The 72,089-nt window shown below is 38.8% G+C and overlaps 1 protein-coding gene and 1 long non-coding RNA gene across 8 annotated transcripts; one reads left to right on the top strand and one right to left on the bottom strand.

Annotated features, from left to right (window-relative positions):
- Nucleotides 1-41,091: 41,091 nt before the first annotated feature.
- SLITRK6 (SLIT and NTRK like family member 6) lies at nucleotides 41,092-57,179 on the bottom strand. 6 transcript variants are annotated; one of them, XM_087937999.1, is made up of 3 exons: nucleotides 57,049-57,179; nucleotides 52,313-52,438; nucleotides 41,092-45,387 (listed from the first exon to the last, which is right to left on the bottom strand). In XM_087937999.1, the coding sequence occupies exon 3, from the start codon at nucleotides 45,369-45,371 to the stop codon at nucleotides 42,846-42,848; it is 2,526 nt and encodes an 841-aa protein (XP_087794125.1). In that variant the 5' UTR covers nucleotides 45,372-45,387; nucleotides 52,313-52,438; nucleotides 57,049-57,179; the 3' UTR covers nucleotides 41,092-42,845. The 6 variants fall into 6 exon arrangements, with proteins under 6 accessions (XP_087794125.1, XP_087794126.1, XP_087794123.1 ...); XM_087938000.1 differs by lacking the exon at nucleotides 57,049-57,179 and adding an exon at nucleotides 56,944-57,038; XM_087937997.1 differs by lacking the exon at nucleotides 57,049-57,179 and adding an exon at nucleotides 56,534-56,838.
- Nucleotides 57,180-57,280: 101 nt separating this feature from the next.
- On the top strand, nucleotides 57,281-67,851 carry LOC113441347 (uncharacterized). 2 transcript variants are annotated; one of them, XR_015744454.1, is made up of 4 exons: nucleotides 57,281-57,419; nucleotides 59,235-59,333; nucleotides 66,367-66,461; nucleotides 67,223-67,797. It is a non-coding gene; the product is annotated as an uncharacterized LOC113441347 (long non-coding RNA). The 2 variants fall into 2 exon arrangements; XR_015744455.1 differs by lacking the exon at nucleotides 59,235-59,333 and having other exon boundaries at nucleotides 57,345-57,419; nucleotides 67,223-67,851.
- The last annotated feature ends 4,238 nt before the right edge of the window (nucleotides 67,852-72,089 follow it).

Here is a 72,089-nt window from a genome sequence, read left to right as displayed (position 1 = left end):
TTGGATTTCATTCAGTCTATATTTTATCTACAATGTATATGTCAGCTGCAAAGTTCTGCTGCTTGAGCATCTCTCCTTTCAATTATTATAGTTTCTGCTTATTTTGGTCCTTGGCCATTCAATAGATAAAGAGAGAAACAAATAGGGAAATCAGGAAAGCACTCTACAATGCATCAAGCATCTTCGATCAGGGTGACAGAAACCAAAACAAACAGATGAAGTGTAAATACACAGGATGCTTCATCATGAACTGTGATGTCAACTTAAAAAGACTGGCAATACTCCGCTTCTTAATCCCCATCTTTTTGAGGTAATTATTAAGGAACAGGCAGGCTATCTTGTGGGGAAGTCACACAGCTGACAACTGCATCAAATGCAGAAACTTTTGTGTGAGGTTTACTGTTGGCTGTATTTTTTTTTTTTTAGAGATATGGGATTGCTAAGACCCATTTAAAAGCACAGCTAGTAACAAGCCTTAATAACAAAAACCAGTTTATGAATTCTAAGCCTAAAAATCCAAGTCAATTCCATGCCAATAAAGGAATTATGATCTTACCAACATTAAAACCCACCTGGGGCTGCAGTAATACAAATATAACATGCTCTATTTCCTGTGACCCCACATCATATTTGTATTAATTTATGCTTTACTTGCAAGATTTGAAAGCAGATGTTAACTAAAGTGAGGCAACTTTGAAGTGTTTACCTAGATGAGGCTACTTGAATACTTCACTCGGCTTCCACATAAGCCTTGATGATTTTTCCTTGGGTTATTATCTAAGCATGGTTGCTACTAGACTTTGTGATTAAGCCATTGTGCTCTGTTCTTCTACCATTCTTAGGAAGGTTCCATGAAAACCATCCAAGCAGGTGTTTTACAATATGAATAAGCTTTTGTGTGTGTGAAATATACTGTCTGTGGTGCTTTTAAATCATCATATGGATTCTTCCCCATGACTGCCATTCTTCATTGAACTTTATGACTTAATGGGGATTCAGATCTATGCCCAAATGCCTCTACTTCTAGTCCAACATTTTAGTATTAAAGTGATTATATTAGATCATAAACTGAACAATGTGAAATCATAATTTCTAGCAAGGTATTTCACAGTTTTCATTATATTTTCCTGTAAATCACTGCAACAGTGAGTAACACATGTTTTGGCAATGCTAATGTTCCATATGCAGGATTTTTTTTTAAAAAAAAAAACATTTCTCTGAAACTGAATGAAATATAAATTAATTATTTTTCTAGAAAAATTTGAAAAAAGGGGGAATGAAAATTCTGTGGATGAGATGCTGAGGTGTATATGAAAACTTTCGTTAGATCCTTTTTATTTAAAATGAAGAGGTTGGAGAAAGCATGGAGTCCACATAATAATGGAGAGTTCTAAATAACAGAATTTATTCTGTCATTTGCAATAATAGAATATAGTCACCACAAAAATACATTCTGAACAAAAAAAAATTAAAGATTTCCAAGAATATGGTAGAAAAAAAATAAAATCCCTTATTCAGAATAAAAATGTGTTAAAGGTGATTTTGTCACAGAGCTAATGTATAATTAACTGAATTAGAAGATAATATATAAATTTAGTATAAATGCAAGGAAACCAGATGACAGCATCCAAGGCTCAAAGCATTGAAAATATAAAGCTGAATGTAAATGTAACAGACATTTGAACTGATTTTAAAGAGAGATAGTAATTTTCAAGTGAGGTACTAATACCACTCTATAAAGCTTTAGTAAGACCACAAACTGCATCCAATTTTGGTCACCACATTATAAAAAAAGATGTTGAAACTAGAAAAAATACAGTGAACAGCAACCAGGATGATTAGGAGACAGGAGACTAAGGCATATGGAGAACAGTTACAGGAACTGGGCTTGGCTAGTCTAGTGAAGAGAAGGACCAGGGCAGACATGATAGCAGTCTTCCAATATTTGAGGGGCTGCCACAGAGAGGAGGAGGGGGTCAAGCTATTTTCCAAAGCACCTGCAGGCCAAACAAGGAATAAAGAATGGAAACTGAACAAGGAGATATTCAACCTGGAAATAAGGAGAAACTTTCTGACAGTGAGAACAATCAACCAATGGAACAGCTTGCCCTCAGAAATTGTGGGAGAGCCATCACTTGAAACCTTCAAGAAGAGACTGGACTGCCATTTGTCAGAAATGGTGTATGGTCAGCTACTTGGGTGGGGGGATGGACTAGATGACCTACAAGGTCCCTTCCAACTGTGATTATCTGTTATCTTAGAGATGGGCTCCTTGAAAAATTCAGCTCTTGGATCTAGAAAAGGAACAATATAAGTAATATAAGAAAATGGAAAGAAGATATTCTGGTTGATGCACCTGGAAAAACAAGAGAAATTATATATTTTCAAAGTAGGCCTTTATTTTGGATAATTCTGGCCTGATGAATCAACCTTTATAAAGTAGGGGTTGAAGTGTTTTATTAGGAAACTGTATAGATTGTTGTGCTTTCTGGCCCAAAGGCTGTAATAATGGATTGCTTGATATTGATTGACTGATACAGGAGGTAAAGATGAACATCTATCCTCTGTCATAGAGGTTTTTAGAGCTCTTTGTGGCAGCCAACTATTTCTCAGTGCAACTTACCTAAGGTTGTTTTGATAGAAGTAGGAAAGGGTACACACACTAATCTGAGCTCCTGAGATATAAATCTAGCAGGTAAATAACATATTACAGGCTTTTTATTTTTCTAAATTTAAAATGAGGTTTTCTGGTTGTTTTACATCTCCTGTATACGTAGGAAGGAGTAGAATTCAAAACTAATAATAAATTTAAATTGTAGGTGCATGCTTATTTTATAACACCAGTGTAAGAGAATATTTTGGAGAACAACATATGTTTTTAATGGGGCAGCAGCAATGGATCAGCTGACAGTGATATGAGGTAAACTGGACCATATTACAAATTTGGGTAAGACAATAATTAAAGTTTAAAGGTCTATTTTAAGGCTTATGCTACTGTTTTCATTGAAATTTGGTGATACTATTGGAGGGGGAAGGAAGGAAGGAAGGAAGGAAAGGAAGGAAGGAAGGAAGGAAGGAAGGAAGGAAGGAAGGAAGGAGAATAATTATAATTCTAGATTGCCCATTACTTTAAAATGAAGAGAACCTATTTTTCTTCCTTTAACATAACATCTAGCTTGATCTTTACATACTGTATATATTGAAATATAACTTTGACAGTGGAGTGGACATTGGCTTCCCACTGTGGTTTATTGACAAGTTCAGCAGAGTCATTTTTCCCACCTGCCTAATTTTATCTGCATTTAGATTTGCTTGGCATGCAGCACACAAAATGATTAGCATCACTAAATTAGCCTTTGCTTCTCAAACTGTGAAGCAAACAACCTCCCAAAAGATAATGCAACCTTAACTCCTGGGATTGTCACAACTTTGTCACTTGGTGCTAATCAACAGCCTTAACATATTGGCCCTTCCCATGACATGCTGGAAGATAAGCTCTGTTTCAGAAGCCAATTTGTTTCTCAGATGAGATTTATAGCCTCATTTATTTATTTATTGGAATTCAACCCATCAGATTCTGATTCCACTTCTTATAGGATGCAATTATGTTATACTCTTAACACTTTTTTTATAATCTCAGTAGGGGTGCTTCAGGAAATCTGGCTTTTAAGACTGCAAGACATTCATCTGTTGTTTTTCTATCAGATTTTTGCTTCTTGTCTGGTGATGAAATGCTTCTGACATGGCAATTGCATGACATGGTGTATTATCAAGATAAAGACAAGTTTTGTTCTGCTTTTCTCCCTCAAGCGAACATATTCAACATTCTGGTTCATAGAATTATCAGAGTTTATAATAAACAACATTGAGGAGGGATAGTTTTTGGAAACAACTGAAGGGTGTGGATTCTGACAGAAAACAGGAATATGGATGTGATCCCAAGAAGAAAAATCACAACATCAGTATGTACCTATGCTGCACATTCCAGATGTTTGGCTGATGGCTTACAATACCATTACTTCCTATGATCATACAAATCTAAAAAGCACAGAAACCATTTTACCAATTGATATTTGGTTCTTTTTAGAGGGAAAACTTATCTGAGCTGCACCAAAAAAAAATGCAACCTTCTCATGAGTAGAACCTTGTAAAAAAGCAGAAAAAGATACATCATATATTACAGTATATTATATACTAGCTATTATCTAAAAGTAATATATATGTGTGTGCATACACACACAAACATACACTACTAATAATCTGTCATTCAAAACCACAAAAGTTTCCTTCTTTTAATTCACTTTGTACTTTTTTTTAATCTCAGTCTCAAATTCCTTTAGATTTTTATTCTGATTTATTCTTAAGTTTTTCAAGGATTTCAAGGATTCCACATAAGCTTAGTTTTAAAACTGAAGGAAAACAACAACAACAACAACAACAACAACCATACATATCATCTGCAAGATCTGGTAGTTACAATCAAGGAGCACAAGTGAATTTCAAAAATCATTCATTAAAATAATTTTATAGTCAAGGCTTTCACTCATATCTTTATAAGACTTCTTGATAATTAGATAAAATGTTCTGGAATTGGACAGAGGGGATTTGGTTCCTATATAGGTAATTATGAACACTAAATTATATTATAAACAGTTTCTAAAATATATATCAACCATGTATACTTTACTACCAAAATTTATAGCAATCATATTGCACTGAAAACCTTCCATATGCTGTGTGATATATGTTTTCCAGTGAACATTTCTATTAACAAAGGACATGTAAACAAGGGCATTTTTAGAAGACTGGGAAACTCTGTTAAAATAAAACAATCTGATGCCTTTTAACAAATCAAGCAGTAGGATCTCATATTTGACATTTTAATGTGCCATTCAGCCTGCCATCTGCTATTTATTAGGGCTATAGTCCTATGTGCACGTACTTGGATTTCAGTTCCATTGGCTGTCATTCCATGTCAGAAATTTAGAATTAGTTCAAAGCCTCAAAATAGAAATATTTCAACTTAAATAAACAAATAAGCTTATACACTCAGTTTATACAGAATAAAGATATTGGAGAATTATTCAGTGGTAACTAGCTGCACTGAGAGATCCTATGGCTATAAATCAGAGGTGGTATTCAGCAGGTTCTGACCAGTTCTGGAGAACCGGTAGCAGAAATTTTGAGTAGTTCAGAGAACCCGCAAATATCACCTCTGACTGGAGATTTTACAGTATCCTTCCCCTGCCATGCCCACCAAGCCACACTCACAGAACCGGTAGTAAAAAAATTCAAAGTTTGTAGAAATAAAGGATTGTCTTAATTAAAGAGACTTAGGGCACTTCCACTCTGCCCAAATTTACCACTTAGGGCAGAAATGACTGGAAATACATAGTATAGATATCCAGACCCTATGTTATGGGAGCTTTATAGGTAAAAAACAGTACCTTGAATTGCATCTGAAAGCAAGTTGGTAGACAATGCATGTTGGAAAGAAGCAATGATACATTGGCATAATAGGAAATGTTCTCTACTGCTTATACATCTGTGGTGGTGCATTGGTTAGAACACAGTATTGCAGGCTAATTCTGCTGACTACTGATTGCCAGCAGTTTGGCAGTTTGAGTCTCACTAGCTGAAAGTTAACTCAGCCTTCCATCTTTCCGAGATCTGTAAGATGAGGAGCCAGATTGTTGGGGGAAATATGATGACTCTGTAAACCTCTTAGAGAGGACTGTAAAGCACTGTGAAGTGGTACATAAGGTCTAAGTGCTATTGCTATTGTTATACTGCTTCATTTTGAACTCACTGTAGCTTCCAGGTGGTCTTCAAGGACAGCCCCAGGTAGACCAAATTGCAATAATCCAGTTGATTATTTGGTTTAGAGTGACCAACTAAAGGAACTTCTAGTTAAGGAAAAGATGCAACTGGCACACAAGATGAACCTATGCAAATGCTCTTCTGGCCAGAGTTGTCACCTGCTTATCAAGCAATAATTGCAAGTCTAGGAAACTCCTCAAGTTCTGCATTAGTTTTGAATGGAGATGTCCTACCTCATGCAAGACCAACAATGAAAATGTCCCTGATTCTGGGAGGCCCAAGCACTCAGATTTGTCAAGATTGAGATACTCTGTTCTTTCTGCACAGCCTCCAGGCTGGCATAGTATATTGGCAACTCCATCTGCGCATTCTGGGGTTGAGATGTAGAGTTGATTGTCATCAGCTTACTGATGTTACTGAATCCTGAACCAATGGATAACTTCACCCGATGGTTTCATGCAGTGGTGGGATTCAAAAACTTTTACTACCAGTTCTGTGGGTGTGGCTTGGTGGGCATGGGCATGTGACTGTGTGGGCATGGCTTTTTTGTAGCCCACCCATTTTGGGGAGCTTCTTAGCCACAGAGGAGCCTCTGGGGGGGGGGGGTTGTTTTTGCTTCCCTGAGGCTCCTCTGGGGCTCAGGAACAAAAGGAACAGAGCATGGGAGGGACACGCAGCACCCCTCCAAGCTCTGTTTTGGGAGCTTCCTAGCCTCAGAGAAGCCTCTGTGGGGAATTTTTGCTCCCCTAAGTCTCCTCTGGAGCTCTGGAAGGCAAAAAATGGAGGGGGGGGGTTGAGCTCCTCCCTCCAGTTTTTGCCTTCCTGGGCCTCAGCAAGGGGAATCCCAGCACAGCTGATCTTATCTACAGCTGATTGTCAGGAGGGGGGAAAAAAGAAAGAAATACCTTAGGCCAATGTCAGGCAGGCAGGTGGGGTGAGTGAGCATTGGGCGGGAGGGCGACTGGGTGGGGGGCATGGCCAGCCAGAACTTACTACCAGTTTGGCGACCTATGCCAAATTCTTGCTACCGGTTCACCCGATCCGGTGCGAACCAGCTGAATACCACCACTGGTTTCATGTAAATGTTAAAGAGGAAGGGAGAGAGTGCTGAGTCTTGAAGCACCTCACAAATGAGAGACTTCAGGTACAATCTCTCTCCTATTCCCTCCCACCCATCAACATGGACGAAACTGATCAGTAAAGAAGGAGGTGAACCACTATTACATAATGCCTTCTGCTCAGGAAGTCCCACAGCCAGTCCAGAAGGATACCTTCATAAATGGCATCAGAAGCTGCTGAGAAATCAGGGAGCACAAGGATGGATGCCCCACCCCAATCCCAGTTCTGCCAAATCATTATTGACAAGCATCATGACTAAGGCTGTCTCTATACCAAACCCTAGTCTGAAACCCAGATGAAACCAATTCACATGACCTGTGTTGTCCAGTTCTTCTGTAACTGCAGTCTAAAAAAAACTTTCTAGGGAAAGTCACCTGGAATCGACACATTTTTCTTTTATTTTGTTTTTACTGTTATCAAGGTAAGATTTTTCTCTTCACCTGATTCTTAAAATCTTATTTCACATATTTTAACTTTTTTAAGTGGATCAATTAATCTAATTAACCTTAGATATTTTACAATTTCCTCTTTTTATTTAACCAGGTTGGCTTGGTGATTATGTGACATTCTGTTTTTCCTCTACATTTTTAAGGCTTTGTTGTAGGTTTTTTTTAATATGGTATGTTCTGTTGTAACTGTAGAGTTAGACAAAAAGTAGCAGTTTTTAAAGTGGCATATACATACAAATAATAAATAAGAGTATTTGTCCTAAAGCAATTGTTCTGCACCCTTCCTCCTTTTTCACTGTAATCCTAGGAAAGGCTATCTAAAAATCCTGCTCTTAGAACCTAGGTATGACAACTGAGGAAGCATATGATAGAAATTTAACTAGTTCAAGGAATTAGAAATAATCTTCTTCTCCAGAAGCCAGAATGCATAAATTGAATAAATGTTAAGTTTTTTTCTTTTGGTTGTGTTATGTAATTATGGATTCCAACTGAATATTAAGAAATATTAAGCTGAATATTAAGGAATATTTAAAACTCTGTAATGGTAAGAGTGGTACCAGTATTGGAATCAGTTATTCACCGAGTTAACAGGCTCTCTGTTATTAACCATGAAGAGATAGTCAACTCTTTCTACTGAAAAATGAGAATATTTGTAGATCAGGATTGAAATGAGGATTTGTTGGTGCTTTCTGAACTTGGTTGTTTTCTTGCACTGAGCACTAATAATGTTATCTAGTTTGGGAAATGAAACTTCTGCAAGAAAACAACCAAGGTCAGAGAGCACCAAGGACCCCTCAACTCTTTCTAGTAATTTCTTAAATTGGATTCCTGAACAGAGAAGAGGTAAAGCCTAAATACCCCCTTTCATACATGATGATTGTCTGAATTGAGGAATGGAAGAACAATCCTGGAATAATGGTCCATGAGGAAACATATGAATCCTTATGGTTTGTAACTTATAAATGTGCATTATATGAATCCAGTCTTTGGGTTGAGATGAATCAATTTATACATACTAATTCTTTCCTCTCTTTGGCGGAACTTAATCTCTAATAAAGCAGTTTCAAATAATTTTTATTCTAAATATTCATGATGAAAACTTGTTTTTTGTTTGTTTTTAATATATGCCAAATGGAAAATAGTTAGGCAAACAAGTCTATTTGGCTGTGGTTAAATTGCTAACAATGTTGCTTCTGCTCCATACTGTTTGCATCAACATTTACACAAATGAATCCGGCAGTGATCAGAAGTCTCTTTGCTGTAGGGTAAGTGCAATCTCGTTTTATGCCAAACTGGAAGCAAGGCAACTTCCAGAGGAGAAAAGACCCTGGAGCAACAGAAAATTTATAGGTGAGTTGAACATCTCTTGATTATCCTCAAAACAATTTACTTTGGAACTTTCAACATTCTTACTTCTTTCTATAATCCATCAATCCCCAAAGAGTTGTTCCTTTGTACTAATTATATTTTCCCCTGATTTATGGAAGGAGGAAATTGGAAAGGATCCTTTTTCTATCCTTTCTTCTTATTATCGTGGTTGGAATAGTGCCCAATCCACATATCTTCACATTTCTATACATATATCCTCACTTTTCTACATACCTGTATGTGGAACAAACAAACAAGCAATCATGTAGTAGGCTAATGAGGTGGAGGGAACACATTTGTCATACCTTGTACCTCCTACAGAAGCTTGCTTTAGGAGAATTGCCAGAGGTTATTTTGTCCTATTGAACAAATTATCCTGGGACAGTAGGTATTTCATTCCACTATTTTGTTTTGTGTTATTTTCTGGATGCCTAATTTTATCAAACAAAGTTATGGAGAAAGAAAGGTTTATTTTTTCCCTCAGAGCACAAATCAATTATTACATTTCTTTACTTTTACCAATTTTATTTTGGATTCGTGTTCATTGATCTTTGGGTCTAAGCCAGAGGTGGGATTCAGCAGGTTCTGACCAGTTCTGGAGAACTGGTAGTGGGAATTTTGAGTAGTTCGGAGAACTGGAAAATACCACCTCTGATTGGAGATTTTACAGTATCCTTCCCCTGCCACACCCATCAAGCCATGCCCACAGAACCGGTAGTAAAAAAATTTGAATCCCACCACTGGTCTAAGCACATTTTGAAAGATGATATGAAGTAGTGCTTCAGACTTCACATAAACACAGCACCTCTCTACTATTAATAGTAGCAATGGAAAAATGTACCTGTTTTAATAAATTGCCATATTAATATGACTCTTTCAGCAGATGCTTTAATGAATGGAGAATTACTCTGGTTGTGATCACGCATGGCCTGAAACATTTCATTTTCACAGCATGTACAGCCTTCATTTGTCCCCCACCCCCCTCCAGTTCATATCTGTTTATACTTCATTGTTAGTTTAATTAATGTATACTACTTAGGAAAGCTATTTCCAGCTACAGCCACAGGAGTTTGAGGTTGCATGGATTTTCTCCACTACATAGAAATGGAAAATATGTTTTGTTTGGGATCCAAATCAAACACATTCTGTCCCAGTTCTGTGTTGAACCGCTAGTATGGTTGGGAAGAAAAAAACCAGAAGACTTCTGAGGGTTATTATGAATTAGTAAAGAAAGTTCTCTTCCCAGTTGCTTCCTCTCTGTACTTCCCTTTAGCCACCATTGCTCTCCTAAGCTTCTTATGTAGCATATCTAATCAGACCACCTGCCCCACTGCTTTCTCTCCTTGAAGATGAAGACCTCAAAGGCAACTAAGAAGAACTAGAGAAACAAGTAGCTTGACTTATGGGGTTAGGCAGATGGTTTTCACTGATGTGCTTGGCTTTCGCCCACTCCGTTAAAACAACTCTGATCCAGAAGTGTGTTTGAATCCCATGTCTAGACTGAACATTCATGTTTCGGTCCTGTCTCCAGACCAAACATACGTATTTTAGTATTGATGTAGACCACCCACCAGCTGTTCTATCCCTTCGAGTCAGTTCCTGGAGTGTTTAACATATCCCTAATATGCAGCACGTAAACTCTTGCCTGCTTTTTGATGAAAGACAGTTTGCTAACAGGGGGAATTAGAGCCATGCATGGTCACAGGATTCCAGAAACCATTTATGTTTTTATATCTGAAGCTTCAACTATCATCTTAAGAGGTAGTAGCAAAACCATAAGTTGCATAACTAACAGGGAGGACTTTGATAATCTAAGGAATGCTGAACTGCAATCCAGCATCAAACACAGAATATAGAATAATAGAGTTGGAAGGGACAATGGAAATGAAACGGCCTGTTTGAGCAGGAGATCTTATACCATTCTGGACAAATGATTGCCCAATCTCTTCTTTAAAAACCTCCAGTGTTAGAGAATTCACAGCTTCTGGAGGCAAGCCTTTCCACTGATTAATTGCTCTCACCATCAGGAAATTTCTCCTTGATGTTAACATTTTCCCATTGGTTATATGGTTGCTGGGATTTTTCATTTTAGCTGAATTTAGAAGGGCACCATTTCTCATCTTTGCTTCATTTTTTCTTAAAGTACAGTTTTTGAGATGAAACAAGAGGAAAAAAAGAAAGAAAGAAAGAAAGAAAGAAGAAAGAAAGAAAGAAAGAAAGAAAGAAAGAAAGAAAGAAAGAAAGAAAGAAAGAAAGAAAGAAAGAAAGAAACCCTCAAACAACTGTAACTTTTATAGTGAAGTTCCCTCAAGTACATTATTTCCTTTCTTTCTTTCTTTCTATCTATCTATCTATCTATCTATCTATCTATCTATCTATCTATCTATCTATCTATCTATCTATCTATCTATCTATCTATCTATCTAACTAACCTTGGAAGAAAACCTTCATTCAGGAACTCACAAAGCTTATGATTATCTTTTTCAAGATATTCAACAATGTGTAGAAAAATACAAATAGGCTGTTTTTATTTCCACTACCTTTTATTATTACTGTGTAATGATGTCACAAGATCATCTATGTCATGTGTTATCCACTCTGTCTACAAAATATTTTTTTCCTTTTTTTTTTAAATTGCACTTTAACAACATTCTGAGTTTTGTTCTGCGTGTAGAGATATTGTTTCTAGTTCAAACCAAGATGAACACAGATATGCTTTTTCCTTGATATCGGTCAAATAAATATTAATGCAATGTATTCTTCTTGTTCATGTCATTATCCGGTGCTCTTTAGCTTTCACTGTGGATGTACTCTACAACTGCTTCCCTGTATCTGTTGAGATTTGTAACCGAAAGCAACTGAATGTTATGAATTGCTGATATTGTTTCAAAAGTGTGAAGTTTTTCTCCTGCCCGGGCCTTCATGCTCCAAAACAAGCTATGCATTTTTGATATCTACTCAAAGCTTTCTCAGCAGGCCTGGAAGACTCAACTATGACCAGATGCATTTTTGGAGGGAAGGAGAAAGAAAGAACATTGCAGAACATTCTTAACATCACTGAAACTTGTCTTTCTATGCCCATGACTTCCATAGTAACCAACATGAAAGATTGCTTCTTTTTTCCCCAGTTTCACATATATAGTAGGTAAAATTTCCAGTCAAACTTTGTGTAGTCTACCTGGATATTCCTGAGGAAAAATTGAAATAATTATTTCTTCATACTCTTGACAGAAATTCCAACTACACAGCAATTGAAATACGTTTTTTTTTTAAAAAGCAAAACAAAGTGTTGTTACCTGTTATTTTTCAAAGGCCATGATTTTGAGAGCATAAGGGGGTTTCCATTTTAGTCCTTAGATCAAATTTTCAACCTTCTTTTGCACCATCATCTTCATTTAAAAAACTAACCTTCTAATCAAGGATAAGCAGAACAGGTACAAAGGAACAGTCCTAGATTATTATTTAATCTTCAATTCGATTCACAGTCTGGGACTGGTAAAAACTTAACAGTTCAGGTCCTAACCAAGGACATAAGAGCTAACATCTGAGTATATAGGCAGTTCCGAGTAAGGTGGATTTTTGCAAAGTCGGAATATTCAGGTCTGATAAATTCAAGATTTCCATGTATCTAGGCCATGGGTGTCAAACACGCCACATCACGTTGCCATCACAAATAAAGTATTGTAATGGCTTTTCCCTTTGTACAGCTGGGGTGGGTGTGGCCTGTGCATGATGCATCTGGCCCGCAGGCCACCAGTTTGACAGTCCTGATATAGGCAGTCCTTTGGGAATTGCTCCAAGGGTTCCTATTACTATTGGTACAACTACTGATTTCTTCCTCCACAATCACTCAACTTCAATTTGTAAATCATGATATTTCATTATTTTTCTACTTATTGTTGTTGTTAGTATTGTGTGCATGTAGGAGGGAGGGGAGAGTTCCATAGGTGAGAATTCCTACACTATTCAGATTTGAATATATTTTAATTCATACCCACACACATACACACACAAGCTGGTTAATTAATAAAAGCATTTGTTGCCATTCATCTCTACAGCAAGTGATTTTGGGGGGGCGGGACGGAGGAGAAAAACTAAGCATGGAGTAAGATTGGTAAATAATCAATGGATTCTTTTCCCCTGTAAAATGAAGAAATTTGGGGAGTACAGTATGGTTATTCTAGTTTCTACTTTTTTTAAAAAAAAATTACCTTTGATTTTCTTACCTCCATTGTAACCAACATGTTGAGGGGACTTCATAAAGAGTCAATAATTATTCTTTCTTCTACCTCAATAAAATTTACAATGTTTAGTATTATTCCAACCATTCAGAGTTTATAGTCATGTATACTTTATGCTTCTGACAGAAAGAAAATATGTGGTCTGAAACATAAAGTAGTTGAATGAATACACCTTCAGACCTTCTTGCCATTTCAAATGTTAACCATTAAGGAAAGGGTTGTCAGTCCCAGTTAAAATTTCTGAGGATGAGAAATAACATTAGTTATACCGAGTTTACTCAGAGTCCATTTTTTGGCTTACTTTTAATCAAATAGTTTAAAATGTTCCTTATGAAAAAAAAAAAAAGAGGAAGAAAATTTAGTATAGAAGACAGTTATAAAGTCTGCTGCTTTCAATCAAAATGTTATTCCATACACAGTTTTTTTAAAGGCTGCTTTATTATTACCTAAGGGAAAAAAGGAAATTGATCTTATGCAAATGCTGCCTTTGTAGTAAGTATGCCATTTTATTTTCTTCCAGATTTTTCAATCCACAACTTTTTTATACCTCTGCCTACCAGCAAACATAAAAGCTAAAATGTTCATGGAACCCCTTTCCCTCAATGTTCATAGTCTTGTGTCTACTCCCAGTTTCCCACTTTTAATGGGGATTAATTAAAATGTGGATGAATAGAAATTGGCTGTTTTTAAAAAAGGCTCGAATTTTTCACCATGAAACTCGCATATACATCCAAAAAACTCACAGACCCTGACAGAAGGTGGGCTATATGGGAAAAAGAAGCTTATACACTTCATTGGGCTTTACAAACTTGGAGACAATTTTTAGAGGGCAGTGACATTCCATTCGAAGTGTGGACAGACCATAAAAACTTAGAAGCTCTAAAAATACCCAGGAAACTGTCTCCTAAACAAATTAGAGGGGTTCAATACTTCAGAAGTTCAATTTCCAATTGAAATACCTCCTGGGGGGGGAAATCTACTAGCAGACGCGCTGTCTAGGAAACCCCAATTTGTCAGCAAGCAAGAAGAAGTATTTCACCCAATCATTCCACCAACCTCTCAGGAAACAGTTCAAGTAATCACACGGGCACGAGCCCAAACAGAAAACATCAAAGACAAATCAGAAATGACCAAAAAGTTGCAAAATGAATTAACAACAGATATCTGGCATCAAGAAAATAAAGATTCATTAACTATGCGGGAAGGTGTAGCATGGAAGGGCTCCAAACGATATGTCCCAAAAACTTAACGTCTTCTTGCACTTCAAAAAAGTCATGATGTTAAACAAGCAGGACATTTTGGATATTTAAAAACTCTACACATGGTCAAATGCCAGTTTTGGTGGCCAAGAATGAAGCAAGACATTGAGGATTATGTAAAGAGTTGTGCCTAGGGATGGGATTCTACCAGTTCTCACCTATTTGCTAGAACCAGTTGTTAACATTCTAAGCAGTTCGGAGAACCGGTTGTTAGGAGAAATTACTGGCCTAATTCTGTAAGGAAGGCAGGAAGGAAACATTCTGGTGTTGCTTACAGAAACTGCCTCACCATTAACCCTTATTACATTCTTGGCAGGACTAGACTTCCTGTCTCAGGAACATCTCTGGAGTTATTTTCCCCTCCTTTGCTGGTACATTGCTTGTGTGGAATGACCATTCAAAGTTACAATGGCACTGAAAAAAGTGACCATTTTTCACACTTACGACTGTTGCATCATCCCCACAGTCATGAGAGGCCAGGTGAGGAGAGTAATATTGAGGACTCAATGTGAGTAATATTGAGTTGACTGCACCCAGCCACTCACATGACCACCAAGCCATGCCCACCCAGTCACATGACCACCAAGCCATGCCCACCACCTAAGTCACGCCCACAGAACCGGTTGTTAAAACTTTGAATCCCACTCCTGGTTGTGCCACTTGTGCCACAAGGAAAACCAGACCAGAAAAACCTCCAGGATTATTACAATCTGTCACTGAGCCATCCCCTGGGAGGTGATAGGGATGGGTTTTATAGTAGATTTACCTGACAGTGAGAGGCACACAGAAATTTGGACTGTAGTGGATTTATTTTCCAAACGAGCTCATTTTATTCCATGTAAAGGTCTACCATCAGCCAGAAAATTATCCAGAATATTCGTGAATCATATATATAAACTATGTGGAGTGCTTCGCAGAATCATTTCAGATAGAGGGGCTCAATTCACTGCAAAATTCTGGAGAGAATTCATACAAACAATTGGATCGTCTCAAGGTCTGAATTCGGCTTTCCACACCCAGACCAATGGATTGATTGAGAAGACCAACCAAATTATTGGACAATATTTGAGATGTTATATAAATTATCAATAAACCAACTGGGCTGATTTGCTGCCATTTGCGGAAGTTGCTTATAATAATGCTGTACTGGGTTAACACCTTTCCAAATCAATAATGGGATGGAGTTTGTTCCCATGCCTGAATTGCCGAAGGACCTTCCCACCATCCATGTCAGTAACTGAATGGATGGATGCAATTAAAGACTCTTGGGAAAAGACAAAAAAAGGCTTTGAATAAGGCAGCTCAGATCCAAAAAATACAAGCTGACAAACACCATTCCCAGCAGCCACAATTTAAAGTGGGGGATAAAGTTTATTTGTCAACTAAATATTTAAAGTTACATTTACCTTCTAGAAAATTAACTCCAAAATTTATAGGGCCTTTTCAGGTAATTAAAGTAATAAACCCAGTAACTGTGAAACTTAATCTCCCCAGGTTGTTGGGGAAGGTACATCCGGTGTTTCACAGTAGTTTATTAAAGCCAGTTGTTCGTTCTTCCTTGAGGCCAGAAGGACAAGCACCCCTGAAGCCTTCGTTCATTGCAGGCCATGAACATTATGAAGTTAAGAAAATTCTGGATTCTAGGATTTTCAGAGGGAAATTACAATATTTAATTTATTGGAAAGGCTATCCAATTTCACAAGCAACTTGAGTTAATAGCTGGAAAGTAAATGCTGATAGATTGGTGGGGAGATTCCATGAAAAATATCCACACAAACCAAAACCGAATTCTGTGGGTGGCAGAGTAGGTTAAAAATGTGCATTGTATGATTGTGTTTAACCTAATTTCAATCTTTGTGTATTTTATGTTATTGCAGGGGTTTCTTTTCCAGTGAGGGAGGGCAGCCTGTCAAGCCCCAAATTTATATAAGTGTAGCCTTTTTAGTTTGTCTTAGTATATATTCTTTTTTTCTTATTTTCTCTGTGGCAGTAATGGGGGGAAGGGTTACAGGCTTGACATATTCCTAAGGGGGGAAAAGTGAAGATAAAGAGAGTGTTATGACTAGGTGATCTTCTTTCCCATGGGAAATGAGCTGTCTGGGCTTGGGCCTTTGGAGGTGGAGATTTATGACATCAAGCAATGTTGAATTACTTCTATTGGAGAATGTGACTTTTGTGGGTTGTTTCTAATTTCTAATATTGTGGGGTAATTCTGGGTTGGATCAGATCCAGAATTACCATAGACTTTGCCAATTTGATGCTTTCCTAAAAAAAGAATTTTTCTGAAGATGGACTTTGTTATTTTTCTTTTAACATGGAAACCTGACAGTTCTCTTATTTTGTGTTAGTGTCTGGGAAAGTAGGTCTGTTTGCCTTTTTAACATGAACAATTCTGCATGTGCTCCCTAACATCACTGGAATTATTTCCTTCTTGTGATGACTAATGGCACAGTGTTAATTATGTCAACATGTAATATCACTCAACTAGTCATTAAGTATTTTGTAATAGCAATAGCGCTTAGACTTATATACCACTTTACAGTGCTTTCCAGCCCTCTCTAAGCAGTTTATAGAGTCAGCATATTGCCCCCAGCAATCTGGGTCCGCATTTTACCCACCTCAGAAGGATGGAAGGCTAAGTCAACCTTGAGCCTGGTGAGATTCGGACTGCCAAATTGCAGGCAGCCAGCAGTCAGCAAAAGTAGCCGGCAGTACTGCATTCGAACCACTATGCTTCAATAATAATAATAATACCTGATCATCACCTGATCAGAAAGAAAGGTGTCTTCTTGAAATGAGCAGGTAACTGCATGGTGCTGATTACATTACACTGTGCTGATTACATATAACACTGATATTGGTCAGCCAATCCTACAATATTGTCTTCCCCCCATGCAATGATTATTCTTACAAGAAAGCTGTAATAAATAAGGCTATTGCTTGGATCCTATAAGATTAAGGTTTCCCCTATCCAGTGTTGTCTAACACTAGGGGGCAGCGTTCATCTCTGTTTCTTAGCCGAGGGAGCCAGCCCCAGAGGCTCCTCTGAGGCCCAGAAGGCCCCCAAAATGGGTGGGGGCTGCAAAAAAGCACAAAAAGCCACGCCCACCCAGTCACATAGCCACGCCCACCAAGCCATGCCCACAGAACCGGTAGTAAAAAAAATTTGAATCCTACCACTGAGGAGACCCTATAGATAGTTGGTCATCCAGTTTTTTTTCTTAAAAACCTCCAGTAATGAAGCCCCTACAACTTCTGAAGGGAAGCTATTCCAATGGTTAATTATTCTCACTGTTCGGAGTTATTTTACTTGCTATGAAAGAAACAGCCAGGAATGTTATTTTCCCAAGGAATAAAGAATGTTCTGACTAAACTTAAGTGAGCAAACCACAAGGCATCTGCTAATTGCTTCAGATCAATACATGAAAAGCAAAACTTTCCCCACAAAGCTATTCCATACAGTTGCTCCAGGAGAGCAAAGTGAGGTCAACAAATCTGATGAGGGAAGCAAGCATTTTGTTATACATTAAATACTTGTAAAGCTAAACTAATTAACTTTTTATCACATTGTTATTAGTGAAACTAGGATCTATGGGCTGGCATCATATTACCCAGCCGAGTAGGGCTAGGATAATTTGTGGCTCAACAAGCTATGGAAACTTGACCACTGGTTTAGCATGTGTAAAACAGCCCCCTAAGTTAAGCTATAAGCTTTTTTATTAGTTTGAGTTTAATACGAACATTTTTTTTAAAAAAAGATATGTGCTTTGTTAGCTCAGGTTTAGACTTTCACACATTATAGAAAAAAACACAGGACACATACATCACAACCATGTTGTGATAACAGGGACATCTGTCTACAATTGCCTTTAATCCGGAGGCAAGTATTTGCATTCAAAAGCTCATATTTATCTTTAGAATCACCAAGCCTAAATCCTGCCAGGAACACCATGTTGTGATAAACTTGCTCCTGGAATATTAACTATGTAATGAAAAACAAAATCACCTAACCTACTTTGCCTGCACGGAGTTTCCATATGAACCACTTCAAATTTACTGGATTACACTGTTTTTATTTGCCTTTGTGCTGAGTCCCAAGTCTTTCCTGTTCCATGATTATCTGATACCAGGGACGGCTTCAAAAATTTTAGCAAAGGGTTCTCTGCCGGGTTGCTGGGTGGGTGTGGCCATGGTGGACATGGCCTAATTGGCCTCCTGCACCATGATTGGGGGCATTTTTGCCCTCCCTGGGCTCCGGAGGCTTTCCTCAAGCCTCCAGGAGGGCGAAAATGTCCTCTCCGGGCTCCGGAGGCTCTCTGGAAGCTGAAAACAGGCCCATTTACAGACTTCCCAAACTTCTGGGAGGCCTGTTTTTTGCGAGCCTCCGTGGGTGCCCTGCACTTACCTGCCTCCAAAACTGGCCATGTGGGGTCTCCTGGAAAGGGAGGAGTGGGGTGGGCGGGGCCAGCCAGGAGTGGGATTTGAGGTTCTCCAAACTGCACAGAATTTTATCTAGGGGCTCCCCCAAATCCCTGCAATTCGCCAGCAGCCCAGCCCTGCCTGATATCATACATGAGGTTTTGTCTCAGTCCAGTGTTTTCCTCCTTGGCAACTTTTCTCTGTCCACATAGATGAAGCATGAATTGTTAGAGGCAGAATAAAGTAACTTCTTCTGGCAGCAGAGGTTAAAAAGTGAGAGGATCAGTCATTTCCTTCAATCATTCATCTTGAACTCTTCAGCAATTTCATCTCTTGTCTTTCCCATCACCCTGGGAGAATTTCTGAACCTCACATGCCACAGTATAACCCCAGTCAATCAGTGTCAGGGGCTTCATTGCAATATGCAATACCACAGACTTTATAAACAGCAAATGTTTAAGGAAGGATTTAAACATTTGGGCAGATGTTGTAGAATAGATGATGAGCATTATTATTATTTTTATTACACTCATAGATCCTGTGTAATTTTATTCTCAAAAATGGCCCAATGCATCCTCAGTTTTAAGCTCTATTTTTTCACTCTCTCTTCCCATTCTAAGATTTCCTTAGAAGGTGGTTTGTAAAATGAAAGAAAGAGACAGCAATAAAATGGGAGCAAAAAAGAGGACACGACCCCTCTGGAAATGATTTTATCCAGACATTTGCAGTTAAGTATTAGATTTTTTTTCCCTGTCTCTCTATTTATCCATGGATAACTCATGCTTCCCTCTGGCTATCCAGAAAAATGATGAAGAATGGTTCTTAAAACAACAATGGAACATTCAGTAAACCATTAGCCTTCCATGATGTATTTTTCTCAGAACGGTGCCCCCATAATGTTCCTGACTCCCTACTCTTAACAGATTCTTGCACTGATCATAGGCTGCCATTGGAATGGTTCTTTGATTAAAACAACAATAGTTGATACACAACAATAATTGATATTATATATAATTTTATAATTGGGATGTGTGTGGATACACAAAATTAGTTGCACTTGATCTTAACCAAAGAATGTTTGAGAGATCAATCCAGGGTAACCAAATCAAAAGTTGTGGATTTCTGCATTTCTTTCATCACAATTAGAAGACAAATTTGGCATGATGGCAACCTGACCTAGCCATATCTATCCATCCATCCATCTATATTTCCATCTGACTATCTATTTATCATGCATCTTGCACACACATACATAAATGGCAAGAAAAATGTGAAACAAACAAACAAACAAACTAACTAACTAACTAACTAACTAACTATATATATATAGTTATAGTATATATATATATAGCATTCAGCTTTGTTCGGGTATTTTCCCACGTCATTATAGTTGTGCTTTTAAAGTTGTAGCAACATTTCAGCAGAATCTCATCTGCCATCATTAGGCTTCTGTATAGTTCTATAGAGAAAACAAATATATGTATACACACACACACACACACACACACACATACACACACACACACAGAGAGAGTTACAGATTAGAATGTGTGTGTGTCTGTGTCTATCTCTCTCTCTCTCTCTGTATGTGTATAAACACACACACATACACAAAGCATTTATTAACTGGTGTACAGCAGTCATTATTCATCTATCCAAACTATAAATATATTTCTATGTCCTATACTAGATACTTATGAAAGTATGTTAGCTATCTCTCATTTGAAAGCAACTTCAACTTAAATTCTTCTTTTTTATGCTACATTTTATACTGTATATCAAAGAAAAGTCAAGCTTAATAATGACTGTTTTACTAATTATATGTTGAGATGCATCAATCCACACCTCCCCAAGTTATTCTATTGCCTACTTTCACAGAGAAATTTTCATGTGTGACACACTTTCATAGGAGAAACATTTTGAAAAAAATGTTTAATATCCGACCAAATCAGGATGACACAATAGAGTATGCACCCTTCTGAAATCTTCCATGTTTTGCAGTGTTTCCTGGAATGACTATGCAATTTAAACACATTGTATATTTACTGAATCCTCCACCATAAGTATTCACCGATATCCCAGAATGGGCTGTGACTTACATCAGATGTTGTGATGCAAGAACATAATTTCTATGATGCAGAGGTGGTATTCAACAGGTTCTGACCAGTTCTGAAGAATTGGTAGCGGAAATTTTTGAGTAGTTCAGAGAACTGGCAAATACCACCTCTGACTGGCTCCGCCCCCATCTATTCTCTGCCTCCCTGTGGGTCACAGCACACCATGGTCCTGCAATCACACATCAAATCATTTTAATTAATAATAATTATAGTACAGTCTTGGAGGAGGGCACCTGAGCAATACCAACTTAGAATAGTGAGAGACATTTCTAATTTTAATATAAAATACATCAGCCTCTCCAGAGACCTATTTCATGATTTAATAGAACTGCAGGGTCTGTGCAATAAGTATATATTTGCAACCTTAAGCAATCTCAGATTTGTTCCTAATTTATTTCCTCTCAATAGAAATAACTATTGAATCGATTTTTTCCCCAGTCTTTATATATGGTAAATTAAATAGATAAGTCTCTTCCTCACTGCTATATTTGGATATGAGAACATTCTTATTGTCGTAGAAAAGATTATATTTAGTTCAACACAGGTATTTCAGCAGCGAGCACAATAAAGAGAATTATATTAGCAGCAATACAATAGTCCAATTTCTAAAATTATAGATATAAGGGAGTAGTTTTAACAATTAATACTGCAAGACCACAATTTTCTGCCTTGGCCCTTGTATATTAAATCCAAACAATGACAGGCAGTGCTGAATTGCCACTCAAAAATGACTCTATTATATTCCAGTTCCCAAATTTAATATAATATCTTCTAGAGTTTGCAGAGAAAATACCAAGGCTGTGACTAAGGTTTAAAGATGAGCACATTCCATACACAGATGTTTGCCCTTCCTGTAACAAACCCTTAACAAACTTTGGTCCATATTTTTATTCAGCCAGGAAGAAGGGGAAAAAGTGTTATCTGTAAGATAATGCTTAGGTCTTTTCTGACACCACATTTTAACTGGAGTTTATTTTAACTGGAAATTAAGGTCTTAGGGTTTACTCATTTGTAATCCTATTAGAACTGAGATGATGTAGAGATGCTTAACTTTGCTAGGTTATTCTGTTTCTATGACAATTTGTATCTTGGGATGAGTAAAAGGTAAGATCCATTCCTTTACATTAATATTAAAATACAACAAATTCCATGCCAGTTAAGGAGTAAGCGTACCTAATGGCTTTCCCTTTTATTTCCCTCCATGAGCCTATGATTTTCGAACACTCACCCCAATTTAATTAAAGTTTATTTGTAAATGAAGAAAAGCTCTGGTGGTACAGTGGTTAAAATGCAGCATTGCAGGCTAATTCTGCCCACAGCCTGGAGTTTGATCCTGGGGGTGGGGGATTCAAAATTGATTCAACCTTCAATCATTCCAAGGTCAGTAAATGAGGACCCAGAATGTTGGGGGCATTATACAAATAATACATCGTTATTATTGCTAAACGGAATCCATGAGAACTGCAATTTTCAGATTTATGATTAGAGGAGGTTGAAAAAGCAAAATCCATTCTATATCCAAAAAAGACCATGATATATTGTGCTTCATGGTGTGGAAAATGGCTGGTTTGTTCTATATCACATTTTTGTGACAAATGTTCCACAGCCTATTTTTTTCAGTCTAGATTCTGCAACTATTTGTCTAGAAGTAAACCCTGTTGATAGACCTTAAAAAAAACAAGACAGGAAGAAAATTGATTTGTTTGAGCTGAGGTGCTGGAGAAGACTCCTGCATATTCCTTGAACAGCTAAGGTGATAAACAAGCAAGCATTGGAGCACATAACAACAGATATGTCACTGAAAGAAAAATCATGAAACTGTGTCTCACTTATTTTGGCCATGTCATGTGGGGGAATTCAGTGGAGAAATAAGTTATATTTAGAAGAGTTAGTGGTAAAAAGAAACCAGGCCAACAAAGAACATGTGGCTGGACACCATCAAAGCTGACACCAGCCAGACCATTGAGTAAACTCAAAGAAGTAATGCAAAATCAGAAGGTGTTGCAAGATCATCATCATCACCACCACAACCACCACATCCTATTGAACTGAGTGAAATTTTGATCCTGTGGAAATAAAATAGGATTATATTTGTATATGAATTTCTTATGGAGTTTCTTATGGAGTCTCATCCCTAAAACTGTTTAGGGTATTGATTGGAGAATTTTAACATCATTAAAGTCTTGAAGGCTATAGATTGCCAAGGTAGAAAACCTACTTCTGTATATCTTACAAAACAAAGTTTATAGACCAAGTGAAGAGTCTCAAACCTTTGGAGGAAGTGGTGATAGGAAAAGGACTGTTGGATTAGGGGAGACATGATAGCAGTGTTCCAATATCTCAGAGGCTGCCACAAAGAAGAGGAAGTCAAGCTATTCTCCAAAGCCCTTGCAGGTAGGACAAGTAATTAATCGAGGAGAGAAGTGACTTAGAACTAAGGAGAAATTTCCTGGCAGAACAATTAATCAGTGGAACAACTTGCCTCCAGAAGTTGTAAATGCTCCAACACTGAAAGTTTTTTAAAAGATGTTGGATAACCATTTGCCTGAAGTGGTGCAGGGCTTCCTGCCTAAGCAGGGGGTTGGACTAGAAGACCTCAAAGGTCCCTTCCAACTCTGTTATTCTATTCTATTAAGATCCTATTTCCATTTTCATCCAGCCATGGGTCTTCTTTTCCAGGGATTATCCATATAGAAATTGGACTTTCTAGCTCTAGCTGTAGAGCTGCAAAGTGGTAGATAGTAGTACTATTAGGCCAGTTACTCTCTCTCTCTCTCAGTCCTCAGAAGCAGGCAATGGCAAACCTTCTGAAAACCTTGAAATGGCTCCAGAAAGAAAATAAAATCTGAGGCTGCAAAGGACTGCATGATAAATAAGAAAGCATACTTTATCTTGCCTACACAAAACAAAATAAACAAAGGTTACATTTCTAGAAATGATTGTGACCTTTTTTTTCTATGCAGCTTGCAAGATGTAGTAAATCCTTTTTGATATGTTATTATTTCTCACACTCTTATGATCGTCTTAATCTAGAGAAAGGAGAAATTTATTCCCATCTCTTTTTAAGGACATGGATTCACCTTTCCTAGCAATTATGTTTGATAGCAATTAACGATCCCAAAAAGATCATTAGAAATGTAAACTAAGCCCTCATTTTCCTTTACCAATAAGATAAGAATTAAACAGTTTTCTTTTTAAAAACTGTTTGTTGTTTTAATGTAAATAGGAATTAGAGTAATATATTCCTAAAAGAAAAATTGCTTAGGAAAATATGAGGTTACAAATAATTTTGATATGTCTAGTTTTAATATATTTTAATCTCTGTCTCTTTCTCTCTCTCTCTGTCTCTCTCTCTCTCTCTCTCTCTCATTCTCTCTCTCCCTCACACACACACACTCCTCTGTGTGTGTGTCCCTAGAGCACTATAGTTTTGTCACACTTCTTTGACTATCTCTCTAATTAATAGCATGCAAAGAAATGAATTAACAGAAGCAATAGTTAAAGTAAGGAAGCTAACCCTATCATTACTTTGCACAGCTTTCTTAATTTATTGAGGAATAGGTGAAATGTTACCAGATTTGGGATTCAAAAACCTGGATAACCAGATGCCAGCAAAGATACCCAAGAATAGGAGTTTTTTTTCAGCTTGTGTGTGCTGAGTTTGCTTCATTTAATCTAGAACCTCAGAGTCTAATGACTGTGTGTAAACTGATTTCATTCCGTTTACATTAAAGCAAGAAACAAGATAAACTTCACAGTATGCTTCTGTGTTGGATATTTGTCCACAATACTGTATGACTGAATGACAGTAATTTGGTATTCAGCTGAATCATCTGAACTTGTGCTGCAGACTGGTTTAATGAATACAGAACATAAGCCCAGAAAATCAGAAGCAAGACGGAAAAACATTTCAGTGTTTTGTTTTGTTTTTGTCTCTCCTGCTCCTCTGTAGCAAATTTATTACACACATCATATTCCATGAAATCATTGGAAAATAATTTAACTAAGGCCAGTGCTAGCCTAGAGCTGGAGCGACGATGTATGCCAATTCTAGACATAGCCCCATTTCCCGCTTTCCAATATTGGGATATAGTGATGAAAAAGAATTACTATGGAAATTTCTAAGATGGTTCAGAAGTCTTATCGAAGATTTTAATCTCCACCTCTGTAGGAAAACATTTTTTCTGTTGTCAGACAAAATACAAATACTTGTATGGCTTTGTGGACTTCTTTCTAAAGTGTCCAACGTTACCAAGGGGATGAACTTATCCAAAGATGTTGAACCCAACTTCTTTGATTTCCCATAAAGGGTATCCCTTCTAAGTGTAATACTGTTTCACACACTGCAGAGCCTAATCAGTAGAAAAATAGATGAACAGGTAAATGAATGTGACATAATTTAATGTGGATGAACATTTTTTTTAATTGAAAGTCACATTCCATTTATTGAGGAGAGCACCATGTGTCTATGGAACATCACAATTCATATAGAAGAGTATAGGGGCTTGTTTCATGATAGTAAGAGGTTGCTTTTATCAGTATGATTCTCCTTGGTTACCTACAAACATTGCTGATTGCGGGCTTCATTATAAACCAAGCTAAACTCAAATGAATGGTTGGTCTGCCAATGCTAAGAAACATGATTGCTGTCTTTTGACCTTATCATATTCTGTCTGTATGTCATCTCTCTCTCTCCCCCCTCCCTCCCTCCCTCCCTCCTCCCCCACCTCTCTCTCTCTCTCACACACACACACACACACACATTTCAATGGAAAATAAAAGGTGTTATAAATGCTACTTTATAAACAATATCTATAACTGTTTGTATGTATTCAAAATAGATGTCTCCTATTATGCACCCTATTATATTCACAATGTTATCTAACATTCATAATGCATATTGGATTGTGCAGTGTTTTTTTTTGTTGTTCCCAAAAATAGATCTGTGATAATTGCAGTTATAGGAAAACTTAACATCTTCAGTTCACTATCTAGATTTACCTTTACAAATAAAATAAAGCTTTAATTGCCTTTTATTAATTCAGTACTAATGAATTCATATCCATAATGCCCCCACCACCACCCCAAAAAAAGTAAAGAAAATGACTGCTTTCTTTTTTACCAATGATTGTAAGGATTCATCTTCCTTTAGTCTCTATTTTTATTGATTGGTTGATTGTAAAATGCACAGGCTTCTTTCAAGTTGCAGAAAATTTCGGTGAGCAGGTATTTGTTGCAGGTCTGAGCATGAAAATATTATCAAGGCCATTGGCTTTACTGTGTTATAAATTTTAAAATTTGAAACGTTGACATTTGAAGCTGGAAAGAAGGTTATAGATAGATCATCAAGGAGAAAATCTATATGGTTGCTAGGAGTGAAAAACGACTACATGGCAAAATTAATCAATTTAAATTACAATTTGCTTGCAATTTTGAAAGGCATAAATAAAAAATGTAGAACATAGAACATCTGCAAAGAAAGTTACAGTTTATATTGCAAAACACATATTTTGGCAAAACTGCTTGATGTTTTTGCTCCTCTGAAAGAAACTTCCAGTCAAAGCTGAAGAAGTAAACTTCTAAAATTAAGAAACTATTCTTGCCTGTTTGTTTGTGTTCAAATCACTTAGAAAGTATCCTTCCCTAGTGCCTGATCCTTCTAGACAATATGTCAAAAAGATTTTGAAATGTTCAGTGTATACAAACTGTTCCTGGCTAGCCTCCTTCTTCCCCTATATTTAATGTGAGCTATGTCAAAGCGTTCAAATTTTGTCCAGATGTATGTTGTGCTACTTAAGAGAATGATGCTGCAGACAACACCTGGCACTGGAAAATGGTCAATTTCAGCAGCATCTCAAATCTAAAACTGTAACTTGAATCTCGCATTATCTCTTCATTTTTCTGATTAGCAACCTGCCGACCATAACAAGCATATTCACCAACAGCCTCTTTCTCATATCTTTACAGTAGAGCATTGGGCTATCTCTCTCCATGATTTTCGGTGTCTAGAATTAATAACCAGAAACAGAAAAGAGTTTTGCTGTCCCCAAATATATGTATTCGCCATTCATCAGGTTAAATATTAGCATTCAGTCAAAAGCAGAGTCCAGGCATCCTCCACCAAGGCCCCTGTAAATGTTATTACCCAACTGTCAATGCTTAATGAGACAGAAAGGAAAGATTGTCAAATATATGGGTGCAATTATGTTGACTGTTAAATAGTCACATAAACAATCAATCAAAATTAGCGTATGTCATGACCCCTCCCATTTCTTTCTTTTACTTACCATTTGGAGTGCAACTCCAAGTCTGTCATTCAAAGACAGCAAGGTGCAGCCCCAGTGATTAGAAGGCAGTGTGGTGGTGGGGTAAATGACGCAATGGATAGCCCTGCAAATGTCTCTTTCTATGCTACTTATTTCTTCTCTTGGTTAAAGACAGAGCTGGCTGATTCAGCGGCAGTTCTGTCACCTTGAACCGACAAGGGTGAAAGGAAGTTTCAAGTTAAGGTGAAAAGAGATGCAGCCCCCAAGGGACAGTGGCAGGGAAGTAACTAGACATGTGACAAGGCAGGAATAGGAGGGAGGGAGGGAAGGAAGGAGGCAGGGAGAGAGAGAGAGAGAGAGAACTTTCTGACAAGACCAATTGGTGAAGCCCGAGAAAGCTGCATACTGGGGGAAACTGAAGCAGGCAGTGATAAAAAGATGACATTGGAGAAACAGGATTAGCATTTGGGGCTTTCTTTCTCCCTCCCCACTTTCAGGTGATTTCTGTTTTCAGCTAGTACGTGTTGTTAATTCCTTGGTTTTCTTTAGATGGGAGTCCCCAAAATATTACTTTCTAAAATAAACAGAAAATTGTGGCAACACTGCTCAGAAAGTTCCTACTATATGTCCAATAGACAAGCAGAGAAAGATCCCAAAAGATATGAGTTGAACTGCCCCTGTTTTAAATGACTGGTTTGATCAGGCCATACATTTGTTTGTTCATTTGACAATTCCCCGAATCCAGGAATGTCAAACTCATATCATCACAGCAGCATCATGTGATGTATTGAGACTTTCCCCTCCCCTTCACTAAACTGGGTATGGGTGTAGCCAGCACATGATGCACCCTAGCCCATGGGGCAGGAGTTTGATAGCCCTGGTCTAACCTTTAAAATTTGTAATAAGGAAGCCATGGAAGTGAGATCTCTTCAGACAAATTAGAATTTCCTTTTGGTCAAGAAGAATGGAAATGAAAACCTCCCCTTATTTATACCTAGACAACCACTCCATGGTACTTGGGAGAACAGTGTGTTTAATAATTTATTAGTCTGTGGTATCTAATGAGACTGCCGCAGCAATGTTGTAAAATGTGCTCTTTTTGGGTGCTCTTGTGCCTTTAATTTATGCACACAGAAATAGCTTAAGGGTAAGAACATGTATGCTATGTCAGAAATTGTTTTACTAACAACTTCAGAGAATTATTTTTATGGCTTATATTTAACTGCTAAAAAGAATTGCAAATGGTAGGCAATTTAATTCATCAATTAACCACTAGTAGAGCCAGTTATCAAAACATGAATGAAAGGAACTTTTAAATAAAGCTAACTGAACGGTGACACACACACAAATAAAACAGTCTTGAATGAATTGATAGGGATGCTTTTCTAATCAGCTTTCCTGTGCAGTGGTGACTGCCCAATTTTTTTTTTATGGTGCAGTGAATGAACAGCTTAGAGTGCACCATGCTTGTCTCCATAGGAAAGCATCAATATGCACCTCTCTGAGTATCCTTAACTGCTTTCCTCTATCCAGTTGCACTATCTGAAAGAAGACCAACTCTCCCCAGTTGGGCAGAGATGAAAATGATTCTTGATGAATGTATCTTTTCTTTTATGTACACTGAGATCATTTGCACCAAGACAAATTCCTTGTGTGTCCAGTCACACTTGGCCAATAAAAGAATTCTATTCTATTCTATTCTATTCTATTCTATTCTATTCTATTCTATTCTATTCTATTCTATTCTATTCTATTCTACTCTACTCTACTCTACTCTATTCTATTCTTATTGTACACTACGATTATCATTAAGTGTTGTACCTTGTGATTCTTGATGAATGTTTCTTTTCTTTCATGTACACTGAGAGCATTTGCACCAAGACAAATTCCCTGTGTGTCCAATCACACTTGGCCAATTAAAGAATTCTATTCTATTCTAAATGTTGGAAGATTAATAGCAAGGAACAGAAAATACAGAGATCTGACAATGAGGCACTTAGCAAGCTATCTGCTGAAAAACAGGTTTGTTGGTAGGCATAGAAGCAGAATTTAACCCAATGTGCATACTGCTCTTCAGGGATTCTGAAAATGTTGAAGCAGTTCCTCCTTGTTTGAATGATGATGTTTTGTAGTAAAATTTAACAGAAATGTAGAAACAATGCAACCAGGTTTAATAAGGTATTTAGGAAAGGTGTTGGTAAAGAAATTGCATTTCTAAGGACAGGAATACTCCATGAGAAGTCCACCTAAACTTCATAGGGAGCCCATTCCATTTTGGGGGATGGAGGAACATAAAAGTAGGGGTGGGTTTCTACCAGTTTGGACCGGTTCAGATGAACCAGATGTTAAAGTTACATCTGGTTTGCTGAACCAGTATGTCCTCTCCCACCCTGCCCCGCCCCTCCCAGGAGTCTCCATGTGAGGCAGGTAAGTGCAGGGTCTGCGTGGAGGCTCTGGGAGGGGGAAAAATGGGCCTTCCTGAAGTCCAGAAACAGCCCTGGCTTCAGGAGGGCCTCCAGAGCCTGGGGGAGGGTGTTTTCACCCTCCCAGAGGCCCGGGAGAAGCCTCTGGACCCTTGGGAGGATGAAAATGGCCTTCCTGGAAACAGGAAGTTCTGGTAGGCCACGCCCACCCAGCAACCAGGCAGTGAACCAGTTGCTGGGATTTTTGAATCCCAACCCTGCATAAAAGAGCATTTTTAGACTTCTGGGGACCTGGACAATTTCTTCCCCAAAGTTCCCAGGATAATAAGTGAAATCTTATAAATCAATACTACCTACTTATCACACCGTTGATCATTGCTACAATCAATAAACTGACCTGGCTTCAAACTCCAGGCAAGAAAATCTTCACTTGGATAAGAAGGTTCATACAGACACAGGCAAACATACAAACATTTATCTCTCTCTCTCTCTTTTTTCATGTTCACACTGGGGGAATTTCAACGTTATATCTTTTAAATTCAGTTGCTCTCTGACCCAACCTTTGTTTCATTTTAAGCAATCAGTACTTCACATCCATACCTTAGTAGACCCATTCAGTTAGTGCAAGACATTCAGTCCATATTCACACAACACTTTAAACCCTTTTGATCAGGCAAGGTTCATTGTCAGCCCTTCATGGTCAGAAAACAAACATCCTAAGATTTAGACTGGAACTATACTTCATTAATATTAGTCTACAGTAACTGAGTTTCACTCTTCTTCCTTATATGATAATGAGTTAGGAAGGTATAAATAGAAGTGTCTTTTCAAGAGTTTATTACATGCCAAGATTAAAGTATGCTTTTTGTTTATGTAACCATCATTGACTCTACCTAGCTTTCTCCAAGGTCATTTCTATATCCATAGTTACCCAACTTAGATTTATTTTTTATGACAGATTTTATTCAATTTCAGTGCTGTCTGACTCCAGACTGTCTCTGACCAGCTCACAATATTAAAACAAAGCCAAATAAAATAAGATAAATAGGAATAAAATAAAGGAAATAAATAAAATAGCAATTTGCATATGTCCAGTATAAAACAAGAGGTTCGATCTTTCCAATTCCAAGAATCAGGAGAACAGTCATATCTTCAAAGCATTCCAGAATATTTTCAAGCCATCCAGACTTCAGAGGGAACCTCATTCCACAGAGAAGGAATGAAGAATAGAGAAGGCGTGCTTTCTAGATCCCACATAATGACACTATTGGTTGAAGGGGCCTGCAGCATTGACCAAATCTGTAACCAAATCTACACAGACATCTGCATACAAATTGACTTGGTCTCCATCTAGTCTTTACAAATACAGCTGAGATTTCATTCCAGATTGAGAGCCAGTTTGAGGTAATAGTTAAGGCATCAGGCTAGAAACCAGATGACTGTGAGCTCTAATCCTGACTTTGACAGCTGGGTGGCCTTGGGCCAGTCACTTTTTTTCAACCTGGGAAGGAAGCAATGTTAAAACTACTTGTGAAATCTTGCTAAATAAAATTCAGGATCTCATCCAGACAGTTGCCAGGAGTCAAGATTAATGCAAAAGGCACATAAATCACATCCAAATTATTATCCTAGATCAGTAGTAGGATTCAAAAATTTTACTACTGGTTCTATGGACATGGTGTGGCTTGGTAGGTGTGGCAGGGGAAGGGTACTGTAAAATCTCCATTCCCGCCCCACTCCAGGGGAAGGTTACTGAAAAAGCCCATTCCCTCCCCACCCCTTTAACCTGCTTTCCAGCTGTGTTCCCATATGCAGGGCAACAAAAGAAGACCCAGCCAATCAGCTGGGACTCGGGAGGCAGAGAATAGATGGAGGCGGGACCAGTCAGAGAACTGGTATTTGCCAGTTCTCTGAACTACTCAAAATTTCTGCTACTGGTTCTCCAAATTACTCAAAATTTCCACTACCGGTTCTCCAGAACTGGTCAGAACTTGCTGAATATCACCTCTGTCTAGATTACTGCTAATCCTCCCCATTGTCATCTTCAGTTTAGGTAATAATCCTGCTGCTCCAATGATATCTTATATTCTTGAACTTATATACACGCATAACACAAGCATGCATAAGTACAGACACACAGAGACACATAGACATACAGACACACAGACACTAAACAATAACAACTGTAGTGTGTCCTCTTTTCTTTGTATTGTCATCTTTGGAACTACAGTATTTCTCTCAATCTAACCTCCTATTGGCAGCCTAGTATGCCTGGATGGTGTTTTTTAATGGCACAGGAAGACAGCCCACTCACATAACCTCAGTCTTTCTACCTTCTTTTCTGTTGTAATTTGATTTAGGTGTATTATTCAGAAGGGAGAAAATTAGTTTCCTTTGAATGTACAACTTCGATCATAAAAGATAGCTGTGTGGAAAAAAACAACATTCATGCATGTATGAAGGTCAGGATTATCTTGCTAATTAAATCATTTTCACTCATAGATAGTACACTTGCCTCTCAGGGGCTGATGATATCTCTAAAGGAAGACTTGTCATAAAATAGAAGCACATGCAGGGTGTCTTTTGAACGGATGACTTTGAGCTTGTGTTTATGTTGGAAACATCTAAGGCACTTCTGAGTTGAAAGAATTAGCTGGTGACATTAGCATTGCCTGGGGTATGCCCAGTTGTAGGGCTCCTTTCATGTCCTCATTAATGTGCCCATCGAAGGGGTACCTATATATCTACTTGTGATTACATGCTTTTGAATTGCTAGCTCAGCAGGAGCAAGAGCAAATGATGGGAACTCATCCCACCACACAGCAGCACTCGGGTCTCGAACGCAGACTTGCTGATCGTCAACCCAGCATCCTAACAACAGTAGCCACCATGCTCTTCAATGGATGGCTTATCCTTTCTTGTATTCAACATACTCCTTATATCCAAGACAGTCACTTTGGCTGTGTTTAGACACTTTTGAGCTTCAGAGCAATAGAAGGAAGATATGGCAGTGAATAGGAAGAAGAAGAGGAGGAGGAGGAGGAGGAGGAGGAGGAGGAGGAGGAGGAGGAGGAGGAGGAGGAGGAGGAGGAAAGACCTTTTTTTGTATCCCATTCCATTTATAAAATGTATATTGATATACCAGCTGTTTTGTATACCCAACAGCATCTGGCCTCAGTATGATTAATGTACTGTATATGCAGGCAAAGACTGCTAGGGTTTAATAGTTTTCTGGCCCACATACCATAAACATCAGCAAGATTAATGCTTGAATGAATAGAGTCACATAGAGAGACATGGGGTCAGAAGTGATTCTTTGCCTCAGACCCTCCTTTCCAGCTGTTCTGACTATGCGGAAGTTTGGTTGCTCAATAGCAGTAAATATCCTGCTGAATTATAGCTTGACACATTGTCAGTCAGATACTAAAATGGGGGTAGGGGTGGGGTTGAAGTCATCAAGTTATGCTAAAACACATCACTGTACTTCCACAAAACATACAGTCATTCAGAAATACTTCATTCACATATCTGCACAGTTATGCGAAATTTTCATTCAGAGATTTCATGCTAAAGGAACTCAATGAAATCTTCAGTCTGAATCAATCTGTTTCATTGGAGCAATCGAAACTTTTAAACAAGTTGGAATGGTTTAATATTCAGTTGCTTTCACACATCAAGGAAATCATATTTTGTTTTCTCCTGAACCAAATGGATACTTCTTATTGAACTCATAGTGCTACTCAAACTGATGATTTGCTGTAATTCAGCATTTTGTGATGACTTGTTGGACAATTTCTGACACATTATCTGTTTTCCATTCTTCAAATCTCTTCTCTAAAAAGGACAACTCCAGACATGGGCATCATAGTTTATAGACTCTTCTTATTATCAGATGAGTGCAATATAGAAGAACAATATATAAACCCAAATCTTTCCCCTTATCTTCTCTCTTAATACCATCTTGCTCTGTTTCTTAATGGTTTGGACTGTATCAAACTCCTCTTTGCTTTCTTGTCCATGAGTTCTATGCTAATGTTGTCAGCAGTTATCTATTTGTCTCATCACATCAGCAGATGCAAGCTGCTGATGTGCTGCTGACAAAGGCTTTTGCCACACTATATGCACAAAGAGAACTTGAGAGGTTGCAGAGGCTTTGCAGCCAGTTCTTATTAGCTAGATTCCATTATTAATAGAAATCTAAATTTTTGGTGTTGTGTCCTTAATGTCAGCCTCTCATAGCAATAGTTCTTAGACTTATATGTCATTTCACAGTGCTTTACAGCCCTCCCTAAGTAGTTTATAGAGTCAGTATATTGCCCCAACAATTTGGGTCCTCATTTTACTGACCTTAGAAGGATAGAAGGCTGAGTCAGCCTTGAGCCATTGAAACTCGAACTGTCGAACTGCAGTAAGCAGAAGTAGCCTGCAGTACTGCATTCTAATCACTGTGCCACCACAGCTCTTATAAAAGAGTGTAATGCTATTACTATTGTAATGCCATTCATCACTGTAATAACTATGCAATAATAACTATATAACAATAACTAAAAAAGGTAGCATGACATTTTTTATATTACATTTCTCTCTCTCTCTGAATACATACACTACACAAAGACACTTCACATATATGTGTATGCGTGTGTAAATTACATAATGCATAAATTCAGCATGATTTTAATGCTTTTCAACAACAATAAAGCAATAAATAATATTGTACAGCACAAAGGTAAAGGTTTTCCCTGTCCAACTTTAGGGGCTGATGCTCACCTCCATTTCTTACCGAGGGAGCCAACATTGTCTAAAGACACTTCCGTGGTCATGTGGCCAACATGGCTATATGCCAAAGTCAGATGGAACACTGTAACCTTCCCACTGAAGTGGTACTATTTTTCTACTTGCATTGAATGCTTTTGTACTGCAAGGTGGGCAGGCCCTGGGACAAGTAATGGGAGCTTACCCCATCACGTAGCACTCGGGTCTTGAATCTGGGCTGCTAGCTGACAAGCTCAGTGTCTTTAACCACCGAGCCATCACACCTGTGCTGGGATTCAAAAAAAAAAATTACTACTGGTTTTATGGGCATGGCTTGGTGGGCGTAGCTTGGTGGGCAGGGCAGGGAAAGGATTCTGCAAAATCCTGATTCCCTCCCCACTCCTGGGGGAAGGTTACTGTAAAATCCCATTCCTTTCCCAACCCACTAACCTGCTTTTCAGCTCCATTCTCCTGTGCAGGGCAACAAAAGAAGACCCAGCCGATCAGCTGGGATTCGGGAGGCAGAGAATAGATGGGGGCAGGACCAACCAGAGATGGTATTTGACAGTTCTCCAAACTACTCAAAATTTCCACTACTGGTTCTCCAGAACTGGTCAGAACCTGCTGAATACCACCTCTGCATTATAACCCTAATTTACTTTATTTTACTTTCAATAAAAAAAAACTGGTAATACTTAAAATTTGATTTTTAAAAGAAGCCCAGAATAATATATGGCTACACTGTAATGAATGCTGATTTGTGATTGACATGTTTTTCTTGATGTTCACGTTGTCATCTGATGGATCATGTGGCTTAAGGGAGAGAATAAAACATAACAGGTTTCTCAGTAAACCTTTGATGTGTAAACATTCTTAATTTAATTTCCACCTGAAAAGAAGATCTCCCTGTCTAACTTTGCTTGTCACAAACAATGTGAAAAACATTGTCTCTATGCTTCCCTGAAAATTAGTTTTGAGTTATATCCCACATTGTATAATCAGTGAAAAAGATGGCTTAGCACAAATAACATTGGTTGTAGCAATTGGTTGGTCCAATTATAAAGTGGAAAAAAAAATGTTTCAAGTCAAATATGCAAACATTGGGTATATAAATCCTGGGGATATAACTGCAGTGAAATCGATTACGTCAAATACTGAAGCAAGAATGGATGATATCCACTTCTATCAATGTAATGGAAGACAATTTGTTGTGGGAAGGAGCTACGGATAAGTTGAAAAAAAAAATTAGGTGGATACAGCAAATATTTTTATATAATGTTAATTTTCCTAGGCTGTTGATTTCTGTCCTTTAAAATATGTATTTATTTATTAGCTGAATGGCCATAAAGATATAAAAATCTGCAGAAACTGTGGCACAACAACAACAAAAAGACATGCAGACAGCTGAGGTTTAGAACTTGGTTGGAGACCAATTATAGTACGATGAGTAAGAAACACTACATTAGTAAATAGAAAACAGAGTCCTAGACTTAGTTCATTATAAAGCAATCTTACTGGCTTCTCATACCCATTTCTATTGTTCAAAAAATTATAAATGTTTCAATAGATTGATGTTGTAGTAACTGACCTTCAAATCGATTTTAGAAAGAGCCGGCATGGTCATACTCAGTATTAAGGATGCAGCTGTAGAAGTGGTCAACAGTATTAAGTATCTGGGGTTGCAGATAACCAACAATCTGAACTGGTCTCTCCACATGTCATCCTTAGTGCAGAGTGCAAACACCTGCATTTCTTGTACTGGATGAGGAGAACACATCTTTGTCCTTCTATCCTCGTGACTTTTTACAGAGGCATGATTGGGAGCATTTTAACAAACTGCATCACTGTTTGGTTTGGTGGCCTCAGTGCCTTGGATAGAGAGTCCATACAGAGAGTGGTAAGGATTACCAAGAAAATTATAGGCAGCTCAATTCCTGTCATTCAGCATACTGCTTATAAACGCTTTGCACCTAGAGCTCAAAGCATTGCTAGAGACCCCACACGGTCTGTTTCTGATGCTCACCTCTGGCAGGAAGTTTCGAAGTATTTGTAGCAGGACTACCAGATTCTGTAACAGCTTTGTTCCCTAAGCCATCTGCCTGGTAAACTTTCAGTTTTTTTTTCCATGTACATATACACATCCAAACTAAACTGTGTTGTTCTCCATGTCATATAATATATGTGGGTGTATGCATAATTTTGTATTTATTTGTTTATTTTGTCATTTATATAGTTGTATATTAGAGGTGAAGGCTTTTTGAGAGCTGTATGCAACAAAATTTCATTTTAATGTATGCCGATTAGTGTAAATTAAAATTGACAATAAAGTTATTCTAAGTTCTTAGTCTAAGTCTAATTGTGTTAGGTGATTAAGTTTGCTAACAGGTTCAAGAAGCGAGATGTAATATAAGGGGGCAATTTAGTAGCCTGTATGCCCACATTCAGCTTTAGCTCTGAACACATGAAAAAGTAATCCTTGTAGGAAAGTAGAAAGTCTTTATATCTACCTGGTTTCAGTTTGCATCAGTGAACACTGTTACATTACATGAGCTATTATTTTAAAATATTAAAAAGTAAAACTTGTGAAAGAGGATAATTGACACAAAGAAGGGCTTATGGTATTTGTAAAAATCTTGAGAGTATAACCATAGAACATTTTCCATCTGATTTCAAAATGAAATTTAGAAAATAAATGTGCAAATATAGTACCTGTCTGCTAATCTTTAAAGCTCTTCTGGGACCATGCAGCAACTGCTTAGGGCAGTAACATGGTTTTTGAGAAAGTTATGGTACAGTACTTACAAAACGCTGTTTTACTTACATTTCCATGTTCCCTGGAGCACCTTTTTGGAACCTCAAGTATTCCAGAATTCTAAAGCTGAAGTTGGTTATTTTCTGCTAAATGTTCTTCAACTTCTCTTCAGACATTTTCATGCACTTTATCTAAGCAGGAACTCCAATATATGTTTCTCTTTTTTATTGTTCCATGTGTTATTTTGTGTGGAATAGAAAATTGTTGCAAATTGTAAGCCATCTTTGCCATTTGGTTAATTTGACTGTTTAGTACATAAGCACTTCTAAATTGCAATCGTACTGCTGCTTATGTAGAAAATGAAAGACTCAGCTCTCAGCAAAAGCATGGCAAAGAAGATTAAAGTCTGCATCATAACATCTTTCATTCTTATGGGATGAATTTAACATTTGAAATGAGATGGACGAGAATTTTTTTTTCTTTTCTTTCCTTAAAAACATACCATATTTTTTTGCACGATAAGATGCTCCAGACCATAAGACACACCTAGCTTTTGGGGAGGAAAACAAGAAAAATCTGCCTCTGTCTCCCAGCAATTTGCTTTCTTGCAGCAAACAGCAAACAGCCTGGTCAGCTTCAGCACAGCCTGATTTAGCATGAGCAGCTGATTGGCCGTTGGATCAGCCTCCTGGAATACCACCAATCAGCTGTTCCAGGCTATGGAGATTTCTACCGCTCATGGCTGCCATCGCTGCCCATGGCCGCTGCCACCTATTGCTGCCTCTGTGCACCCCATTTTTGGCCTCTGTGGGATGCATTTTCTGCCTCCACATGTCCTGTTTTTGGCCTGTGCATGCCCCATTTTCAGCTTCTGCGTGTCCCATTTTTGGCCCATTCCAGGTGTCTGGGATCACCACCACTGCCACCTATCACCACTGATCCCTGCCTGGAATGGGCCAAAAATGGGACACGTGGAGGCTGTAAATGGGCCATAGGGAGGCCAAAAATGGCTGAAGGGTGGGGTCTAGGATGTAGCTTCAGCAACATTTGCTCTATAAGACGCACAGATATTTCTACCCACTTTTGGGGGGAGAGGGGAAATGTGTCTTATAGTGCAAAAAATACAGTACATAGAAATCTTTGCCAATTATTGAGGCTAAAATAGTGATTGTTTGACTGACAGAAGGCTTAAACTCACCATTCAACTATCATGTTCTCTGAGTGACTTTATCCAATAAATTTAATATATATTGCAGGGTATTTCTCAACCTGTTCACACATTTTTTTAAAAAACAAAATGTAATACATTGTGCATTCTGATCAAGCCTCCTTTCCCTTCCAATGCAGCTTTAAAGATGTAAATTATTTCAGGCATCTATACATAGACCACGAAAACCTAAAATAACAAGTCCTACACAAATGAAGCTCATGTAGAAGCTTTGGTGCCTTAAACATTTGCACTATAGGTTTCTGGAAGCAATTGAGGCTTCCTCTAGAAGGGTTCAAATTGAATTGGATGCACTAGCCAGAATCACATATGTGAAGTGGCCATACATATAAATTTGATGAAAGATGGATAGATAGATGATGCATACATACATATATACATATATATATATACATACATACATACATACATACATACATACATACAAGCAGTAATGGGATTCAATTTTTTTTACTACCGGTTCTGTGGGCGTGGCTTGGTGGGCGTGGCAGGGGAAGAATACTGTTAAATCTCCAGTCAGAGGTGGTATTTACCGGTTCTCTGAACTACTCAAAATTCCCACTGGCCAGAACCTGCCGAATACCACCTCTGGATAGATAGACAGACAGACAGACAGACAGACAGATAGATAGATAGATAGATAGATAGATAGATAGATAGATAGATAGATAGATAGATAGATAGATAGATAGATATAAATCAGTACAATGCAGGAAAAAACCCTCCCAATGTCGAAGTTTTTCATTCCACAGAAGAAACGATTTTTAAAAATATTTTCAGTAGGAAGAAAAAATAAATAAATTCCTCAAAGAAGGATAAGAGTCCCTTCTTATCACCCATATCAAATGAGAGTGCATAGCCTGTCTAATTCTTCTTTTTACCAGCAGCCCCTTAGGATATAATAGAAAAATGAGAATCTCTGATACCACATTTTTCTATTATTCCTCAAGAGAACAACTGGGATGAAATGCTTCTATATGGCCTTTTCATATCCAGAAGCAGAAGCAATCAGGGAGAAGAAACACATAACAAAAAAAAGGAACAACTTAATCCCCAAATTCTGCCATCTGTGAACAACAAATAAAAATTTAATAAGTACAAATGCAAGATTTTGAAGTCCTCCAAGAATGAGGTAAAAAGGATACTTCTCTTCTGCACAGAAGCAGAATTTCAAGGAACAGAAGTATGTTGTGTTAGACCAGGAACAGGCAGATCCTGCTCTAAGCCTAACCTCAATCCTGTAGGTGACTTTGGACCAGTAACTATCTCAGTAGAATCTACTTCAAAGAGTGGGGAAAGTTGTATATATATATATATGCCACCTTGAATTCCTGAAAAAGATAAGACTATAAATCTAACAGATATATTAATTAAAATTATATGCAAGAACTTTTTTTGCACAAACATCTTCAGCAGCATTTGCAAACTGAGACTTGATCACCTGACCCAATATCTTAAATTAGAAATATGCCAAATTCTTCCACCTGTAATGACAGCACATAAAAGAAAGCAAGAGAAAGTCATGTAAAACAAAAGGTGAATAAATATCTAAGCTTTAGGCTTGCAAAATATGCTTGGGCTCATAGCATGTGAAAATATATTTTTCCTAACGGTATGTGGGATTTTTTTGTGCCCATTGTTTTAAATGGGGACCTGCATTAAAAAATTAGAAAAAATGAAAACTACTTTCCATTTTAGTTTGTGTCATGTGTATTTGGTATGTTTGCACTAGCGTACATTTTAAATTTCTCTTTATAGTTGTGGTACACATCTATCTGATGAATGTTCTTGTTGTAAGTATGAGGCCATCAACTTCTCTATATACAATACAATCCCGGGTACAATTTCTGATTCAGAAAATTTGGAGGTGTTTCAGAGGTGCTACAGAGTGAAAAATGTAAAGACCTACTCTTTTCAATCCTATTTCAAATCATCCAATATCTTTAGCTTTTTTAAATGGTTGAAATAACATGACAAGAACAGCCTTTTTGTTGCCAATGACAGAGTGACATTACAAAAAGGTACAACAAAATATATTTATGACTTGTTGATGCACCAATCTATAGCTTTACAAATTTCAGCCGCACAATTTCAGCCCCACCCCCCCAAAAAAGAAGAAGTTAAATTAATGCTATTCCTTATCATTGTTTGGAATCTAATATTTGACCAACTTTTGCTCACATATAATTCTGAGAGTTGTTGTCCAATATTCTTGGAGGCATCAGTAGGAAAATATTGATTTGGAATAGATTAACAAAAATCCAGTGCAAACATAAATAAGTAGTCAAGCAGATATGAAGATATAGTTTGCTTTCTGTAGTATTGCATCAGATAAATAAATGAAATATGTGGTGTTAATGTCTTTCTTCTTTACTTTCCAGGGATGAACTATCTTTACAAAAATCAATACTTTATGTCTAAGCCAAAGTTACTATGTAAGCAATCAGTAGGGACACTATTAAAATTATTTATTTATGGTAGATGCCATTCATAAGTCTGACTGTCATAACTTATAGACATTTCCCAACTAGTAATTATTGGGATCTCTAAGAGAAGATGCTATCAGGGTCCTTCTGATTTTTCAGCACAAAAGTGTACAATGAGATATTTATCAAAGGGTGGCTGGTTTACAAAAGAGTAACTTAATCAGGAGGGGAAATGCAGGTCAGATTACCATTTTGGCACTTTTTCAATCATGCACTGGTATTTAACTGCTGTCTTGCCCCCAGAACAAGACACCTCTGTATGCATAGCAACTGACAGAAGCCTCCAATTTGATTTCAGAATGGATCTGAACTCATGCATGCAGAGCTAACTTTAAAAGAGAGAGAGAGAGAAAATTAAAAAGGGAGTCTTAATAGAAAGCATTTTTTTTAAAAAAAGGATCCCTTTATTGTCAATTTTATTTATTATGATTAAGTTCTTTGATTTGCTTGAAAGGCACCCAAGAATAATAATTGTAATTTCAAACTTAAAAGATACAAATTGTACAGAATAAATAATACAAATAATTCTAACTAAACTTTATAGTAAAAAAATTGTCCTGCTTCTTGTCTCCTTAATTCTAAACATTATTTTAGTGCTACGTTCCATTGATCTCTACAGATTTGCTGTACTGCTTACTTTATTGTTTTCTCTCTATCTCTCTCTCTCTCTCACACACACACACACACACAATCTAAATTATGAGTGCAGCATATCTGTGTTTAAAAATACAGAGACAGACTTGTGAAATAGAATTGGATTGGACAATTTTCTTCTTCTTAAAAGCAAAGTTAGGATTGTAGATTAGGCCTTATTAAATGTGAGCTGTGTTTACACATGAGATCAAGTATGACAAAGAACATCATTGTATTTAAACTTGACCACAATTCTATACACACCAAGCTGTGGAGTTCTGCAGAGGTTGCTAACCTTTTACATGGTTAGCCACTGACATCTATGTATGCAACATTAGCATACCCACACAAATGTTGCAAAAACATATATCTAAGCATGTATCCATAAGATTACAATAATTATTCTCAATGCAACTTCCTAGGTTTGTGACTTTTCTTTATTTTACTCGTCTATTGTGTTTAAACCAGACTTTTTTGGGGTGGGGGACGGCTAAGAAATGCTCTTTTGCCATGTCATTATCGCAAAGACAGAGTGTTCACAGCCAGAAACAAGTTCTGATGCCTTATTTCTTGTCTGACTTGCAGTCTGAAATTTACTGGCCACAGCAAAGTGATGTTATCAAAAATTACTATGGGAGCCAATCATATAAATACAGTTAAAAAATAAAATAAAAATTGGGTGCATCAATATACTAATATATTTACATTAAATTCTCAGTAGCGTTTCAAACTTCCCAAGTACAAGTGTCGATCCAATGTCGCACAGGAGTCTATGTAGCAGCATTATATTGAAGATTGTCCCAAAATGTGATTAAAAATGCCATTGAGGGAAAGTAACAAAAGGTTTCCATTATATCTTTTAAATTCCTGCATAATATACCACTTTCCCATTCCAACCCCCACTTTTTTATAAACAACATTCCAAATTAAAGATACCTAAATACTGCAGTCCTTGGAAGTTCAAAAATGTTTTCTTTTTTTTTGAAACAAAAACATAGAGTTCCCTTTATAATTATTACGTACTACTTCCATGTAGAATTTGTTCATATATATGGACTCATCCATAGCTAATGTTTCTTACTTTCTAGCAGCTGGCTAAGTAGATCCTTGTAGGTTTTTAATTAAATATTGCCTTCATGGGAAAAATAAGAAGGGAACCAAAAAAATACAAATGCTTTAAAAGTCTGTTTAGCAAAATCAACAATTTAAAAAAAGAAACATTAGGGACTGCAATACACACCTGGAGGAATATGGCCAAGCCAACTGAATTTCTTCCCAAAATCCAGTTATACAAAGTTCCCATTTAAAATGGGGGTAAGATATACATAGCCTGAAAACTTTCCCATGGCTTCACACAGTTATCCCTGAGAGTTTCTTTTCACTCAGATTACTGCTGTGCTTAAAGTTCTGATTGGTGACACATTATTATAAGGCACTTTTATTTACAAAGTTCTCAAATATAAGACAGGCCTAAGAGTTTCTTATTCAAAGCCTTCAAAGGTAGCATTTCCTTTCATGTGTGCTGTTCCAAAACCTCCAAGTAGTCAGGTTCAGCATGCAGGTTGGCCTTTAGCTCAAAATATTCATTTTTAGTCTGTTCTAGTAAAACTTTTCTTGGCCGGGAGAGCATAAGTGTCTCCATCAGTTTTAATTCTTCATGAGCTCTTGGATAATGTACTTCCATCTCAGGATGTAGCTGAGCGATGCTTTTTCGAAGATACTCCGTTATCCCCAATTGTTGGAGTTCTCGCTCCTTCTCAAGAATATTCCTATACAATGAGCTTGTGTCCTGGAAGGACAAAAAATCAGCTGATTGGTCTGTAGCTTTGTACTTGACATTTGGACCCCCAGTAAGAGGAGAGGAGTGCTCCTTCTCTAAGAGACTTCGCCGAAGGTGTTTGCAATCGTTCCCCTCCTTATCATTCCTTTCATCTTGATGCTCTGCAAATTTGGAGTTGAAAGATGGGCTTCGATAAACTTGAACCATGGGGCTGATCATACGTTGTTCATACAAAGTTGAGGCTGGACGTTCGGTAGTATGGTGTGTTGTTTTATGACCATACATGCTGTATTGAAGCTGAACTGGATTGTTGTCCCGCATTTGTTCTTCGGTTTGTTTCTTTTTGTGCCGCCTCTGCCGATGTAGAACAAGAACAACAATGCCAGCCGCACAGAAAATCATTGTTATAAACACAATCAAGAGCCCCAGAATTAAAACAGAGAGAGGGATAACATCAGTGAGTGATCTCAGAATAGTGTCCGCCGTACTGGTGGTGGTTGATGATGTTGTGATGATTAGGAAGCTAGGATGAGTTGGGAGAGCTGGACTGTTCATTAAAGTGGGACATAACATATCACTGTTCAGAGATTTCAGCTCCTTTTTAGCTAGATGTCTTGGAGAGGTACAGAGAATTTCTCCCATCATTGTATTCCTATTTAGTTTTTGTATCCATTGTTGTAGCCCGACCAAATCACAAGTGCAATCCCAGGGGTTGTCTTCTAATTCAATTTGTACTAGTAGATCTAGATCATCTAAGAGATTTTTTATGGGCAAATGGGAAAACTGGTTGGTTTTCAAATTCAGCCTGGCTAGTGGAACTCCAGAAAAGATATGAGATGGTAAAGTTTGGAGGAGATTATTATTTAGGTACAGGACTTTAAGTTTTGGCATTGGACTAAAAGTACCTGGTAAAATCTCCTTGATGGCATTATATTCGAGGTACAAATACTCAAGGCACTGCAGACCTAAAAACAAATTACGGCTTAGTTTAGTGAGATGGTTGCCATTGAGATATAATTTTTGCAATTCAGTGAGATTTATAAAGGATCCTGCTTCTAACATCTCAATACGATTGTTTCCCAAATGAAGCATCTCTAAACTGTCATAACCCACAAGATCTGATTTCAGTAATGTCTGGATTATATTTCCAGCAAGAATCAGCTTTTTAGGATTGGGGGGAGGAGAACCTAAATCTGACAAGCTTTCAATGTTTTGTTCCTGACATTGCATCAAAATCCCTGAAAGGATATTGCTGGTGCATTGACAAGGTATAGGGCAATATACTCCGGGAAGAAGAGTAGCTGGTTTTGTAACATGGGGTGTTAAACTGGATTCCTTGGTGGGGGTTTTAAAAATAGGTATCACCTTGGTTGAGGAATGACTATCACTTATTGATGTTGTAATCACCAAAGGCAATGAGCCTGATGGAGAATCAAGGTCATTTGGGGGTGGAGTTGGACAAAGTGACTCTGTCTTTAATCTGCTTAAAATGTTACCTTTCAAAATGGGAGGGTTGTGGCACACAACATCCCCTATTATGGACTGAGGAGGCATGTTTTCTAACCAACTCTTTAACTCTAGTAGGTCACAATTACAGATCCATTTGTTATCTTCTAGCTGAAGGTCTAGGATTCGGCCAATGTGTTCTAAAAAACCGACATAAGGTAGTGTTTGTAGTTGGTTCCCTCGAAGATCCAGGTGTGTTAATGGAACAAAGCGAAATACGTTGGGAGGAAGAAATTCAATGGCATTGTCATTTAAAATAAGCACCTTAAGCCTGTTGAGCTTGCTGAAGGCACTTGATTCGATTATTGTGATGAAATTATTGTCTGCTTGAAGGAACTCCAGGTTTTCCAGTCCATGGAAAGTGTCTTCCTTAAGTATTTCTAAATAATTGTGGTTGATATGGAGTTGTTTAAGGAGACTTAGCCCATTAAATGCCCCTGGTTCAATGTCCACAATGTAATTAAATCCAAGATGCAATGTGATAGCATTGATAAAGCTGGCAAAATCGTTGACCTGTAACACAGTCAAACTATTGTTTAAAAGACTCAGTTGGAAAGGCCGAGATGGTGGAACATGTACTTGGGATATCTCCTTGATGCCTCTTTCTTCACAGCTTATAATTAAGATGCTGTCTTTTTCTTCACAAAAACACAATCTTTCACAAGAGCCAACAGTTGAAGATGATGCTAGTTCAGAATATAGCACATCACAAGCAACCCCCATTAAACTTAATGCGATTATCCAGAGCTTCATGGTAATCCAACAGCGTCTGAAAAGTACAATAAATTAAACATATTTTAGTTTTTCCTTCAACTTTGGTGGAAAAACAAACTATTAGCATGTTTTAGTATACATAAATCAGCTACTGGAAAAAAAAAAAAGCATTCTAATCCACCAAAATATTACAATCACTGTCTAGTCGGAAAACAGAGAACTAGTGGGTCATGCATTGCTTCTAATTTTCAAGAAAGTGTAGTTTATTCTTGAAAGGCAGAACCTTTATGGTAGAACAATGGCTTACTCCACATTGAAGAAGTCACCTTCTTCTGCTGAAGTGGGGTAATTGCTTTTCACACAATCATTCTTAGTGGATTTGAGGTTAAATACTTTTCAGCACCAAAGGCTGGATTCCCCTCCCCACCCCCAAATAAAGTCTCCAGTCCAACTTTCTCCAAAATAACAATCCAGAGGATGCACTGAACCTAACATCAATACCTAAGATGGGATAGGTCTGTTGCATGTCAAAGCAACATATTTGTTTGATGTCTTTGAAAAAATATATAATGTATAGGAAAGAAATGGCCAGCCAATTCACACATTCACATTTATGTATGCACATTATTTTAAGGCAGAAGAAGAAAAACAAATTCAATGTGTTGTATTCCCATAATCATGACAGTGTGATGATTTCCTTTGGGAATGCAATCATGCAGCTGTACTTCAGGTTTTTCATTTTAATCTTTTGAAAGTAGAGTGGGCAAAAAAGTGGCCAGAGGCCAGATCCATATTTTATTTATGTTCCACCACTGGTATGGCCTACCCTTATTTTTCCAGTGCAGCAATGGGTGGTATAATCCACTACCCACTCCCAGCCACGATAAAGTGTTCTCTTTTATCTACTTTGAAGTGCTCCTTCAAAGGGCCTGCTTTCTATCCCTGGCTATGATAAATCCTTCCAAGTGATTGGTTTACTATGCTTCATTCCAGATTAATGTCCTCTCCAGCTCTAATTAGACCCAACAAGTGACATATCCACTCTCATGATGGTTGGTCACTATCATGTATGGCATTCATTGTGGCTACTAGGATGCTATGTTCTTAGCTGGTCGTGTTGATGAAGACTCTTATATGGTCAGATTTCCTAGCTGATCTAAATAGTAGTTTATAAGGGTCATAGAATCCAGTCAGGTCTCCTGGCCACCATGTTTTCCCTAACTCTTCTGCTAGTACACCTTAGTTCCCTCAGGGCTCACCCTTTTAGTTTCTACCTGCTTGTATGAATCATACTAATCTTCAGTGTCAGCATACAGGCATAAGAATGAAGTTACAAAGTTCACATTTTATGAAGTTAACCGTCACTTTCTTACTTCCACAGTTTTACAGACCGTAATAGAACAAATGAGTGGGGGACCATGTTCCCTTTATTTTAATCATTACAACATTAATGTCGCTGTGTACAATAAAGCATAATGATGGGGAGCCAGGATCTGCATTAATTCAAGTGAGAGAAGGTGAGAAGGGGGCATGAAGGTATCCAATTGTGCAAACATCTGGGAAAAGAAAAAAAAATCTACCTCTGAAAGGAATTGGCAGGAGATGGTAAATGTGATTGGGCTGGGGTGCAGCCAGTGAAGTTTGCCTTCCCTACAACATTCAAGGAAGTGAGTAACTAGTCAAAGGCAGTAAAGGTTAAAGTCTGGATTGAACACCAAGCACACCTCACTGTGAAATCACTGCAATCCGGACTAGGGACAGATACAAGAACAGCTGGAGCCACATGGAAGACAAGTAGCTTAGATTGGCGTGCAAAATTACCCAGTGACTTCAGCAACAGATCTGAAATGCTTAGTTTTCACTGAGAATGAGGAATTGCTTGGATTTTACTGAATTAATTATCCCATCTTCATTATTTTTTAATAAATAACTCAAAATGGTGAACATACCTAATAGTCCTCCCTTCTCTTATTTTCCCCTTGATAACAACTTTGTGAGGTGAGTTGGGCTAAAAGTCAATGACTAGCAGCAAGTTACCCAGTTGGCTTTCATGTCTCAGAAGGGACTAGAACAGTCCCCTGGTTTCTAGATCAGCATCTTAGCCATTATACCAAACTGGTTGTGATGTGATTTGGAGGTGCTTTGGGGATTCACAAAAATGAAGTTAGAGAACCTAATGTGACACTTGGAATGCAGATTGTTCCTCTGTGATTTAAATAAATTTAAATTTGAAGTTACACCTACACTATATTCTAGAATACAAAATAACTATGGGGAAGGGAGAACTCAAAGATTAATGACATGCTTCATGTAAATCAGTGGTTGCCAATCGCTGGGCCGTGGCCCACTGGTGGCCCACGAGAAAATTTTGGTGGGCCACAGAGAAATGTCACCCCCCAGAGCAACCCACAAAGCAATTAATCTAGGCTGTGTGGGAACACAAGGCTGTGCTGCCCACATGGCCTGTGGGAACCCTCCACGCCCACTCACTCCTTACCTGGCAAACTTAACTGCTAAGTTGCTATTTTTCCTTTTTTTTTTTGACCACCAGCTGTTCTGCTGTGCCAGGAGATTTAGATTAGCTAGAAAGCAGGAAACCATTGGATTTCTTGCTTTCTAGCTAATCTTTATATCTTTGGCTCTGCTTTTAAGCTCTGCTTTTAAGCAGAGCCAAACCTCCCTTAGGACTGAAGCTTCTATTATTCAGTGCAGACTCAGGTAGCCGATGGCAGAAAGATAGATCTCTGAATGAATCTGTGATTCTGTGAGCAACTCAATCTGCCTGCCTGCTTTGCCTGATTTTGAGTAAAAGTTGTTCTTTTTTATAAAAAAAGTCAATATTTACATAAATATTTATAATATTTACATACAAGCCATTCCCAGCCAGTCACATGACCACCAAGCAACACCCACAAATTAGGCCATGCCCACAGAATGGGTTAAGAAATTTGTGTGTGTGTGTGTGTGTGTGTGTGTGTGTGAGAGAGAGAGAGAGAGAGAGAGAGAGAGAGAGAGAAAGAGAGGGGGGAGGGAGGGAGAGAGGTTAGATCAGATCATTCTCTCTCTCTCTCTCTCTCTCTCCCCCTCTCTCCCTCTCCCTCTCTCTCCCACCAATGTCAGCAAGCCACCGTCAGTCAAAATTCATATTAGTGGTCCTCAGGTTTTAAAATTATGAGTTTGGTGGTCCCTGAGTTCCAAAAGGTTTGGGACCCCTGATTCTAAACAGATCATTGAGCAAACCATTGCATTTTGGTTCTGTAGTTTTCTAGCTACCCTTCTAAATGCATTTTTCTAAAAAAAAAAAATTCTTAAGAGTATATTCTAAGCCACTAGATCAATCTAAGAAAGACTTCAGCTTTGCAGAATAAAGGAACATTATTCTTATTATTAAGAAACAATAACAGGGGCTGGATTACATGTTCACGGTTATTGGCATAAACAGAACGCTGTCCTAAAGAGTATCATCCTTGAGAATTCGTATATAAAATTTAGTGATGGTATATAATCAAAGATGTAGTAGAAGAATTGAGTCAAAGAAGAAACAACAACCAAATAAAAACTGGAGAGAAAAATACTAATAAAGGAGACTATTTGTAGCTCAAGATTGAAATGGGGGGGGGGGTGTTTCATGGTGTTCTCTGAGCTTGGTTGTTTTGTTACAGATGTTTCATTACTGAAGCCATGTTACCTTGTCTGGGTAACAAAATGCCAGCAAGAAAACAATCAAGTTCAGAGAGCACCAAGGACACTCAGAAAAATACTTCTAAATAAAACGTTGATTTTGTCCTCCTCAAAGGAACATTTGATTCTTTACTAGCATAGCCTCCTATTTCTATGAGCACTAGGATTGACATTGGAAGAAAATCTATTGTATTGTTTTTCTGGTAAAAATTGTGTGGTCCATCATACATTGAGTAGAAATATGGTCTATCTAGATTTCCTGCTACAGATGGTTGAAGAAAACATAGACAGTAGTTAAATAAACTAACTTTTAAAAGAAAACTCGTTATATGCACATGGTGGCATTTAGTCATTGTGTTTCATTCTGCAACTATAGTAACTGTTTACTTTATAGCAAGTAATGCTAATCAGACTTCCTTGTATTATCCTGATTCTCTAAAACTAGGACCCCCAAAAGGCAAAAAGCTGCAAACTTCAATATATCCCGTAGCACTATTTTATAGGCCTATATATAGAGCAGTGGTCGGGGAACAGGGGTAAATTACCCCAAATGGGGTAAAAGTGAAAATCTGGGGGTAATGAGGAGGTTGCGCTGGCCAATGGCGGAACTATCGGCATAGCAGCAGTTATTACGGTCCATTATAGCACGGACGGCCAGTGTCAGCGTGTGTCAGTGTCACCGCATCCTCCTTCTCTGCTCTGCTCCCCCCCCGCTCTCTTACGTGTATGGCGCAAGCGCTGTAGAGAGAGCGGGTACTGGGGGGTCATCTGGCTACTGACTACTCTAACCAGACGGAGCGCGTGCCGGAGAGGGAAGGGTGGGGGCAGGGGGCGAAGGCGGTCGGTCTGAAGCTTTCCGGGACAAGCCTAACTTGAAGGCGAGGGGTGGCGGAGCGCGCACGTGCCAGCGCAGCTGTGGGCGAGGGCGCTGGAAGGCCGCCCGCTGCCGTTAACCCAAACGACTGCTGCCGCGCTCGGCTCTCTTATGGGAGCATCTCAGTTTACACGCCGTTTTTAAAGTGCCGAAGTCTAAACCGCGCGCCCCGACTGACGTAGCCCCAGCGCTGCCTGCCGCGAGCTCGCAGCTCCTGCCGCTGCACGCCGGAGGTCGCGTTTGCTTCAGCCAGCCAAAACTCGCGAGCTGGACTGAAACCGGGAGGCGCGGGGGGAGACGGGGAGGACAGGGAGGGCTTCTGGCGCTGTCGCGGTTCGTGTCTCTGGAGCCCGCGAAAACAAGTCGGGGCGCTGAGAGGCCGGCGAGCAGGTTCCCTCCTCCCCTCTTCCCTCCCTGGCGGCTTTTTGTGCCAAATGGGAAAAGGTCGGTTTGGCTGGCAGCATCTCAAGTGTCCGAGGCGATGGCCATTTGCGCAATTAAGGCGGCTGAGATAAAAGCTTGTTTTCTTCCTGCTCCCCACCCATCTCTGGAGCCACCTGGAGTAGTTTGCCTTACTCGGATTGCCAATTTTCCGCGCTCTCTCCGCAGACGCGTCTATAAAAGTTGGAAGGTGGCGCGAAGTCAGCAGGTGCAGCCACAGAGAGTGCAGTACAGAAGAAGCCTGCTCTGTCATCCAAAGAGATTCGCATTACAGAAGCCCCTCGAGCTGCACGTTAGGAGACGATTCCTAATGCTAAGTTTCCTCCCCTGAACGATCAATTAGCCAGAGAAGCGGTGGGATCCCCTTTACTGGCTGGGTTCAAGCACAGGCTGGAGGCAGTCACTTGCATTCCTTTGCATTCCTGACAGAACATAAAAGTTGACTTCTGTGGCCTAAATCGCTTTTTTTTTTTTACTGTCAATATTTTTATGAAACTTTCTGAATTGCTGAGCTGAAGTGTTTTGACATGGAAGTTTGTTGTGCCTATTGCCAATTTGAAGACAGTCTCTACTGCCTTTGTTTTGAATAGAAATTGGCAATAGCCACAACAAATTTATTTATTTATTTGATTTGTCAATTGCTTACAAGATAATAGGTATAAGTATAAACATAATTATGAATACATGAAATGGATACATATAAGAAAATAAAAGGAAACAATAGGACAGGGAAGGTAGGCGTTGGTGCACTTATGCACACCCCCTACAGACTTCTTAGGAAATGGGTGAGGGACTGGTGTATTTGAATTCAAAATGTTATTGGATGTATTATTTCCTTACTTTCAAATCAAGGGGGTAACGTCTGCGTTTATAAATTTTTTGGGGGGTAAGAGGTAAAAAAGTTCCCTGACCCCTGATATAGAGCCTCGGTGGCACAGTGGTTAGAGTGCAGTACTGCAGGCTACTTCTGCTGACAGCCAGCTGCCTGCAATTTGGCAAATCGAATCCCACCAGGGTCAAGGTTGACTCAACCTTCCATCCTTCTGAGGTAGGTAAAATGAGGACTCAGATTGTTGAGGGCAATATGCTGACTCTGTAAACCACTTAGAGAGGGCTGTAAAGTACTATAAAGTAGTATATAAGTCTAAGTGCTATTGCTATTTCTATACACCTCAAATTCAGTGGAATATATTCCTTGGTAAGCCTAAACTGAATTACAATAGCTTTTTTTTTTTCATCCAAGGTAAATCATTTGCAGAGTTCAGGACTGAGAATAAATTATTATGAAGCAATGAAGCTGCTACCAAAGGACTTGAGAAAATTCACTGTTTATAGAAGCATAAGAAAGCCTCTGTGTGAAAGGGTTACCTATATGTGGGGTAACTATAAGGGCACTTTATAGCAATTAATGCTAATATGGGGATAATAGCTCAAGAAGGACTGGTCAATATTAATTGCTGAGTATATTGGCAACCAAACTGAGGAAGGGAACGGAAAGATGAGCTTGTCAAATTGACAGTGAAAGGTTTCTTGATGAGAAAGGTATGATCAAAGCAGCCCTACCTCCAAATACCACTGAATAAAGGTTGCAAATTGTAGTTGAATGATAGGGAAGGAAAGTAGAGGGAATAGATATACTAAAATTAAAGAGAAACAGCTGGATAAAGCACTTGCTGTGTGATTAAAAATAAACAACCATCAGGTCACCAATAATTAGAAATGGTGTGGGATAGCAAGGAGAATTGTCCACAGAAATCAATGGAGAAACCAATGATAATAATGTAGATGGTGTTGGGCACCCCAGCATATCAGGCAGGGGTGGGATTCAGCTGGTACGGACCAGTTCAGATGAACTGGTAGTTCCAGCGATCGTTTGGCCCTGCCTGCCCACCCCTGCGCTATCCTGTCCTATGTTTCCTTTGTCTGAAGCCCAGCAGATTGGTGTGGCAGCGCAGATTGCTGTGCCTCAGCTCTTTTTACTCACCCGGGGCTGAAGGAAAAGGTACGTTTTCTTCCTATGTTCAAATGCGAAGCATGCGTCACCGAACCAGTTGTTACACCAGCTGAATCCCACCACTGATACCAGGTCTGTCTGTGATGGAATCTCCAGCTAGATTGGAGGGAGGTGTTGAGAGGAGATCAATGTTAGAGATTTTGCACTGCAGAAAGCAGCACTAGTCTGACCTCCTCCAGAATCCTTGAACCCTTATCTGATCATTTCCCAGGGAATGGGGGTGGGTTGATCACTAGCCCTAAAGCTTCTGTTGAGACTATTGACAGGTGGTTCTGGTTGTTTTCACCTGAGACAATCCATCATATTCTCCCTGAGCACCAAAAGCTACCTTGTCTACCTTTGGATTCTTATTTAATAGGAAATGTATTTTAAACAGCTCAACAGAAGTAAATTCAAAAAGAAATGAATTTCATTTTCTTAACAGTGCCTTTTAGAAGAAAATGATTGTGGCAGCCCTGCAGGATAGTTCAAAGTGCATGCAACATATCAGTCTCTCAATTGGTTATATTCAACTCTAGATGTCTATGCAGATTCTCAGTCATCCAGTCATGGTTGTCCCAAAGGTGTTTTTTTCAAGAGGCACCTGGATTTTCTTTGTTCTTCCTTGAAGATGTTTCACTTCTCATCCAAGAGGCTTCATCAGAATGGCAGAAGCTTCTTGGATAAGAAGCTAAAAGTCTCCTGGGAAAAGCAAAGAAAGTCCAGTTGCCTCTTGAAAAAGAACCTTTGGGACATTAAATTCTATGACTTTCTAAAGATACTCTATATAAGAGTCAGTTTGGTATAGTAGTTAAGGCATCAGATTGCAAACCTGAGACCCTGAGTTCTAGTCTCTCCTTAGACACAAAGAGAACTGGGTGAACTTTAGGCCAACCCCCTTTCTCAGCCCTAGTAATCAAGTAATGGCAAATCAATCTTCCCAAGAAAATTGCAGTCTTTTCCAGGTAGCCACCAGAAGTCCATACTTAACCAGAGGCACAAATAAATAAATACATTTTCTAGACATATTTCATATCCCTTTCTCAGGTTGGAGGCTAGGTTGATTTTTTTTTTAATACTATCCACTTGTTTCTATTTTGATGCTGGAGGTTAGTCTTCAAAAATGAATTTCAAGATGGAAATATAGGGGGGTGGGGGTTGTTTTGTTTTTGGTTTGTTTTATCCCAAATACAAAGGCACAGTGGAAAAAGAGAGAGAGAAAGAGATGCAGAGAAAATAATAGTTGTACAACACAGCCCAGAGTTAATTTTGCAACCCAGCAGCAGAACTGCAGAACTGAGGCTTTGAGTCAAACATCCATCATGCACTTCAGGTTGCATCAATCTATTTAACTGGTCCCCATCATAGGAAAATGAACTATGCATACAGTTTCAGGGTCTCCTTGTAAATGTTGAAAGGAACATTAAAAATGAAGAAATAATTCTATGTCAATTATGACCCAAAGCTAGAGGAAGTAATCAAGAGTGGAAAAAAAAATAGACAGAAAGGAGACATGCAAAGGGACACGTGTGGGATTGTCAACAGTGTCATTAACTTCAGTCTACTGGGTAGATGGGATAAAACTGCTGCAGTACTTTGGCTAACATGAGTTATAAAACTGTAGTTTCAGGCATGAAAAGTAGTGAAGGATGCATCTTCTTAAATTTACACTTTTAAATGTGAAGAATAATTTACGGTTGCAAACATTGGCTTTCTTTTTATCCAATGTGCTTGTTGAGCATCTCCTATTGTTTTATAGCAGCAATTTATGAAGAGACAACTTTTCAAAGGGAAAAATTGCTAAGCAGAAAAACAAAAAAATATTTCAGACACGTCAGGCAAGTTTATTTTTTTTGTTTTTTTGAGGCAAAGGAGAGACCAATTCTTTACTACAAAGCAAGCAAATCAAAGCTACTCTACTAGTGAACAGCGAGTGTGCTTAAGACATTCTTTCTTGGAATAATTCCCAATGAATTCAGTTTGGATTACTCCCAGGTGGTGACCATCCTCTGTTTGAAAACTTGCTATTGGAGTTGAGGAATCAACTTATTGTTTTAACTAAATATAGTCTATCTCTCACTTAAGAAAACAATTTGACATGGAAAGGAATGTTATGTGTAAATGTAATTGTTCCTCTTTCACTTCACCACAAGCATGTGCCTGATCTCACAAGGCTCACAAGTTTAGAAAAAGCCTCTTCTATGTAAAGACCACTTAATCTGTTGCTTGTGCATTGATTGAGTTGATTCAATCAAGATGATTTGCGGCAAACGTTTCACGCAACTGCAATGAAGGTTACTGAAAGTCACACAACTAAACAGTGATGGAGAAAGAACTATTAGTTTTGAGAGTTTGGGGTGGTGGTGGTTCTAAGGGCATTTGGTTTGTTAGCTATGACAGGAAATAACATGGTAGACTGCATGTATCCTTTTTCCACAAAGATGCTCTTATGGTTATATATTGGCTGCAGTCTTCACACATTTACTTAAGAGTATATTCCAGGAAATCTGGTAGGTCTTCTGAATAAGCATGCATATTATTAAGCTGCTGATCTGAATTTACTTTGAAAGTTTTTTTTTAATTGATGTGGTTTTTCTTTTATTCCTTGCAGAAAATTTTCTTCGTGAGAGTATATGGACATTTAGCAAAACTAATTAAATTGGTTTTACAGTTATCAACTGCTCTAAGACATTGTAAACATCCGGAGACCTTGGTGCTCTCAGAGCTCAATTTGCTTGCAGACATTTCCCACCTACATAACATCAACAGTGTTAATAATAAATAATGTTACCTAGTTGGGTGATGGAACATCTGCAGGCAAACAACCCAGCTCAGAGAGAACCAAAGAGAACCAAAGAGAACCAGAGAGAACCAAAGACTCCCCTGTTCCACATATATTCCTTTATATTGGAATATTTTAGAGGCATATTAATGGTTTAAGTAGTACAAGTCTCAAGATTAACAGAGTTTACCCCTAGGTAAATATCTACAGTATTATAATTTCAGTGTTTCTAAATATATTTCTTAACTTACTAATCTTTTGGTTTATTTTCATTTACACAAGAATCCATACACAAATATAGGATACCTTTTGAAACAAAGGAATTAATATCTTGGTTTAATCTTGGTTTAATTTAAATAATCATGGTTGAGTTCCTTCCACCAACTCCACCATCTCAGACAGGTGAGCAAGAGACTGCATGCAGACCCAGGCATTCAAAGTGTCTTGCTTCCTACCACTCCTTGATCACAAAGTATTCACTTGCAATATCCAATATTTGTACCTGGCAATCTAATTTCACCAACACTGCTTCTTGGATACTCTTATCTACATCAAAATCTTTGGTTTATTTCTTCATGTATTATTTATCTACTCTTTTCATAGGGGAAGAGAACATTCTACGCATGGGATTATAATCTTGGGCAGAATTAAGGTAAGTAAATCAGTTTGGGTTGTTTTCAAATATATATTCAAATATATACAAATATATATTTATTTATTTATTTGGTGGGTGAAAGTTTCCCATCCTTGTTTTCTCAAATGGAGAGCATTCCCATGTTAACTATTGCCATACTTTCTTGAGCATACTGCAATCTGTCAGTCTTTTATTCACAGTTTGTCTCTGCAGAAAAAGACTTAGCGCTTATGAAAAGCATAGCTCAGGGTTTTTGTTTTAAATTAATCTTTCTACTCTTTGAATACACTCCAGTCTTCCAGAGACACTGGTAATACAACTGTACATTAAAGAAAATGCCTGATTTTATGCGTGTGTGTGTGTGTGGCATGCAATTGTTTCTTGTTAATACTTTCCCCTCACCAACCGTACATCTCTGTAACCCTCGCAGTAGCTAACCTCATATTATAAATGTACCGAGCAGAAGGCATGCCAAGTGACATCAATTAATTTAATTAACATTGCAGGTTACAGAAACGTGACTCATAACTGGCTGATTTGTATTTTAATTGAAGCAATACGTCTCTTCCCTCGCCCCGCAAATTGCCCGAAATAAGCGGTTCCATTTCAAGCATGAAAGGAGAGCAAACGAGTTCGAGGGAAATCTAACCATCTTCCGGAGGAGTTCCCCTAACTTGAGTCGATTTTGCACAAAACGTTGCACCTACAGCAAAAAAAAATAAAAAGAAATCCTCTTCGTGGCAAGGCTCACAAACCCATCTGTTCCAAGCAACGACTAAAAAACAAACAAACAAACCTCCACAAGATCATCCAGCGAGTCCCAAATCCAGATTCTCCTCTTGGGTTTCCTTTAAGCGAGAGGGCATTATTTACAACCTAGGCAAGATCCCACGAAGCCCAAAGTTTCGGCTAACAAACGAATCTACCTTCGTTAGGTCTCCGCCTTGCTCTGCCCAGCTCTACAATTAATCATAGCCGACTGTTAGCTTTTCTTTGCAAACTCTCCCTTTCCACGCGTGTCATTTCCTCCCTCCCCCAATGCTTCTCTTCGAAGCTAAGCTTCTCCTTTCTACTTTAAATGCTCCGGCACTTCATCCACGCAAGACACCCTTCCTCTCCTCCTCCACCCCCCCTAAAAAAAAAAAAAAAACCCGAGGGAATCCGAAGACATCGCCCCGTTAATGACTTTGTTCTGCTCTTAGTTACCGGCAAAGAAGGGAAAGAGGAAGAGAGATCCCGTCCCTAAAGGTGCTCGTACCACAAGAAACGCGGTTTCCTTACTTAATCGCCGGAGAGAGAACGCGTCCTTACCTGCACAGCAGCTACACCCACTGACAAAGTCGGTTATGGCACAGGATCGGCCGTTCCGAGAGAAATCCCTTCCCTTCTCCCGAAACGCAGACTTTCCTTCCTTCCTTCCTTCCTTCCCTCCTGTTTTGTTTCCGCCCCGTTTCCCCCACCGAGAAAGGCAACTCCCGCGTAGCTCTCTAGTCCCGGGAAGTGAAAATCCTCGGTCCAAAGGAGGTAGCAGCGCCAACCATCCCAGCGAGCCGCGAGAAAAGGAGGAGGAGGAGGGAGGGAGGAAGGGCAGCCACTACTAGATCATCCTGTAAACAGTTATCCCTTCGCCTCAATTAACATGCACAGCAGACTTCCCAGCTGGGCTGACTTTCTGCATGGCAGTGAGTTAACCGTTTGCGGGCTTCGGGGGTGGGGTGGGGGTGCAGGAAATAAAAGAGGCGCTCAGCAGGATCTAGAAGCCGAGCGCGGGGCTGGGGGGGGGGGTCTTCTTCCCTGCCTTTTCTTTTTTAAATGATCCAAGCGGCGGCGATGCCCCTTTCCTCTTTCCCCCTGGTCTTTCTCGTTAGCTCGGTTTGTTATTAGTCAAGAGATGGCCGGAGGCTGGGGGATAGGCGCAAATAAGAGAGACTTCTAGCCTTTTGACTCAGCCTTGAAGCCCTTCTCCATCGCAGGGTTTTAATCTGTAATAATTCCATACAAGATGCAGCTCCACCTTAGGGAAACTCAACCCCTCCTCCTGTTCCTCCTGCCAATTGCTCCTCCTCCTCCTCCTCCTTGTTCTTACCCCTGCCCTCTTTCCTAACCAAAACATAACCCAACCACCTGAAGCTCCTGAAAGTAAAATCTAAAGTCTGTTTAGAGCAGGGGGATATTCATTTCTGGAGGAAAGGAAAGCAAAGGAAAATGCTTCTCAGTATTCGTGGAATCTGGTTGCTGCTGCTTCGTGTTAAATCTTGCTTTCCTGAATTGGTTGCCCATAATCCAAGCACACCCACCCAACCACCCCCAGAGATGCTTATCCAGACATTAATTAACCTGTCAGCTGAAAGGACAGATTTGTCCCAATGTGTTACGGAGTTGGAGAGGATGTGGTTCCCCATTTCCTCCTTCAGATTGTTTTAATAAGAACGGAGGGCATGTATGTTGTGGCATCAAATTTTGGATGGAAATAACGCTGGGTTTTGGTGAAAGGCTAGACCAGCTTGGGTCAGTGTTGGGTCATCATTCCTGAATCCAAAGAAAGAAATAAGAAGGGCCAAAAGACAGGAAGTGGAGGGTAGGAGTCACTTCACCATTGAATTTCCATGTGGAAATCTGACAGGGAGCATTGGAAACCTTCCCTTCCCTTCCCTTCCCCTCCCTTCCCTCCCCTTCTTGTTACTTGCCAGTAGGCAGGTAAGTAGCACCAAAGGAACAGCGAAAGTGAAGATCATATGACCACAGCAGCAATGCAGCAGCAGCCACTGAATCAGCCATTATATCAAATTTCATTCCCTCAAGATTTACAGATCTTGGATTTTAGATGCATTCTTTCAGTCAAGCCATTCAAGGTACCTGGGTTCCAAAAAAAAAAAAACCCAAAACAAAACCTTTTGATACACCGTTTCACCTACTTGGAAGTCACGGCATTCAGAGTTTTTACTAGTAAATAGATACGTGCACTTTTTTACTTTTGAAAGCTCCAGTCCCGCGTACTGGAGAGATCATCACATTGATTTCTAACTGACTGCTTTTCAAATGTTTGCAAAATATGTTTGTTCTAAAGTCCGTGTCAGAAGCGAGAATATCAAGGAACTCTCCCTCTCCCTCCTTTTTAAGAAAAACCTAAAGAAGAACTGCTTCTTTAATATTCCTTTCATCTCTGATATGGGTGCTTTGGGTAGGTTTTTAAGTAATATCAAGGATGTGCTTTTCTTATAGAAAAAAAAATACAACCTTTAATCGTTTTCCAAGTCACACATGCATCCTCAGCGCCCCACCCTTTATAACTCTGGATGGATATTAAGTTACTGTATTCTGTTCTCACAGGTCTAGTGTGCACATTACAAATGGTCAGCCCACACACTCACACATGCTCACACATCCTGAATAAAGTGGGTTCCAATTAGGCTAAAATTTACACAGTGCAAATAGATTGGCCAAGAATTTCCCTGCACTGATGGCCACAATACTAATTGAGATTCTCTCTGTCTTAGGAGAATGCTCAAGCAAACCAACTGAATCCAGTTGTGTTGTGAATTGACAAACTACTTGTCTTAGAAGAAAAATTAGACACAGGAAATTCAAAGCAACAGGTAACCGGGAGGTCGAAAAGCAGATTGAGACATACTTGGGAGCAGTACACAGATACTTGGAAATTGTCTTTGTTATAGCAGCAAATCCCCTTAAGGTTTATTTATGATTATTCTTTAGCTTTATTTAGGAGCCAAGGAGCATACGTGTTGAACAAGGTTTGTTCCTTGGGTGATTCTTGCTTTTATTAAGGCTGCATAGAGGACTATGTCTTGGTTTGCTTCTTTGTTGATGTCTCTGGTCATTACTTACTCTACTAGCATTTAACTAGAATAGGATTTTCTATTTGTAGTTGTGGTCTGCTGGCAGCCTGCAGAGATGGCAGCAGAATTAGACAGTGTGGAAGAACATGGGCCAATTTGGGAGTCTGGGGAGGATGGACGATGGTCCTGCATCTGATGCAGAGATGGGGCCAGGTCCATCTGAGAGTTATGTGCTGACTCTGGAGCATCCACAATCTGACAGCAGCGAGGCAGAGGAACTAGGGGAGTTTGTTCCCAGTGCACACATGCACAGAGCTGCCAGAAGGCAAGAACAGTTAAGATAAAAGGGTGACTCAGGAGTAAGGCTTGGAGATGATTGCCCTTCCCATAAGATATAAAGGAAGTGCAAAGGGACAGGAAGCAGGAAGCAATGTTTTTCGCTCTGTTCGAATTAAACCTTGAAGCTCTGTGTGGACTTTGTACTTCACTTGGCTTTTTACAGTTAATTTGGCACTTTAGTTGTTGCCAGCAATTCAAAGGAGATAAAGGGTGCTTATCTCAAGAGACTATTTGGGACTCATCATGGGCTGGGAATAAACATAATTTCCAGCATTGAAATAAAAAGAGAGTTGTTTGGACTAAGCGTGTGCTTAATTACTGTCTCAGGAAGCCTTGGTCAGAACATTTGTAGACAAAAGGAGTAATACTGATAAAGAAGGAAGCATTCTGTAATGGGGTGTCAAACTCAATTTCAGTGAGGGTTGCATCAGGGTTGTGTTTTACTCGGGGGATGTGTGTGGCCAGGGGTGTGTGTGGCCAGCTCGACATCACTCATGTTGGACCTGTGGTGGCCTGAGCACTTTGCCAGCAAAAAGGGAGCTCTCCTGCGCTCCGTTTTCTCTGGCAGAGAACTGCAGGAGGCCATCGCAGCCAAAAATAGAGGTCGGGAGGGCTGTGCACAGTCCTCCTGAGCTCCATTTTCATTGGCAGAGTCACCACAGGCCGGTCCTTTGCTCTTTCCAGGACAGCCCTGCAGGCCAGATCTAAGCACCCTTTGGACCAGATCTGTCCCGCTGGCCTTGGGTTTGACACTCCCTGTTCTATAACATTCTTATGACATGGAAACTTGCACTGGATAGTTGTCCAAAGCTACAGGACCATTATTAGTGGTGAGGTTTTCATTCATGCATTAATATCAAAGCAGTATCAAAGTAGCTTTGTCATTCAGCTTTATGCAAAGTTCTTTATAAATAGGCGCCATGGTAAGAATCGTTCCAGATATTCAAAATGCAGGCATATTGACAGATTCATGCATCAGAGTTATTAATCATTATAGTAATCTCAATCTCAAGCATTACTCCCTTTGATTAAAAACTGGGAATGTGTTCTGCTATGGATTTAGATCTTTGGCTGACCTTTGTAAAAAAAAAGAAAACAAAATCCCTCCCCAACAAAATCACCCTGGTTCCCCACCCCCCAAGACAAAAGAATTATTGATGTGTAATTGTTTATCTAGGACGGATACAAATTATTCAGCAGCTACAGTTAATGCATTTTCTTTTCCTTTCCAAAGGTAATATCAGAAATTATTGTCATTCTATCTTCAAGATATGAATTTGGTACCCTAAACATTTATGACTTTTCTGATGTCTTGTATGCCAAAAGAGAAATTGATACATTCAACCCTGCTCTAAACTGTGCATTTGATGACTTTTGCTGATGAATGCATGTCATAGCTGTTTAAATCAATCTCTTAATATGATTTCTCCTTCTGTTTAGCTATCCTTGCTTCACAGAAACAGTGTACAAGTATACAAGCTGAAACCAAAGCTTTAAATTTTAGTGAGAAGGGAAGAAGGGAGGGAGGGAAGAAGGAGAGAAGGAGGGAAGGACGGAGGGAGGGAAGAAAGGGGGAGAAGGGAGGGAAGAAGGAAGGAAGGAAGGAAGGAAGGAAGGAAGGAACGAAGGAACGAAGGAATGAAGGAAGGGGCTATTATGACATTTAGGCTGCAGAAATATAGATGGCCCCTAAGAGATATCTAAAGCTCAGGATCTTTTCCACCAACTAGTGGTTATCTGAAATTTTGCAACCTAGATACATTAGCATTATCTTGCCTAGACTGTTTTTCCAGGGAATGATCCTGATTACTGATTACCGATTTTTGTCTATATATCTGTATCTGTATCTGTATCTGTATCTGTATATCTATCTGTATATCTATATCTAATCTATCTATCTATCTATCTATCTATCTATCTATCTATCTATCTATCTATCTATATCTATACACACGCGCACACACACACACACACACACACACACACACACACACACTTCTCCAGTCTTGCATTTCTTTCTTCCATCCTCAGATTTACTACTGCTGAGAGCAACACATGGCCAGGAAGGAAAGAGCCCCACGAGGCCAGCAGCGGCACATGCAGCAGACTCAGCAGCCAGGCAGAGGCATAGGGGGAAGATGACCCTGATGTGTTGCACAGCCTTCTGCCTAATCGTAGCAGCAGTCCGAGCAAGACCCGAGCTCCAGTGTCCCAGCAGTAGCAAGGGTAGCAGGCAGGGAAGGTGGAGGCCAGGGCATGCTGAGAGCTTGCTCTGTTATGGCCTCAGGCAAGTAGATGTTGGGACAGAGGACTCCTGTCAGCCCCCATGCTGGCCACTTCCTGTAGGTGAAAAAAAATAAGACATCCCAGAAAATAAGTCCTAGTCCCGTGATGGCGAACCTATGGCACGTATGCCGGAAGTGGCACACAGAGCCACTTCTGCTGGCACACTAGAGGTTGCCCAGAAGATCCCCACTGTGTATGCATGTGTGCCCCCTGCCAGCCAGCTGTTTGTCAGGTATCTGCCACACATGCGCGGGGGGAGATGCATGTATGGGAGACACATGTGCATGCACAGAGGCATGCGGCATGTGGAGGTTGCATACGCATGCGCAGAGTTGTAAAGTGCAAGAGAGTCATGTGTGAATGCACGGGATGGGGGGAGTAGCGCGCGCATTGCATCATGGGTGCAGGTATGCGAGCACGCGCACGCGACTGCACTTTTGGCACGCAACATGGAAAAGGTTAACTATCACTTTCCTAGTCCTTATTTTCGAGCCCAAAAGAAAATGACCGGGTCTTATTTTCGGGAAAACACAGTGTCAGGATTCCGGCAGTTACCCCAATTAAATCATGAGTCCTGAGCCAAACTTCCAAAACTTCAAAGGGATTTATTGGGAGTTAATATGTCCGGCACTGCCTGGGTGTAGCTGACTCTGAGACACATAATTCATTTTCACCCTTGACCCTGGTTTTCCCCCACCCCCTGGGTGTAGGAAATATTTCTATGGTCTTTTTAGAGTTGCCACAGAGTATATCTAGAATTGAGCAGAGGTTACTGTTCATTCAGTAGGAGAAACAAAGCTTCTAACCATGTAGTTGAGGTATCAACCTTACAAAACGTCTAACAGGTATGATTCTTGAGGCCAAGTCTGGCAATCTCTCTTTAAACTCTTTTAGATGATCAAGAACTGAAAGTGCCTCGATATGGTGGAGCTATAGAAATGAGTTTTCTACAGTCATCCTAGATTACAAAATAGTTGCTTTCCATTTAGATGCATTTGCTGAAAGATAAATTATTTTGCATTATCTTGTCTAGCACTTGTCCACTTTAATGAAAGAGACTGTTGGAAAAAAAATTCATAGGTTGATGAGTGTTTTTCTTTTTACCATAATTATGAAGTGGCCAATATGCTGTGTGGCTAACTTGTCTTCTTTGAACAAATTTCTCTCTATTGATCTGCATAATTTCTGTTTCCTACCCTTCAGTTAAATCACAAAGAAAGACTTGACTTGTTCAATAGCTGTGCTATTGTCACTGCTAAGTGGGAATCCTGCTTTTGATAAATTTTTGGATAATTTCCCTAGAGGTGTCTTCCCCTAGAAATAGTTATAGAATAACAATTACCCTTTAAAAAGATATAAAAGGTAATGACGATAAATATAAAAGAGTGCTTTGCAGTTTGAGATAAAATAAAAGATGGTTGGATTACTGTCAAATTATAGGATTGGAATGAACGTAAGAAGTTACCTCCTGCTCAGGGCAAGTTCTATCAGTACATTTCTGACAGACAAATATTAAGCTTCTGTTTGAAGTCTGAAGTTCTCCAGCAAAAGAAAAACTCACATATTTATATGCAGTGGTGGGATTCAATATTTTTTTACTACTGGTTCTGTAGGCATGGCTTGGTGGGCATAGCAGGGAAGGATACTGTAAAATCTCCAGTCAGAGGTGGTATTTGCCGGTTCTTCGAACTACTCAAAATTTCTGCTACTGGTTCTCTAGAACTGGTCAGAACCTGCTGAATACCACCTCTGTTTATATGGCATCCTGTTCCACTGGCTGACAGCCATTCAGTATGGAAGAGCTTCCCAACACCTATAGTAAACCTACTTCTTATATTTTGAATCCATTAGTTCTTGAAAGGCAGTAAAAAACCATATCCACTCTTTCTTATGTGTGACCATTTCTCCATATTAAATTCCATACTATGCATTTTAGCTCAATCCTTTCAAGATAACAAAAAGCCATCAAACTGCAGTCACTTGGGCCGATGTTATCTACTTTGGTCATAAAAAGAATGTAAGAAGGAAACCAATCTCATCTGATGTCAAGATCTCAACATTTCAGCTCTGAACAACATACATTCTCCACTATTTTTAACAATTTGTTCAATGACCTTACCCTTTAGAGATGTCAAGTTAACAGATCAGAGGTGGTCTTCAGCAGGTTCTGACCAGTTCCGGAGAACCGGTAGTGGAAATTTTGAGTAGTTTGGAGAAGTGGCAAATACCACCTCTGACTGGAGATTTTACAGTATCCTTCCCCTACCACGCCCACCAAGCCACACCCACAGAACTGGTAGTAAAAAAAATTGAATCCTACCACTGTAAGCAGATCTGTTATTTCCTGGATTCTCCTTCTGCTCCTTACTGACAATGGGGAGGATCCTTAGTATTCTTCCAGTAATCTGGAATCATACAGCCTTTCAAGACTTCTCAAAGAATATTGAAAGTGATTCTGCAATTACCATTTCCCCTAGTTCCTTTGTATGCTTTGATGTAATGGCTGGCTATGGAGATTCAGATTAGCTAAATTCTTCCCTACCGTTTCCTTGTCTCCTCTAAGCTAAGTCTCCCTTCTTCTCTCACTATTGTAAAGATGACCAACTAGAACTTCCTTTAAGGGGAAAAGAGATGCGAGAGAAGTTTACAAATTCTGCTTCTCTCCATCAGCCATTAATATCACTTACCTCTTACACTTTTTTTTTTTTTTTTGGCTTTCCTGTTTAAAACATGATTATCTCCAAAGAGAAGACCTTAACAAATCCAGACTTTTGTTTTATATACCTCATAAACTTCAGCTTTTTTAAAAAAGCATTGGTCTTTTTGATACAGTTCATATGAGTTAATGATCTTATATTATTTGTTTATATATATCTCTTTCCCCATTTTCCATCCATATCCTTTTTTACATGCACCATTTTTAGATAACTCAGATGTTAATTTTCATGTGCTATTTGAGAAAAACATGGGCATATTTCAGGATCCAGTGTCAAGCCAATGGGTTCTCTGCTGTGCATCATCACCTGCCCTGTTAATTCAATTTAAGAGAGTATCCATTGCCCAGTACTGGCAATAGGAGGACATTATTCATCATACCTGAGAAAAATGGCGGAGCTTTAATAGCAATAGCACTTAGACTTATATACTGCTTCACAGTTTTTTATAGCCCTCTCCAAGCAATTTATAGTGTCAGCATCTTGCCCCCAACAATTTTGGTCCTTGTTTTACTGACCTTGGAAGGATGGAAGGCTGAGTCAACCTTGAGCCAGTGAGACTCAAACTGCTGGCAATCATCTGTCAGCAGAATTAGCCTGCAATACTGCATTTTAACCACTGAGAATAACTAGAGGTTTAGTAGGGCTGCCTCTCAGTATTGGAATATTTGCCTCGGTGTTCCAATGATAGAGCCAGTTGTGGATAGTCAGGAAAAAAAGTATTATCTAATGGCAACGCAAATAAAGACAAATGTTCCTATCCTATTTACAATGGGGATTATATCTGATGGTACAATGTTGGGAAAGCTCTCTCACTCTTTTGCTTTTCTTGTTCTATCTTGAACACAAATTCTTGTCAGGAATTCTGGTTTCAGTTTAGCCCAACAGTCATTGAATCGTTTCTTCATTTTTATTGCCAGTGGCATTGTTTACAAAACTGTACTGGGAAAAAAATGCACTGACTTGCTGATACTGCTATAAACAGAACTGGACTATGAGTCTTGAGAGATTATTCTGAATGAATGTCAACACTTATCCAAAGCAAATGCTCTCATGGGCTCCGAAATTGACAATAGCTAACTTGCCAACAGAGTTAAAAGAGGAAAAGAAGGAGGAGAATTTTCTGACCTGAATCATTTTTACAAGGTCTTTATAAACATCTCAAGTCAATTTGGAGCAGACTTTCCTTATTATGTGGTAGATATGTTTTGCTTGAGCTTCATTAGTTTCCTCAGAAAAGTTCTGCAAATAGGGGGAGGGGAAATTTAAAAAGTGGGGGCTAACCCATCAGTATCATTGATTGAGAAAATCTATGTGGTCGTTAACATTCAACACCAACATGATGGTAAATAATCAATTTCTTTTTTTTTAAGTATCATATAGATTAGGCCTTAACCACTTTTTCAATTCAAGAAGAAAAGAGACAACCATATAGCTATGAATGTGAGACTAGCATTTTAATTTGCAGTTTGTTTTCCTAAATCTTGTTCCAGACAAAATCCTAGTCAGAATGGATCATCGTTGGACTGACCTGGAGACAAGATGGGTTGTTACCAATCCATCAAATCTGGTCCTTGCAGCAGGACAGGTGAATTTTCACAGACCTAACATATGTAACACTTTCTTGTTACTCACAAAAGCCAAGAATAATACTTGGGGAGAAACAAAGACACAGGCTTGTGAAAATGTCACATGTGTATTTTCCAGTAAAAGTTGTCTAACAGGAAAGAGGTGTCACAATCCATTCGGTGGAGCTGCTCAAGCAGTTATTACTATTCTCTGCAAGCTAAGGTTAACAGAGGTCTCTTCCAGTGCCGGAATTTAAGATTCATTATTTTATTCCCTCAAGATGAAAATTCAGTCAAAAGAAAACATTGTAAAATGCCAGAATCAGTTTCAAATTAATTAGGTGTTCCACCCTCACTCTGCAGGGAAGTCTTTTTGCCAACACCCAAAGGGAAGGGATTGAAAGAAGAAAGAAGGTGCTTTGAAAAGAAACCAATGTTTCGAGATATACAAAAAGGACAGATTTAAGTTGCTTCATTTCTCTGAAAAGCATGTTAGACTTTCCCGGCCACACCCTACATTACCTTCTGAAGACTCTATTGTGGGCATGAGATAATTTTGTTTCTGCTCTTCTTTCACTTTAAAAAAAAACAATAACAAAAAGGCACCCTTCTTCCAGATTGAGCAGACACGCTAGATAATTCCGATTAAATGTCAGTGATTTGGTCTGATTCGAACATAATGAGGTGTTTGTTATTTTACAAGTCTGATGTAGTTTCAAAACTTGGCAATAAGGAGGAGTCTTGAAGACACTTAGCGTGGTTGTGACAACTTTCTTTTCAGGAACATCTGAAGACTTCAGGGAAAGGCTTTCACTTCACATATCTTTCATGTCATATATTCCCTTTCATACTATGCCCTTGGCTGAAGAGTCATCCTCAAATTAGAAGGATCAAGATGGAGCCATCAGGGAATTAGACACAGCTCCACCCTACCAACAGTACTCTGATGATATCAGGACCCGATATCACCTGGCTATGGTGATTCAGACCCTACCCTGGAGGCGCATCAACCAACACATGTGACGACAGAGCCAGAGAAATGCGAAGCTGCAGAAACACCTAGCACAAGTTACCCAAGAGCTTCCTGGTTGATCAGTGCTAACTATTTTCAGAAGATAAGAGCTTCCTGTCGGAAATGTACTACTGTGAGTTATTCAGGGGAAAAAAAAAGAGTATTTCTGAGATTATTGTTGCTCTGAGACAAAGTCTTGGCCTTTCTAAATAACTGCCTGATATGGTCAGTCGATTTCATATTTAGGAAAGACACTGGTTTGTCTGCAGAGAGCTCCAGAGAAATGTTCTTAAAATACCTAGATTTCTATTGTAATGATTTAGGCAGTTATGATAAAATGCTCTTCCTTCTTCAGCACTACGCTGTTGTGGCCTTTTCACAATTCCAAATATATTTTTAAAAGATATAGTTTTGGTGGTTATTTACTTTTGTTATTTTGTCATATTTCACTTGGCAACCCAAAGAAAGAGAATTGGCTGCTATCTAGCCTTTTTAGATCAGTGATTAAAGCCAGAATTGAATATAAATAAAGGAAAACACTTTCATATAATGAAGAAATCACTCCATATTCCTGTATAGTTCCTAAGTCCATGTGTGATGGATCCAGATATCCCTTATCACTTTCTAGAGAAACTGTAAGACATGCCCTGGCCAAACCCTAATCAAATTGTCATCTCAGGCTGATTTCTCTAAGATGCAGTCTTATTCTGAATTGATACTACAGGAATCTCCTGAAATATTGTTGATCAAGTCACTCAGTGCATTGATAGGTGAGTTTAAATCTTTGCCTTCCACATTAAAACAAACAGACAAACAACTCTTTGGATAAATTTAACACTTATTCTATTGGCATTGGAACTTCTGCATATAACTGCATATAAATAGTAACTATATATGAACTTTTGTAAAAAGATCCTCAAGTATGTGTACCATGTATAGGAGGTGCCAGCTTCTGTTTACTTAGTGCTTCATTGAAACATACACTTTAATCATGTGTGCCTACATATTGCGTTGTTGGAAGTTATAATCCACCCCCCTCCTCGAGAAATGAAATGAAATTCTTTAGGATATATTAAAAAATCAGAATATTTCCCCTAAAAGAGAAGTAGAAACTCAGAAGCAGAAGCTCACCCCTACCTTTGTTAATGGGTGGGCCATTAAGGCCTGGGCCAGAGTATTCTACAAAGCTCTCTACCCATCTCACCACATGGCCTGGGAAGATTGTATCAGCCAGCACCCAGGTGAAGCCATGTGGTCCAGACAAAGCCTACAAAGTTAGCTAAGACCCCTGCCCCTGGGAGTCTGGCAGCCAATGGGATACATTTCTTACACAGGAACAGGAAACACTAAGCTGTGGCCCAACAGAGGGTATAAAACTAAGGGTCTCTCAGCATCTTGCCCCTTCTTTTCCTTCACCCAAGATCTTGAAGTATGTGATCTGACAGTGTATGTGTATCTGATAGTGAGAACAATCAACCAATGGAACGGCTTGCCCTCAGAAGTTGTGAGAGGGTCATCACTTGAAACTTTCAAGGAGAGATTGGACTGCCATTTGTCAGAAATAGTGTAGGGTCTCCTGCTTGTGCAGGAGGTTGGACTAGATGACCTACAAGGTCCCTTCTAACTCTGATTCTCTGTTATCTGTGATTGTCCTTTTCACTTTGGAGCTCCAAGCTTATAGTTGGTGGTTCTGCTTCACCATTAAACCATCTTTCCAAGCAGTCACCATGTTTCCAGTGTCTTTCTTCCCCACTTGGAACTGAACCAAGAAGGATATTTCTTCAAACAACATACAACTAATTTTTTTTTTCTTAAATGATTTCAGGAAACATAAGTTGCTTGTAGATGTGCCAAGTTTCAATTGAACTTGAAGAGAAGAGGGTTTTTTTCCAACACAAAAGACTAACCTAGATTATTCTTGGGTTGAACTCATTATTACTTTCCCACAATTCATTTAAACAATCATTCTGATTTCAACAGTGTTTCACCAATAACTTCTGGAGGTGTCAATCTTACTTATTACTCAAGAATCTCAGTTGTTTTATCTCATTGCTCTTCACAGCCATCACAAAGACATTGTATTTTAGCTGAGACAAATTCTACCTTAGCTACCATTGTGGTTTTCTTTTTTTTTTCCTACCATGAACTATTCACACCACAGTGGCCAAAGAAGTGGTTTACCCTTTTATTTACACATACCGATAAGTAGAGATAGGGATGCAAGGACAGATTATCTTAAATTAGGATAATGCTTTAACAATATCTGATTTTAATCATTTGAAGTGGGAAGGCAATCCCAACCTTGGCTTGCCTTGCTCTGAATGAAGCAGTTGTTTCTAGCTGCATAAATTAGCACTAAACATGACACATTGATTACTGTTTTGTGTAGGCAGTTAAAACAGCTAGAAGAACCACAAACATAATAACTTTTTATTTTCTAGAAGATTTGATTTTCTACTAGGCAAAAATTTGATAGCTTTAGTTGTAAGCTGATAAATTAGAATTAGAAATCCAGAATGAAAGTTTAAGGTATCTGGCTAGAAACCGAGAGATTGGGACTTCTAGTTCCACCTTAGGCACAAAGCCAACTGGATGACTTTGAACCATAACAGATAACAGATAATCACAATTGGAAGGGACCATCTAGTCCAACCCCCCCGCCCAATTGGGAGACTCTACACCATTTCTGACTAATGGCAGTCGAACCTCTTCTTGAAACCCTCCAGTGAGGAAGCTCCCACAACTTCTGAAGGCAACTTCTGTTCCATTGGTTGATTGTTCTCACTATCAGAAAGTTTCTCCTTATTTCCAGGTTGAATCTCTTCTTGTTCAGTTTCCATCTATTAATCCTTGTCCAGCCTACAGGTGCTTTGGAAAGTAGCTTGACCCCTTCCACTCTGTGGCAGCCCCTCAAATATTGGAAGATTGCTATCACATCTCCCCCGGTCCTTCTCTTCACCAGACTAGCCAAGCCCAGTTCCTATAACCAGTCATTCATTCTCAGTCCCAGGAAGAAACCAAGGGCAAACAACTTCAAAATCTTGCCAAGCAAACTGCAGGGACTTGTCCAAGCAGTTACCAGTAGTCAACACTGACTCAAAAGCACAAAAACAGGAACCACTCCCACAATTAATTTTGACCCTACAGCACTAAAGATATATCTGGATAGAACTAGCTTCAAAGAAAAGATGTTTGAGGTTTAAGATCTGCTTCAAGATTTTCTTTGGGGAGCCACTTGCTGATTCTGACATTAGATGAGAATCTGCCCAGCCTCAATTTTTCTCCCCTTCATTGTGTCTCAGATATTTGGACAACTTCACCACTTTTACACTCCCATTTTACTGTTGGAGTTTTGTGTATGGATCATTAACCCAGCATCTTGCCTAATTTGTCAAATGTAAGAATGGAAAAAAAAAGTTTCTTTTACTTTCATGCAAATATACATAATTTCTATACCCGAACATAGACAAAAAACTTGTAAAATACAAATGCAGCCTGACATTCAGACTACTATTTTTTTTTTCTTGTTCCTTTTTTTCCCTTGTTGTTTTTCTGGAATTTGAAATGCAGATTACACACCTACAGACACAAGAAAGGTGTATTAGACTGATGGGGATAATGAATGAATTTGGAACAAAAGGGGTTTCAAAAGTTTGATTTGTACAAAAGGAGAAACACACACCCCAAACTCAAGGGTTCTTTGAAACTCTTTTATTTTTAGTAAGAAAATTTTAGATTGAGAAATTGATCACACAGTAATCCCTAGGAAATATCAGTATCATAGATTAGATTGTAAGGTGGTACAAGAGGAGATTGAAAAGGAGAAGAAACAACCCATCATCTTAGAAGTTCTACCATGTTTCTTAAAATAAAAAAAACTTTCAGGGAAGTTTGTATGATTAAACATAAAAATTGATTTGGAGAAAACTTTCCTTTTCGTTGTTCCAATACATCTATGTCTACATATCTATATTTATACTGTTGGAAGAAATATCTTTCTGGGTTCAGCTCCAAGTGGGGAAAAAGACATTGGAAACACGGAGGCTGTTTGGAAAGATGGTTTAAAGATGGACAGGGCCACATGGCTTGTAGCTCCAAAGTGAAAAGGACGATCACACGCTTCAAGATGTTGGGTGAAGGAAAAGAAGAAAGGATGAGATACTAAGAACATGCTTCATAAGCAAAAGGTATTCTTGCTACCAGTAGAAGGTTTCTGGTTAAATATTCTTGGCTATCCAACTCTTTTCTAATTAAAGCTTAATTCCTCTACTCAAATTAACCTAGGCGTTCTTTTTAAATATACAAATAAATGCCTTGGGGGTAGGACTAACAAAATAGTTCCATGGTCAGATAAATCTTGGAGGAAATTGAAATGTGACAGTGCAAAACACTAACACAACTCAATTCATAGTATGATTCAATCTGAAACCTTTCCAACATCTACTCAAACTGAGAAGTAAATAATATACAAAATATTATATAAATAATCTATAAGTTTGCAGATAAGTATGAGTTCTTCTCTTGAAAAAAAGATTATACCTGAATTTTCTCACAGTGGCACCATATTTGTTTTTCTTAACCTAGCTATTTGATTCAACAAAGGAAGAATCAAGGAACTTGGGCAATACTGCTATTC

The sequence above is a fragment of the Pseudonaja textilis genome, chromosome 8 (assembly GCF_049901715.1).
Source record: "Pseudonaja textilis isolate UNSWEBS1 chromosome 8, rPseTex1.2, whole genome shotgun sequence".
NCBI classification, from domain to species: Eukaryota; Metazoa; Chordata; class Lepidosauria; order Squamata; family Elapidae; genus Pseudonaja; species Pseudonaja textilis.
This window is presented reverse-complemented; position numbering and strand designations above follow the sequence as displayed.

Excerpts from the sequence above, each read along its gene's own strand:
- SLITRK6 (XM_087937997.1), bottom strand. Across the intron at positions 45,388-52,312 it reads ACCTTTTCCTTCAGCCCCGG|ACGCTGTTGGATTACCATGA; the intron begins GTGAGTAAAAAG and ends TGTACTTTTCAG.